Raw genomic sequence first — 72,089 nt, 5'->3', positions numbered from 1 at the left:
TTTTTTAAAATATTTTTTTTTTGTAATTCGAACCTGTTAGGTCAGAATTCCACAAACATCCATTCACTAGATCATTACAGGGTACATAGTAGGGACGGACAGTAGGTGACGCGTTCAAAGAGACCGCTCTGAAAGGACAATAGTAGCCATTATACTGACCAGTAGCCAGGGCTGTTAGCGCCATGGGGGTAATTTGTTGGGTCACAAGTTTTGAGCCCATTGTCCCGTGGGAATAGCTAGGGGGTTAAGACAGGGGTATAAATACAGGCATGTTAGTTAGTCTCTCTCTCTCTCTCTCTCTCTCTCTCTCTCTCTCTCTCTCTCTCTCTCTCTCTATCTCTCTCGCTCAAGCGCTCCCGACGTTAGCGGTTAGGGGAAGCCTCGCTCAGCAGAACAGGCATTCAGCGAATTAATAAACAGCACAAACTAAGAAGGTCTCCTGTCCCGTTGATTATTTTACTGTAGCTGACTCGGGTAGAATAATTAAATACCCCTAGACAACGACGGCCTTATTGGCTAGTGCCCGAGCCAGTGTCAGCAACGTATTCGGCCGGCGACTAAGCAACCGGACGGCAACATCGTAGTCCGGTCGGCAACAGAACCATCGTATAAAATTTTGTAGAATGCTAACTTAAAACCTAACCCTAGCATTAACTTATTATGTTAGGTTTAATGTTATGATCGGGTTAGTGGGCGGCCGTGATGGTGGGGGTGGGGAGTGTTAGGCGAGATTAATTGATAAGACTAATTGTCTTGTAAGGTTGTTTCTTGCTCTCAAGGTAAACATATTCAGAATGTGATAATGACAGATCATATATTACAAATCAAGCATTAACTAAAGAATAACCATAAGCCAAAAGCATCCCTTAACTGTATTTTAGCCTGTATACATTTCAATTTTTTTTAATGAGTCACCCATGTGTAGTGTCAAGGACAGTTTACACTCACACATTGTTTTGACTAACATTTAACTTTAGCTTATATATGTGAAGTTGATAGACCGTTTCTACAATTGCTATGGTGAATGTTTCTGTTGATAAAACGAAAAACTTGTTTTTGTTTGTTCATATGGTTCAGAAGTTATTTTAGTAATGTGTTAATTCGTGTTTGTTTGTGGGCAAATTATGTTAGGAAATTTATTTGCTTAAAATGATTGTTGATTAGTGTCTGTTGCACACGATATTTGTAGTTTACTTACACATATTTTGATGTATTGCGGCAGTAGATAAATTTAGAAAGAGACATTCAATATTATATTACATAGTATTGTTATGATTGACATCTAAACATTGTTCACAACACAGTTTAAATTTTTTAAAAAGAAAAGCTAAGCAAGATGGGTGTAATTTTTTACATTGTTTAATTTCTTTTGCAAACAATAACACAAATAAACGTTATTGCACAACAGATAAATTAGTAAACACAATTTAATGATATTTATCTTTTGTTAACCTTTGTTTTATCTTCAAATCTCTAGTTTCTATAATATAGAGAGTTTCTGTTTTTGTTATAACATGTAAATTAGGTTCTAAGATTTCTCTACTTTTTATTTTCCCATATTGAACACTCAAAATTCTTTATATAACCCTCTTCACCTGCTATTAGTTAATCACACAAATTGATCGAATCACTCATTGTATCAACATTGTTATCAACATTTGAAACCGAAACATCAGCGATGATAAAATCTTAAAAATGTATGTTTACGAAATTCTTTTTAAAAACACTTCAACAAAAATTGTTTAGTATTGTGTATGTACTTGAACTTTGGCGTAAGTAAGTAGAGTGTGTGTAGTGGGGGGGGGGGGGGGGCATGTGGCACATGGCGTAGCTTCATCCTTTTCAACATAATTATATATATACATATATTGAAGAATTATTTTTTTCAAAGCAACTTTGGCGTAACTAGGTGGTGTATGTGGGGGAGGGGGCAGAGGCGTAGCGACCCTTCCCGACGCCCGGGGACAAACTTTTCGATTTGCACCCCCCTCAAGATTTAGATTTGCACCCCACCCCTCAAACTTTCGATTTGCACCCCCCCTCAACCTTTAAATTTATTTTTCCAACCCATTTAGGCGCCCCCTAAGGTCGGCGCCCGGGGACATATGTCCCCCCACCCCGCGCTCCCTCGCTCCGCTACTGGGAGGGGGCGTATGTAGTCCATGGTGTAGCTACATCATTTTCAACATATATATATATATATATATATATATATATATATATATATATATATATATATATATATATATATATATATATATATATATATACGCAAGTAGCCTACTATATTAACAACATCTAAGATAAGACAGTATATACAAGCACTGCTGTCTGAAGTGCTTGTCACACATGCTGTATATGATGGGATTGACAGCACAGTTCAGTAAGTAACTCAGCATGAAGAGTTTATAGAAGGAATCAGCCACCATGCCCAGGCTGTTTATATAATCAGTTTTGACCGCTCGGACTAGAACAAGACACAGCGTCGTTAAGTTAGTCACGACGTACACCGCGCTTATAGCGAACAACATCAGCGTCGTTTTTCCGTTGACGTGTCGCCTGTTACGATTCGTGGGTAGGTCAGTTACTGCATTTCCGGTTTTAGACTGCGTAGCGGTGATTCCCGATACGGAGCTAGTTTCGTTTTTGTTTTCTTTCGTCAGCGATAAATCGATTGTTTCTTGGGTTCGGTTTTGTTCTTTTGTTTCCTCGGTTTCTTCTTCTTCGTCTTCGTCGGTCGAGGTACTCTTTTCTTCGGTTTTATCTTCGTTCTTCAATCCAGGTTCAACGACGTTGTTTTTTATCTTTGCTTGTGCCGCGTGCCTCCTTCTTGAAGATGTGCGCATGCCGTAAATTTGGCTGTGCTTCCACGCTTGAATCCCGATAAAAACATACATCGCCGACAGGGGAATCCCGCAGGCTAAAAATACCACAATGGCGAACCCATTGACAACTTCCGGCCAAATGGTGCCTACAAAATCGTCGTCTATGCTGCAATGGAAGCTGGTGATGTTTTTATTCGGAGTTGTCTTCGTCTGGCGACCATGGGTTATCCCGTATGGGATACTCCACACTAGGGATATCAGGATAATGGCAGCGCTTATGATTTTGGCCTGTTTAGCTGTCACTTGTTTTTTGAAAGGGTTGCAGATCTTTCTATATCTGTAGAAAAACATAAAATTTGATTATTTTTAAAATTTTGTGAGAGGTAGGCCTATATAAGACATGTGTAACGGGGAAAAAAAACACTTATTCATCATAAACACTCTAAAAATATAACTTTCGAATTTTCAAAATATACTCTGATGAAAAACCGTTTCATTTAAATTGGTTAATATAATAGTATTTCAGTATACACAATTTTGAAATTTTTTTTTAATTACAAAAGCTAGGGGACTCTATTAAGAATAATCAATGATTTATTTTCAAAATAAAGGATATCTTTTCAATCTTGGCACTTCCACTTAATGTTTTTTAAGAAGTCTGCCGTTTTCATGGCAACGATATGTTCAACAGAGTCCCTGATGCATGCACCAATCTTCACCTAAGTACCTTAACTTACACACAAATAATAAAAAATTGCTAAAAAGTAAAACGATTTTTTTCCCGAGGCTAAGCCATATTATTGTACTCCTGACCCGATGCTTACATAACTGAACGAGATGTATCGAAACCATCTAGCCTAAATATTATTCTAGGTGCTTTCTATCAGGCGGATGATTTTAAACACAGTTTACAAAAAGACCTAACGCACTCTTATAATTTAAACATCTGTGCAAACAAGGAAAATCCATTTCTCTTCTGAAGACAGCATTGCTGATAATATGTGCGTAAAATTAAACACCTTTTTGGTGATATCATAGACGATAGAAATGTGAAAATCTCTGAACATATTGTATTAAGACAACATTGCTGATAGTAACTCAAAGATCTACGCACTTGTGTGTGCATTGTATTGCCGCTTTGAATGGGAAAATCTTTATATACAAGTACAATTGCACACTCTAGACAACATTGCTGATAGTAATTTAAAGATCTAAATACTTGTATGGGGATAGTATTGCCTATAGAAATGTGAAAATCTCTTTATACATTAGTACAACTCCATACTCGTATTGAAACAACATTGCAGATAGTAATTTAAATTTAAACACTTATATATGGGATAATGGTGCCATTAGTAACGTGAGAACCTTTGTAAACAAGTACAGTTACACACGTGTATTAAAGCAGAGCTGCAGATATTAATTTAAAGATCTAAATACTAGTATAGGGATAGCATTGAGATGTGAAATTGTATGTATATCAGGACAATCGCTCACTTGTATTAATACAACATTGCTGATGGTTATTTAAGGATCTTGACCTACCTGACCACGGCGACCGCCAGTAACAAGATGGCCGATGCTGACGCCATGAAGTTGTTGAGGTAGAGGTACGACTTGCACAAGGGGGCGTGATGGTAGTTCCACGTGTGGAAGAAGTCGTACAGCGTCGCTGTGGACACGAGAAACCACGTGGTTAAATAACATAATTGTGTAAACTAGGAAACTGCATTAATGGTGTCCGTGTTAGTCTTATATTTTACTGAACACAGAGAGATAATCACAGGTGAAGGAGCGATAACTCTTAGACATTACTTAAGTTATGAACCTTGTAGATTAGTTAAGAAATGCCGTTTGATTGTGGTGTAACTTGCCTGTACTAATTATAAATTAGAATTGATTAAGAACCGTCTTTAGTAACATCGTTAGCCGCTTAATGCAGTATCATCATTTTAATCTTTTCCCGTTCTTGTCCATGACAAATGGGGTAGATGAAGTAGAGTTTATCTGTTGTAGATTACCTCGGCATATGTAGGGATTGTGTTGTCAGCACTATGCCCAGCCGTCTTTACTTTCCGTAACGTGAGTTAGATACCCATCGGAGCTGGGTGGACTCAGGAACATCCTACTGACTAGAACCCGGATTAGAACTTGAAACTATCGGTTTAGCACTCTAGCGCTCTACCGCTAGACCACACCGCCCCATTAATGCAATATCAAATAAGATATTAATTTTTTCTCTTTTCTTAATAGGATAATTATTTATCCAATGGTCAAGCTGTTGAGAAACTCATACTAGTGGTCAAACCCTTTGGGCGTAGAAGTGGGTTAAAACAATAAATACAATATGTTTTTAATGATTTGCAGATTCATCATATTACAGAAAAAATCATTAGAAATTATGGTACAGCTAACTCTGACGTACCTAGTTTTTTAGTATTTCTCCTAAACTAATTATATAAACACTATTTACTCCTTTATACTTCAATTTACTTTAGTGTGGTCGACATTGGTTTCTCAAAATCGAGTTCGGTACTCATTAGAGCTGAGTAGGCTCAATGATTAATAATATACAGCTACGCCGTCTCACCCTATGCTTAACAATATACTAAACTTTAAACAATATAGAAATTAAGGAAGCACTAAGGTTTTTCTGTCTTGAAATGTTAATTTTTAATGTGCGAAATAAATAATTAGTTTGTTGTAGAAGAAAATTTTGTCGAACAATTAAAGATCGCTTGTTGAACTTTGCCTTCCATTGTGACTCAGTATCTTCATAATGAGTGTGTTGAATTAATGTGTTTTTATGTTTCTTTGTTGAAAAATTTCTGTTTTAATTTTAAATGTAAAACAAATAAAAGTCCCTGTCCCAGAACTAAGGAAATGAAGGCTATTCTTTAAAGTTTATAATAAGGAAAAAATACAAACAGTAGGCCTATTACTAATATTATGTGTTTTAGTGAACTACTCCAAAAAGAATATGATATCATGTATTCTCTTTATTCGCGTGCCAACTCAAAAAGTGGTCAAAAACTCGCTCTTTAGTAAAGTAAGTCAAGTTCCCTTTCCAACCTGACGGTCCAAGTGGCAAGTGAAGTAGAGTTGAGCTGTTTCTGTAACCTCGGTATAAGAAGGGATAGTTTGGTCAGAACTATGCCAAGCCGCCTTTACTTTCCCTAACATGAGTTGGGTACCCATCAGACCTGGGTGGACTCAGGGACGTTGTACTACGTAGTTGAACCTGGATTCGAACGGGTTAGCAGTCGCATGCTCCACCATTCGACTACTCCGACCCCCAACACGCTCTTTGTTAATTTAGCAGATGGTGTCAACACATTACTTATGGAAAATAATTCTAGGCAAGCTTTGTAATGAATAGACATTTCTTGAAATATGCTATGTTTACTTTTTCTAAACCTCATTCAGACTCGGGTACAGAGATATCTTTATTTTAACAAAGATATTCGTGATTACTATCTAACTACACTAAATAGTCTTTACTTTAGAATAATTGGAAAATTTAATTTTATCCAAGTTAGGGTTCAACACAACACCGAATGTACTTTAAATTAATATAATTATTATTATTAAAAAATAATAATGATAATAGCAACAAAAATAATAAAAATAATAATAACTACTATTATAGTTAGCCTAGTCTTTTGATAATTAACTATAAAGTTACTTGGGCTTTCATTATTACTTAAACTGAAACATGAATCAACTGTACAATGCATATACACCTAACACTTACCTGGGATGATAACAATATTCGTTATAAGATCCAACAAAGCGATAGACAATATCAAAATAATCGTCGCTGTTTTTCTCTGCTTCTTCAGATAGACGACCAAAATCAGAGAGTTCCCTAGTAGACCTAGGAACAGCAACAAAAACAGGTAGATGAACACAGGTATGAGGGTTAGATTTGTCTTATTCTGCAGCTCGTCCAGGTAACGATACCTTAAGCTCTCGTTCATTCCGGAACTCTGGTTCATCTTTGAGAGTCTTTTCTGTACTTTATACTTGGAATACTAGTTCCTTTCTAGTATGGTATTTTTTTTTAAATTAATAAAAGTTAACTATAATTCAATAGCTATAAAGCTAATTATGTCCAAAAGAGAAATTAGGTCAGGTAACAGTATCCAATAAAGGACCAGTTCCTGTTAAATAGCGTATGTTTATTTTTTTTCTTCTATTTTTATCTACTGGAATTTGAATACGATTGAACAGTTAAATAAAATAAACCGTGCTCAACACACAATATCCACCCTATGAAGTAAACAACGTTCTTACAAAACGCTAACAGTAGAGAACAGTACTGCCTTAGCCTCTGTTACTTTTTAAAACTGTTGATGCGAAACGAGATATGCTTTCCAACCACAACACATTGCGGATTTAAGAGTTAATATCCTGTTGGGGTCTTCCCCACCGTCTTTTTGTTGGTTTTAAAGTGGGGTAAATGACGTCATCAGTTTATGGGTGTGTGTATGTACTTGTGTGAAACCGAATCGCGACGTACTCCATTACTAAACTTGATCTTGTTAAAAGTGTTTTTTTTTATAGGCTTGGTCGTTGGTAGTGTCACTAATTTTGACTTGATTTCCCACCCTGCGCTTACTGAAGGCAGGATTTAAAGGATGAGCATATAACTGTAACAATGAAGAACATGTCCAGCGCCTAGAAAGGTATATGCGTTACATGTTGTTTTAAACACACCGCGAAAATAATTATACGAATAAATATATATGTTTGAATAATTAATCTTACTTCAAACACTATGTCAAATGAGTCGAAATCTGACCCTAGCTATAACAGGAGACACACACACATATACAATATTCTTATTTTATATATGTATATGCATACATCAGTATTAGCTTTTGTCAAATAGGTGTATGGTATTCCAAAGCATTATCTACAAACTCATGTATGACTAAAACAAGCCAACTAATCTGTACACAGTTGGGATGGGCAGCAGAGACTGACCGCTCTGACAGAACAATAGTAGCCTTTATACTGACCAGTAGCCAGGGTTTTAGCGCCAGGGGGGTAATTTCTTGGGTCACAAGTTTTGAGCGTATTGTCCCGTGGGAATAGCTAGGGGGTTAGAACAGTGGTATAAATACAGGCAGGTTAGTTATTCTCTCTCTCTCTCTCTCTCTCTCTCTCTCTCTCTCTCTCTCTCTCGTACAAGCGCTCCAGACATTAGCGGTTAGGGGAAGCCTCGCTCAGCGAGCAAGAATTTATTGAATTAATAAACAGCACAAACTAAGAAGGTCTCCTGTCCCGTTGTATATGCTACTGTAGCTGACTCGGGTAGAATTATAAGATACCCCTAGACAGACGACGACCTTATTAGCTAGTGCCCGAGCCAGTGTCAGCAACGTATGCGGCCTGCGACTAGGCATCCGGACTGCAAAATTATAGTCGGGTCTGCAACATTTACCAACTTCTCACTTGACACATTCAGATTATATGATAACTAAAATAAAATATTCAGACTAAAGAAACAACAATTTAAAATGTCACTCTTAATTGAAAAATGTACTCTTAAATAAAAATTCTGTAATGCCTTTATTGCAAGACGTTTATGTTTTGTTACATTTAATAAACCCCGCCGTGACGTCAGACATAGTGACGTCAATGAGGGCCGGCCCATTACATCCTGCTGTTGTTTGACCAGACCCAGCTGTCGACTGAAGGTCAAGGTTAAATTGTGTACATCACATAGTGCGAACCACTTGACCAGTCGAATCCGCCAACTACAAACACCTCAGTGGGAAACATTTAACCTATGCAGTGGCACCAACGTCTGCCTTGCGCTGCAGCCGGGTGCAGTGCTGACCACTCTATCTCCTCATATGCCGAGGTCACTAAAACAGGTGAAATCTGCGCCTTCCAAGTAGGCCATCAGGTTCGAAAGAGTACGTAACTACTACCTACAAATATTCATATTGAGTGTATTTATTTGGTGTACGTCAAGTGGCGTAGGCAAGGGAGTGGGGGGGGGGGGGGGGTTAGGGGGGTTATAATCCCTCCCATGGACTCAGACCCATATATATATATATATATATATATATATATATATACGATTTTATACATATGGAAAAATATTTTAACTCCTCCCATGACCAATTCCAGGCTACGCCATTGATGTACGTTTCTTCCTTAGAATGAAAATTAAACACGCAAGCAAAAACATATAACATGCTGAATTAAGCTGCGATACACAGCGCGAGGCTTTAAAATATTTCATTTAGTGCATAAATAGGCCTACACGCTCCTAATTATGTTTACATGTGTTAACAAAACAATAGATTTAAAAAAAAATACTCACACGCTCAGGGTTGCTAGACGTATTAAGCACACTTTAAAATAATGTTTCAGTCATATCTAATAAGCTTGTGGCCACAACAATAATTTTTTTTAGTGTCGTTTTTTTTAAGATATCAATTTGAAAGCTTTAATTTAGTGTTTAGATAGAAATGTGACTAAAATGAGAAATTGTCGATTGCAGTATTGAACAAGCTTTCAATTTAAAAAAAAATATGATTGATTTAATCGTGTTTCCAATCAAACTAAATTAAGTTTTCTCGAGCCTATAAAAACAAAAACAAAAGAAAGAATATTTATATGATTCCAACACTAGCATCGCAGTATACATACGTTTGGAAGATTTTAGATCTAAAGAGGTTAAATAACAAAAGTGTAAAGGCTTGAAATGTTATTTTTGGGATTAAGTTTAAATATCTTTAGTAACAGTAAATGCCAAGTTAAGCAGCAATGAGTAGTATTTTTAAATATTTTTATTGTTTATTACTTTGTGATAATTACGTAAAAAAATAATATCAGGGTAGACAAACCATTAAAAATATAAACACAATTGATTAAAAAAGGTATTTAAAAGTAAAACGGTAGAAATAAAGATAATTAATAATTACTGCAAGATAAAAATATATGTACTGCATTGTATTAAAATGTTTAAAAAAAATGTGCATATTTAGATTTATTGCTTACATTACTCTAAAACAAAAACACATCGGACATGCAAAAATTATAATTATTTAAGTATGGAAAGTTCTACTGTATTGTCATTGTACTCCGTATAGTGTTATGACTTAGTAAATTTAATACCAACACACTACCCCACCCATCTATATACATAACTATCAACACACTACCCCAACCATCTATATACATAACTACCAACACACTACCCCACCCATCTATATACATAACTACCAACACACTACCCCACCCATATATATACATAACTACCAACTCACTACCCCACACACCTGTACTTATAAATACCTACACACTACCCCACCCATCTATATACATAACTACCAACACACTACCCCACCCATCTATATACATAACTACCAACACACTACCCCACCCATCTATATACATAACTACCAACACACTACCCCACCCATCTATATACATAACCACCAACACACTACCCCACCCATCTATATACATAACCACCAACACACTACCCCACCCATCTATATACATAACCACCAACACACTACCCCACCCATATATATATACATAACCACCAACACACTACCCCACCCATATATATACATAACCACCAACACACTACCCCACCCATCTATATACATAACTACCAGCACACTACCCCACCCATCTATATACATAACTACCAACACACTACCCCACCCATCTATATACATAACCACCAACACACTACCTGTATCGTCCACCTGGGGACTCCTCTGTCTCCGGCCACCGTGACCTTAACGTCCTGGAACTGGTATCCAGAACACCAAAGGCGTAGATAAGGTGGGTGCATATTGAAGGGTCAATGTCCTTGAAGTCAAACTTGGCCACTTCTGATTCCCTCTGGTGTGTCCAGTTGGTTACATAACACACACGTAAACTGGCCAAACACTAAAAGATTAGAAGGGGAATACGTTTTACTATTCAATTAATATTCCTTTTGTAATGTTAATTTATTCCAAGAAAAAATTATGTCAATAGACATATGAGTGTTATATAACGTATTATGTTAGTATGTGAAAACATAGGACCCACCAGTTGAACAAATGATAGCAAGTGACCAGGTCAAAAAGTGTAACATTGTCATTCTGTCACTGGCGAGAGGTCATCGACCAGGGGTCATCGAGAGGTCATCGAACAGAGCAAGTTTTCCTGTCAAGTTGAAAACATTTGAAATTATTCTGTTAGTATTTACGTTGTTTCCTATAGTTTGTCTTTCAAGAATTTTTTTTTACCATTCTGTAAATTAAAAAAAAAGTTTTCTGTTGCCGCTCAAACAAAAAAAAAAAAAAATAAATAAATTATCTTGCAAATTTGTCAATAATGCGCATGGGAAGAATATTTTCTGATAACTTGAATATACTTCTGCCTTTATTTATTGCGATGAATACATTTTAAAATCGTATATACCTATAAAGACCTGGATCTAGGATCTTCATCTTTTAGAAGCAATAGCAGATTCAAGTCTGGGCGACTTTTTGCCAAAAAAAGACAAGAGTAAAGAGAAATCTAAACCAAAATCTGGCAGTGGTGATGTGTAAGCAAGCACTAATACACCCATGAAATCTACAAGTACAAAGATTAAAGAAAAAAAAAACGAAAGACAAGGACAAGATGCACTCAACTAGAGGAACATTAAATATTTTGACAAATCAACAGGAGGATGAGGAATGGAAAGATTTTGAGGAAGAAAAAAGAAAAAAAGACTACGCAGGTCTTCGTATTCAAAATCTGCAGATAACGAAAGAACAGAATGATATTGAAGCAGCAGATTATATCGACATCCTGATGATGATGATAGAGATAACAAGGCGAGATGGAGCATCTGGGCCATGGATTAAATCAAACACGCTTTCAACAACAACAACAGTATCAGTCCAAGTACAAATCCACCATCATGAGCCAGATAGGGAATAAACAACGCCTAAAGCTCCTGCTAAATATGTTCCTCCTGCACAAAGACACGCATTCTTCAGTAAATACACCTAATTTCCCTTCATCTCGTAAGAAAAAAGAGGCACCACATGTCAAAAGTAAAGAAGATTTTCCTACCTTGTGTGGTGCATCTACTACTGGAAAAAGCCTTCAGTACAGTAATACAGCCTCTTCAGTCCTCATAGAGGACCCTCATCAGCAGTGTTTCTTCCAGACTTTTTTTCTCAGGGGGGGGGCTCTTGAAATTTTCCGCGGGGGGGGGGGGGGGGGGCTGTAGACTTTGGGGGGGGGGGGGAGCGGACACGGTTAAATATATATTTTCTATATACATTCCATTTCGTTCGGGGGGGGGGGGGGGGGTGGGCGGTAGACTCTCCCCCACCCCGAAGAGATGCCTGGAAGAATCTGATCATCAGAGAAAAAGTATAAACCTGACATTGGGAAAAAAAATTTCAGCATTGCATGATTGATTATTGTACAATATAATAAAAGTGTACTACTGTCTTAAACCAGCGTTAAGTAATTATAACTTAGCTTATTACATTGTGGACTATTATTTCTATTCAAATTTTTTCTTTCTTTTGATAAAAAAATTATGAAAAGAAAGGAAAGCTCATTATGCTCTCTTAAATTAAATTTGAATTTAAAAAAGACAGTATAAACTAATCATAATTTACAGAAAATAATTTAGACGACTGTACTGATTAATTTTTGTAATTAAATAAAAATTAATGGTTGAAAAAAATATATTAACTTGTTTCCCAGATTTTAAAAGGGAACAATCTGAATGGTAAAAAGATATACACACCTTACCCGCCCCCCCCCCCCACACACACACAAGCTTCCCCCCCCCCCCCCCCAACCCAACAGGACTGGTGGATATATCAAGAGCAACGTGCCCTCATCGCCCGGGGTCAATTTAGTGTCAGGGAAAATTTTGAAATGATAGATCAGTATCAGTATTACAGAGACACTTCTCCAACGGTCGTTTCTATTTCTGTCCATGGGTGGCTACAATGTAAGAATGCTGAGGACGGAGCACAGTAAACTAAGCAGTCAAAAGAAACCGAGTTTGCACACCTTATTTTAGTTTTGTTCTTATGCCATTTTATTTTATCAATTTAATTACTATATATACAATTAATGTTCATGTCTTTGAAGCTGTGTAAAACCATTAAATAAATTATTATTTAAATGTTAAAAACAAATAAATTAAAAAACAAAACTGTGGGAGCACTGCTGTAGATATATATGTTTGAAATGGAAGAATGTTTGATTGGTGACAGGATAAATGATCTCAAGTACAAATGATCTCACGGACAAAATGTACCAGGACAATTATATATCATTGACAAACGAACTCAGACAAAATATCTCAGACGAAATAACAACGAACAAAAGAAAGGACGACAACCCACTGATAATTGAAAGACCAATCAAGACACCAAAAAAAAACCACTGAAAAAAACAAACAGCAATCAATCCAAGCATCAACGCTGAACTAATCCAAAACGTAGAGAACAAAGAAAGTACAGAACAAGAAAACATAAGATGCGGACTCTGCTGGATATATTTGGACACCGAAGAAGATCAGATAAAACATGAAAATGAGCATCAGAAATGTACAAAATGCTTGCACTGCAAAAACAAAATTAGAAGCTGTCGAGTAATCATTTATGTATTTATTTATATAGTCTGGTGGGTTTTGGATAGGCGTCAAAATGTTTGAGTTTTCAAAACGTTGGGTAGTGAATCTTTTTACTTAAACATACAAATACGTTTTGACTGTCACTATCAGCGCGATCTCTATCATTAGAGGTATATAAAATAATAGATAGGCAACCGCAACTTCATAACTGTATCTAACGAAATATATTTTCATTACTGCTTAACAAATGTTGATTTACCATTGCTGTAATCCAATCCCCGTCATGTATTTTAAGTAACAAAATCATAGATGCGTTTTTATTGAGTTTATTCAGTCCAGCAACAATTTCCAACATAGATGATACAAAAATTAAACAACATTTTAAGATTAACGTGAGTAGGACGTCGATGAGAAAGAAGTCTCGAAACTTTTGATGTGCGTTGAGTTGGAGAGTAGAGGACGTCTCTCGTCTGCCTGGTGGCCTCTCTCGTCTGCTTGGCGGTCAGTAAGACTCACGCTGTTGTCCTGTTGTCCTAGGGTCCTGTGTAGACTTGATTCTACGTGTCCTGTTAGATCTGTCTCTCGGTTTTCTAGTCGTTGTTTACGTAGTCGCCGTAGTCCGAAGAATATCGCCGTGATAATCATCTACAATAAACAAACAAATCTATGTTTAGATTTTAATAGAAGAAACCTTTTTTGTGATTTAGTTATTTTTCTTATTTTGCTTTTGAATTTTAATAACATTCTTTGTTAATTCAGAATGAAAAATAACCATTGTGATAATAATCTACAAGATAGAAGAAATTTGTGTTGTAATTTGGTATGTATTTATAACAATTGGCCCTATTTGTGAATTCACAATGAAACAACATCTTTTTTTTAATTTAAATAATAACACGTAGCATGTTGATTAGACTGTTAAAAAATTATTAAGAAGTCATCTCCCTAAAAAAAGGATTGCAAAAGAAACTGTTTTTCAAAATAAATTAATAATAATAAATTAAATCCAAATAATTTTGTCGGTTAATTTTGATTTGAATTGTGCGAATTATTAAGAAGTTATCTCCCTTACAATGGGATTGAAAAAAGAAAAGGTTGGTAAACTACAATAATAATAAATGGAATTAAACATTTTTGTCGTATAATATTTTTTTTTGAAGCGATATAAAACAGAATAAATGTTACTCAAAATTACTTACAATCTATAAGCAAACAGAAGTGTGATGTATACAAGCACATAGAATTTTGACTCAAAACAACACATGCAACTACGATTTCAATCATACCGTAAATCTTAATTTTAGTGTTGGAAGGGATTTCCTCCAACACAATTAAGGATACGTGTCTTCTGGTTATGCGCCATTAATGACGTTGACTTAGATTTCAGCCTGCTTTCTTTTATGGTTTGCTTCCATAACCTTTGTCCAACCAATAACAAACTACAAGGAAGCAGTTGTTTGATTTTGGAGTTGTCTCTCCTAGAAGAATTGCTGTCCCAAGCCTCATCTGCCCCGAGGGTTCGAACACGGGAGTTTTCGGTTTAGCTACCAACTCGACCACGCCGCCCCTATTACTGAGACTAAAAACAACACATATATTCGAGATGCGACTTACCACAAACAGGTAAAACTCTGAGATGAGCGCCCTCTGCCCGAGGGATCGAACTCGGGACTTTTCGGTTTAGCAACCAAGAGCTTTACCAACCCCTACTGAGACTTGTAACAACACATATATTCGAGATGCGACTTACCACGAACAGATAAAACCCTGAGATGAGCGTCATCTACCCGACCCCTACAGTGACTTGCTACAACCCATATACTCAAGTTTCCACTTACCACGAACAGATAAAACCCTGAGATGAGCGTCGAACCGTAGTAGAACCCAATCTGTTCAACTAAGGCGCCTCCTATTGTTGGTCCAATGAAAGCTCTGTGGGAAAGAAATATACACCTACAGTAGCTTATTGAAACATCGTCCCCGTGTGATGGATTTCTGATACCAGTGTGGTTATAGAATCTTCTTAAATGTATGTTAGGTAGTTTACTAAATACGCATATGTCTTGCTTATGTCAATGATAACCATATATTTAACTCTAAACCCAACCCTAGTCCGAATATAAGCCTAAACATAAATTCTAACTATAAACCTTGACATGAGATTACAATACTATCAACAACCTAACACACCCATTTTGGGAGAGTCTATTACCGGACATAGGTAAACCTAATTACCCCCGAGGGCTTATAGGAGGTATTTTAATTGCTTTCTTCAAGACTCTTTGAATGCACTTGTTTAAATATTGATTTCTCTGATATATCGTAACCTTCACTCTCAAGAATTCAAGTCTTTGAACTTAAAAAATCAGCTACCTGATCTACAGTAGTATAAACCTGATTAGAATCTACACAATTATACACCATTTAATCACACCTCAGGATGTGATTGGGTTAGGGTTTAAGCCAAACTTACACTAACTCAATACTAAGTGAAATACAACCTAGCTAAAACCCACCCTAACCGAAACCCACCCAAACAAAAACCCACCCAAACTAAAACCCACACAAAGTAAAACCTACTCTAACTAAAACCCACCCTAACCAAAACCCACCATATAAAAAACCAAACAAACTAAAACCCACATAAAGTAAATCCAACCCTAACCAAACCAACCCTAACCAAAACCCATCCTAACCAAAACCCACCCTAACCAAACCCAACCCAACCTAACCAAAAACCACCCTAACCAAAAACCCATCTTCACCAACATCCACTCCAACCAAAATCCACCTTTATCTAACTCTACCTTATACAAAACCTACCCCAAACAAAACATTGAGTTGAAAAGTCCTGATACAAGACCATACGTGTTTAGACTGTCAGGTAGTCCAAGTTCCCTAGTGAGAAACAGAACATTATGAAAATACATCCTGAATTTGTACATAATACAATAAGTAAAATAAATCAACACCTTTAATTAAGTAATTACATTTTTTTAAACAAATTACTGGCTACGACAGTAGGGTGCCCCTACAATTGTAAACTATACTATTGCACAGATGATTTTATTATCAATTACATTAATTTACCTTTTAATTTACGGTTTTAATTATCAAAATTAATATAATGAAAAGATGCAATTTTTTTTCTGGCAGTCATCATAACCAAGACAACAGCTTTAAAGCGAGACATAACGACATTTTACATCAGTATTTATCTCAAGTTTAAGATACAATTGTTAGTATTTCCCTTTTAATTTTCAGTGTTTATGTCGAATGAATGAGTCCAATTTTCCAGCAGTATTTCTCCTAGACTTTTTTCTCCAGGGGGTGCACTTTATATTTTTGGGAGGGGCGCACAACAATTTCCGGGGGGGGGGGGACGGGGGGACGACGGACGGACACTGTCACACTTATATATTTTCTATATAAATTCCATTTCGTTTAGGGGGGGAGGGGTAGAATTCCCCCCCCCCCCCCCCCCCCCACCCGAAGAGATGCCTGGAAGAAACTCTGTTTTCCAGTCTCTTTGTTGTATGAAGATAATGTGTGGATATTCCCAAGCCCAGCACTATTTTATTCCCCAAACTTATCAAAGTTTTGTGGACTCAATAATGTCCTAATTACTAGAGTCCAGTCCTTTCAGTAGCTATTAAAAAGATTAATAAGGATTATTAGATTCCACATTACCTGGCGCCGATGACAAAAAGCTTCATGGTAGGGACGATAGAGCAGCCAACCGTGAAACCAAATAAAACTAGCCCAACCGTGACCGTCCACAGTTCGCTGTAGGCGAAAACAAGAGCCAAAAGTGTTAGTTTTATGTTTTGGTTTAATTAATTTAAAAATAAAAACTAAAATAAAAGTAATCCAACCTTAACCGTGAAAGTTGTGAACCAAAATCTAAAACATTTTAAGTAATTTATTTATATATTTTTGGAAAATATCATTTTAAAAATAAAATAAATAATAATTCATTATTTCTTGGTGTTGATCTACAATGTTCTTATTAATTAAAGAAATAATAAATTTTAGTCCAGAGGTGATTAAGCCACGCCGAGTATATAACAGGGGAAACTACTCTCTTATTCCAATTCTGTACACATAATTGGAAACACATCCGAGTTAGTGTTAATGAGATTTCTTACGATCGTTTAATTTATAATTTTAACTAAAAAGCGCGCTTTTCAATTGAATTTAATTAATTATTATTTCTCAATACTAATTAGTAATTTATTGAATCCAGTGGAAGTCATGCTTTTACAAACCTATTTCTCTCATCCCCGAAATACATTTTGCAACAATTGTGCAGGTCAGAAGATAGGTATTTTAGTGTAAAGAAAACATATACTACACATACAAAAAATAACTTTTGTCCTAGATTCTTTTCTGAGTTAGAATTCATTTCACTCTAAACATACTTGAATGACGATTTTTTTTTCTTTACGTTGTAACTGATCGCTCTATTGGATTCAATATGCTAAACAACCTAAATTTGAATCACCGAAGTAGGTAAAGAAATCAATACACATACCTGGGTAAGAAAGGTAACAGCGGGGTGGGACCAATGAACAGGTAACCGATGGCCCCAACAACATTCCCGATGATCAGTAGCGGTGACTGAATGTCCTGGTTTAAATATAAATTGGGTGTCCAGATAAATGGCCTAGCGGTAGAGCGTTGCACTCAGAGGCATAGCGATGGGGGGGGGGGCAAGGGGGCACATATGTCCTCGGGCGCCGACCTTAGGGTGCGCCAAAATGGGTTGAAAAACCAAATTAAAATGTAATTTTAACTGCATTTTTGCAGTTTGAGGGTGGGGGTGCAAATCGAAAGTTTGAAGGGGGGGGGGGGTGCAAATTGAAAAAAATTTGCTCCCGAGGGGGGCGCCAAAATTGAAAGTTTGTCCCCGGGCGCCGGGAATAGTCGCTACGCCTCTGGTTGGACTGCTAACCCGTAAGTCTCGAGTTCGAATCCGGGTTAAAGTCAGTAGACCGTCTCTAAGTCCACCCAGCTCTGGTGGATCTCTAATTCATGTTAGGGTAAGTAAAGGCGGCTGGGCATAGTGATGACCACTTTATACCTTCATATGCCGAGGTCACAGAAACAAGTGAACTCTACTTCACTTGCCCCGTATGCCGTCAAGTTTGAAAGGGAACTTTACTATGTCTTGATGACTGTAAGGGGCTTAGTTTAAAGTTATGATAAATGTTACTGTGAAAACAGTTTTTGGAAGTGACCAAATATTTCAACCAAATACCCGAAATGTTTTCCAATCAATGAATAATTTGATTTATTCGTACAGTATACCTAGTTAAATGAAAGTTTGTGTAGTTACCTTAGTGTCACTGAAATATCCCCAAACAGGGGCCATAAGCGCGTGCAGTCCAGGGGCGATAACAAAGAAAAGACCAACAACTAAAGTTGAGATTCCAAACTAGGTGGAAATTATGCAAATAAGTATAAATTTTTAAAAATACATTTAATATAAGATTTTAGAAAAATATAATAAATTATTTTTGTTTAAAAGAAAACAATCACTTTATTTTTTTTTTAATATGTTTTCGAAAAGTATTTTAATCGTCTAACTATGCGTGTGTATACTACAGTTTTATATAGGTCTCCTGCGCACATTGACAATTACTTAATCCGGTTTAACTATTGCTTTGACACCGTTGTTTACTTTTACTATCGTGTTTTAAAAGAAGTAAAAGTTTTTTAAAAAGTATAATAATCGGTAGAGACACATATTGTTTAAGTACTACAACTTTCAGTTTAGACATTTTGTATCAACGTCAATGACAGAAAAAAAAATTGTTTGATTCCTCAGGAATAAAAATCTCTCGTTAGTAGTTTTAAATAGTTAATTTTAACTCGTTCCAAATGTATGTTTTAGTTAAAATTTGATAGCTTAGGGTTTACGCTTTCTTGAGGGGAACAAAAATAATTATTTAAATAAGCTTTAGTGGCCATTTTGTCACACACTTTTTAACATAAATTATTAATTTCCTGAAACCATTGTGGGGGCCGAGTTATCTTACCACTACAGTTACCAACACTTTTTTGTCGGTAAACTTATTTTTTTAGTATGCAAATATTTGGCAATTATATTATAAAATGGTACAAAAATAGCTTAGGGCATTATTAAGTTTATTGAACTGCGTGGCCTATGCGGTAGAGCTCTAAGCTGCTACCTTGAAAGTCTCGAGTTCAAATCCGGGTACAAGTAAGTAGAGCGTCACTGAGTCCGCCCAGCTCTGATGTAGGGAAAGTAAAGGTGGCTGGGCACAGTGCTTACCACACCTTCCCTTCATATACGAGGTCAAGAAACATAAACTCTACTTCTTCCCAATGTATCACTAGGTCTAAAGAGGATTATTTACTTTATTTTTATCAAGTCTAGATCTGACCTGCTGACCTAACCCAGCCGCTGGGACACACAACGCTTCTTTAATTAATTTTGACACCACATAAATAAACATTGCTTTATATATCCAAGACGGTACCTGGTCTAGTTAATCTGATAAGGTTGGGTCCATGAACGATATCCCAATAGCTCATTTAAAATGTGAAAGTATGTTCACTAAACCGCTAGGACATTCAATGCTTCTAAAATATTTGTGACACCTCATAACTTTAACATTACTTTAGATACAGAAGATGTTACATGGTCTAGATGGTCTGATAGAGTTGGGTCCATGAACGATATCCCAATAGCACCAGCCAGAAGGGATAGGATGGTCACTCAATGCTTCTAAAGCATATGTGACACCTCATAACTAACACATTGCCCTATCAATAGAACAGGTACCTGGTCCAGATGATCTGATAAGGTTGGGTCCATGAACGATATCCCAATAGCCCCAGCCAGAAGGGATAGTATGGTCACCCAGCCACTAGGGCATTCAATGCTTCTAAAACATGTGTGACACCACATAACTTTAACATTGCTTAAGCTACAGAATTTGGTACCTGGTCTAGATGATCTGATAAGGTTGGGTCCATGAACGATATCCCAATAGCCCCAGCCAGAAGGGATAAGATGGTCACCCAGACTAGCAAGCTTTTCAGTAGGCAGAAAATGGATCCCTTCCTTTTCAATGTGTTGTCTGCGGAAAGATAGAATGTTATATCGTAAGCACGCAGAGTTTTTATACATCTAAAAAGTATAGTTGTAGGTTAAATGCAAGTTTGAAGTTTAAAATATAGAAATAACCTAATATTTTACATTGAATTACTTTTAAACATCAGAGTAGATCGAGGGGGGGGGGCGTCTTGATTACGTCATAAAAATATGTGAGTTAGAGAATTAATTAATTAGGACTGGTTGTTGTGCTCATTAATATCCTGACGTGATAAACAGGATATGCTTAACTTACCCAGTGTACTAATACAATACCTAGTATACGTCCATGTGTATGTATAACATATTTCTCTAAAGTTTTAACTGTATGCATTTTTGTTCGGTCTTTGTTAGAAAATATTTCAATACTTATGTAACTTTGTTGCCTACATATTTTTCTAATGTTTTAACTGTATGCATTTCTTTGTTCGGTATTTCTTGGATAATATTTCAATACTTATTTAACTGTGTGTTGCTTCTTCTTTCTTACTCCTCTTCGTTCTTAACTGTAATCTTTGAAGAGAATTTCCTCCAATACAAATAAGTATTATATTACTTGTCAACATTTTGTGCGACACGTGACATGTTGTCTCGTATTTCAGAATGTTTTTCTATCTTGATTTGATTCTATGGGTCCATCCAAGAACAAACTAGGGGAAAGCATTTAATTTTGGGGTTGTCTTTTATAGATGGGCTGCTATCGCCAGCTATCGAGCCTCGTCTTCACGAGACTATTACCTCTAATTAACAGATTATTAAAATACGAGCCGACCCGCGCACGCCGATATTTAATTGTTTTTAGTTACCTCCCCTAAGTTTAAAATCGTTTTAAACTAAATTATCTGCCCCTAATAGCCGTCACTAAATCCGGCTGCACGAATGTAAATATTTAGCGTTAACCACAGCTCACCAGACCATGTAGGGGTGGGGGTGGTAGGGAGCGCGCTTACAGCTTGGTGTTTTCTATGGTCTCCAAGAAGAGATAATCTAGAAAAATGGATGACGTGGCCAAGCGGTAGAGCGCTAGACTGCTAACCGGAAAGACTCGATTTCGAATCTGGGTTCAAGTCAGCATAACGTCCCTGTGTCTACCCAGCTCTGATGGGTTTCTAACTCACGTTAGGTAAACAAATTCGGGTGGGCATAGTACTGACCACATTATCCCTTTGTTTGTCGAAGTCATTGAAACAGATAAAATTCACTTTATTTGTCTTGGGCACAAACCGTTAAAGATAATTATGAATCTAAAAAAATGTTTTTCGTCGTTGGGGAAACAACACAAAATGTGACTCACCTTCTGGGGGTGGCAGGCAAGTGAAGACCATCAACCCGCTGACACAAAATGTGACTCACCTTCTGGGGGTGGCAGACAGGTGAAGACCATCAAGTGACTCACCTTCTGGGGGTGGCAGGCATTTGAAGACCATCAATACGCTGATACAAAATGTGACTCACCTTCTGGGGGTGGCAGACAAGTTAAGACCGTCATGTGACTCACCTTCTGGGGGTGGCAGGCAGGTGAAGACCATCATGTGACTCACCTTCTGGGGGTGGCAGGCAGGTGAAGACCATCATGTGACTCACCTTCTGGGGGTGGGAGGTAAGTGAAGACCATCAACCCGCTGATACAAAATAGTGACTCACCTTCTGGGGGTGGCAGGCAGGTAAAGACCATCAACCCGCTTATACAAAATGTGACTCACCTTCTGGGGGTGGCAGGCAGGTAAAGACCATCAACCCGCTGATACAAAATGTGACTCACCTTCTGGGGGTGGCAGGCAGGTGAAGACCATCAACCCGCTGATACAAAATGTGACTCACCTTCTGGGGGTGGCAGGCAGGTGAAGACCATCAACCCGCTTATACAAAATAGTGACTCACCTTCTGGGGGTGGCAGGCAGGTAAAGACCATCAACCCGCTGATACAAAATGTGACTCACCTTCTGGGGGTGGCAGGCAGGTGAAGACCATCAACCCGCTGATACAAAATGTGACTCACCTTCTGGGGGTGGCAGGCAGGTAAAGACCATCAACCCGCTGATACAAAATGTGACTCACCTTCTGGGGGTGGGAGACAGGTGAAGACCATCAACCCGCTGATACAAAATGTGACTCACCTTCTGGGGGTGGCAGGCATGTGAAGACCATCAACCCGCTGATACAGATGACAGCTCCTATAGCCCAGAAGGGAAGGCCAAACCCACCAACCTGAAATAGACAACATGGTCAGAGTTTCTTTCAGGCAACTCCACTGTGTAGGGGGTGGGGGTGAACTATCACCCTCCCCGACATAAATACAATAAATATATAAATTTATACAGTAAATATATATACATAAACTAATTCCCCCCCCCCCCACCCCCCAATGGAATTCGAAGTCCGCCCCATCCCAGAAAGTTTCAATGCCGCCCTACCCCACCAACCCAAGACAAATGTCAGAATGAAACACTGTACACGGCAAGACGTTTCCAATTTATAATTAACATGTATAAATGACTAGTACAAAACTAGCTTTAATAGTGTGAACAAATCAACACCAGAAAAAAACAGTCAAAAGAGCCAACAAACTATAAACAAACGGTAAATTGGGGTGGACTGATCGAAGTTTCGCAAACCAACAATATCGTCGGTTAGGCATTAAACTGACACCTAATAATATAGATAACAGTGGGTTGGCCGAAACATGCCATAATAATAAATCATGATATCGATCAACATAAAGGACTTATCAACGCCATTACTGTCGTCAAGTAGTAATACCTAACAACAAAATCATAACGAGAAGTACTCACCTCATACAAGGCGCCCCCTATTGTTGGACCCGTCATTAGCCCTATACCTATACATGTCTCTAGAGTGGCCTGAAAGAGTTATAAATAGAATCATTTTAAAACAAAACTTTCAGAGAATAAATACAAGTTCGGCTTCGTTTATACTCAACCTCTTTGTCTACTTCCGTTAATACCCGTTCAACAATACCCAAATACTCGAGATCAATAAAAAAAAAAACAAATATACGATCTAGGCATCAATGCTCATATTTATGGCTCTAATACTCAAATAAATGGCTTGTTTATCAATGCCTAAATGTATGGTATCCACCCCAAAACCAAAAATTTATGACAACTGTATGAAAATTAGAATAAAATGCCTTTTTTAATTTAGAAAAAACTCCACCCCCAACTTATAACACAAATTTGTCACGGGAATTATCAACCCTGATCTAATAAACACCCTTACAGCGATCTAGTCAATATTTTAGTCGATGTCGAAGAACGAAGCACATTAATAATAATCCAAAAGATCCAAACATATAAAAACCAAAAACACATTTTATAAAACAAACAGGCCCGACTTTAGAACAAAAAACACAAAAGATTTAATAAACCCACAAATCAATAAAACCATTAAAAACCCATTCATCCATAAAACCATAAAACCTTAAACCAAGAAAATAATTTAAAATATTAAATCATAAGAAACATCAAACCATTAAACCACACAACTATAAAACCATACAACCCATAAACCCATAAACCCATAAAACCATAAAAAAACCATAAAACCATAAAACAATGAAACCATGAAACTATAAAAAAAATAAAACCATAAAATCATAAAACCATAAAACCATAAAACCACAAATCATCACACCATAACACCAGATAACCATAACACGTATGAAACAAAAAAAGCAGGGTTACACAATTTCATTGAAAACACAATGCTTCAACTTACGAACACGGAGCTGATGTGGTTGGGAAACTCGTTGGAGACGATGGCGAAGCTTGCGGTGGAGAAGGCCGACACGCCCAGGGCTTCGACAGACCGCACGATGAAAGACATGGCGACAAACGTGTCTCCTGGTGGACACTGGTCAAGGAACCTGTTTGATCAAAGTGTGTTTTTTTCATCAATCAAATGGATAGCAGAATTTTATTGTAGTGCTTTAGAGTTTGAAATGATTCCTGATTTATATTTCAAAGATACACAAAAATAATTGTATAAATATTATCCTGTTTCTTGTTTTCGGATGCATACAGATTTATGTTTAAAAAATATGTTTTGCTATCTTTTAAAACTCTAAAGATGTGAATTGGAATTTTAAAAGACTGCACGCAGATCGGATGAGGATATATCTTAGGTCGGTAATGAAGGCTTGAAATATACATGGCCACACTATCATGTCATATGCTTATGTCAGAGAAATAGATAAACTCCACTACATCTGCATAAAAGTTCGTTAGTTTTGAATATGGAGTTTGCTGATTAGATACAGGTAATAAAGGGCGTTTACTGACTAGATACAGGTAATAAAGTGCGTTTACTGACTAGATACAGGTAATAAAGGGCGTTTACTGACTAGATACAGGTAATAAAGGGCGTTTACTGACTAGATACAGGTAATAAAGTGCGTTTACTGACTAGATACAGGTAATAAAGAAAATAAGAAATTAAACAGCGTTTGGGGTAATCGGGATGACCATACACATGTTGCAGATACAAAAGTTCCTAGACATATCAACTTACCCAAACGGTATGGCTCATATACCTAATACAAATGTTCCTAGAATTATTAATTTACCCAGACAGTATGGCACATGTTGCTGATACAACCGTTCCTAGAAGTATTAATCTACTAAAAAGTATGTCACATGTTGCTGATACAAATGTTCCTAGAAATATTATCTTACCCAAACAGTATGGCACATGTTCCTGATACAAGTATTCCGGACACGTAGAGAAACTTGGCACCGATGCGGGTGAGCTATGAAGAATAAACTATGGTTTATGTTTACAATGAAATAATTATAATATCATTATCTTTACAGTAAATAAAGTAAATATTTTTAATGCAGACTATTGTTTCACGCTATAATTTAATGCTACTTTAGTACTTTTCCATTTCCAAAGCTGAATTTTCATTTTTTAAAGAATCTTCTATTAATTCAGTAGCAAAACAAAAGTCAAAATAAATCCTTTGCCTAAGAATTGGAAAGGGATATTGTGTTCTACTTTAAATGTATGTGTATCTTGTAAAACTATATTGACCTTTGTTAAATATGTTCTAAATACAATAGTAATGCACATTATAACATAACACAAAATAATAAAGTATTTGTTTTATAATAGGGGTTTATTAAACAATTATGTGAGTCACTTTCAAGAGCTAGAGATTGCAAATAAAATTAAACAGTTCTCGATTTAGCATGTTTGTTTATTTTTAGTTAAATAGTATACATTTTAATTTATAACGTGGAAAAAAATCAATTTAAATCTTTACTTAACGAACGCTCGTGGATCGAACGTTCGTAAGTCGAGAGCTGTCTATGTCAATGCTCAACAGGTTCTTACAAAGTTACCAAATATGGGACAGGCTATGAAGTTGACCAGTTGGTAGCTGCTGAAGACTAGACCTATGGCTGTCGGTGAGGCTTGTTTCAACTGGGCCTGGAAGAAATTTTTTTTTAAGATATCAGTAAAGACAATGATGTTAGTAGAGTCGCCATATGAGGGGGCGTTTGAGGGGGGGGGGGGGAGGGGCGAGCTTCCAACCAATGGATACCTAAATTGGCGTCTTACGTTGAGTTAAATTTATTTACAACTGTGTGCTCGAGTCACTCTATTATTTTAAAGTTTTTGGGCTTTGAATTACACAAAACTACGATTGTGGAATCTTAAAAGTCGTAATTTAATATTTCCGTCTCTCCCTAACTCTCTCTATCAATCTTTGTATCAATATATATAATTATATATATTGAACTCCCCCCCCCCCCCCCCCCTTACACACAAATACACACATAAAGACACAAACACACCACAGCTTACAATACTGAATGACATATTAAGAAAACATTCAAAATCTTTATTACCAGATCAGATACTACTGAACTACGTGGACTGAGGTAACTATTTGGGACCATGGTATTTTACAAACTTGCAATATAAAATCTTTATATTATATATGCAATATATTATTCTACCAAGCAGTCCTATATAAATTAAACGGATTCTATTAAACAAAGTGTTAAGATTAAATGTATTACAAATGTTAGGCATTAAGTTGTAGGGGCTCGTAAAACATTAAAAGAAACCAAGTCAAATGTAAATGGCAAACACGATGTCTATTTTGAATATAGGTACCTGAAAATTTTAAAATCTGCATCAAACCACTAAATTGTTTAGATATAATTATCATGATCGTTTATTTCAGACATCTCTTCATGGGGGGGGGGGGGGGGGGACTGCTATTTCTTCTTTCACTTGCCCGCAGAACATGCCCACCGCCCCACTCCCTCCCCACCCCCTCCCCACTAATCCGGAGAAATAGAAAAAATATTTTCATAGAAAAAAATATATTCTAACCATTGTTCCACCCATCTCTGAAATAAAAATACCCATGCAAGGCTAAAGTATAGTTACCGCGGATAACACCTTAACCTCTAGGTGATTCGACATGTTCTTAAACCAACAGCCGATCCAAAACAATAACCCCAATGTGCCAGGAAGGAGAAGAAGGGAAAGACCAAAACGACTTTGGATCGATGACATCATAGATTGGATTGGGCTGCCCGTTCCAGAACTACTCAGATAAGACCGAGGCAGAAGGCCGAACGTTATGAGAACATCAGCTGTGGTGCCCAAACAACGCCATTAAGGATTAAGAAGAGGAAGATTGACAAGTTAGATAACTCTTAATTTACATTGAAACTTTTTCTTACCTCTCTTGGGAAGAAGGGCGCCGGTAGAGAAAATCCGCAACCGGCGCCAAAATTCGCCATCGCTATAATCAACAAGGCGTACTTGCTACGTCTAGGCATCTCAGAAAACTTCAACTTTCGGTGTTTGTCTTTCTTCTTTTCTTCATCCTCTGTGCTTAAAGACTTTATACTCTCACCGTTTCTTGAAACATAGTTTGAAATTTTTTTGGAACTTTTTTTCGTATTTACGTAAACTCCATTATGAGTCTTTGTGAATCCGCTTGTATTCCTGGAGTCTACTGTATTGAGTTTTGTTTCGTTATGTGATAGATCCGGATTTGAGTTTTTTACATTCTCCCTTTTGTATGAACCGTATGTTTGTGTTGTTTTGTTAGGGTCTGAGTTGCTTGTGTTGACGTCAGCAATGTACGAGCCAGATTTGGTTAGATAAAAACTCATAGACGTGGTCAGATGGTGGGAGTCGTTGGTTTCGTTCGTCATCTTCTGTAGATGACGTCTAGCACAATGTCAGACGTGCTAACTACTTGACCAATCAATTTTTTTCTTCTCTACTGAAATACTGCAAAACAAATGCAAGGATGTATTATCTGTTCGTTTTTTTATAGACCTTGACTCTATGATCATATAAACAAGTCTTATAGTGTAAATCTATCAAATGATCCAATGTTTACATAGGTATATTAGTTGTTCGAGTTTCTTCATCAGCTTGTTAATCTTTAAAAGTCGGTGCTAATTGCTATATTCACTAAATAAGCTAAAACTGCTTAGTAGTCTTTAGATGGTAATCATTTAAGTAGATATAAATGTAAATAATTTGACTAAAATGTCAACATGTTTTTACTATACGGCTTATCCAACAGTTTTTAATGTAATGACTTTAAGTATGACTAATAATAATTAATTAGTTTCTAAAGGCTAAAAGTACATGGTTAAATTACTATTTCAAAAATAACTTAAAATAATTATGTTATTTTTTAAAGTAGTATTATTAGGCTCTAAATATGTTAATTAAAACATCTGATTTTATAACTTATACTAAAACATTATATAAAATAAAATTGTATTTTAATATATGTTTTACGTAAAACTTTGTAATTAATTACTCTTACTGAATCAGCGTACAGTACGATCCAGAATAATAAAATTACAGATTTCACACGAATGGTCGATACTTTAGCGTTGTACTTTCAACACCTTTATGTAGATATGTACTTTCTACACCTGTATGTAGCTATGTACTTTCAACACCTGTATGTAGCTATGTACTTTCTACACCTGTATGTAGCCAATTAGTTTCTAGCCATACAAATCTGTACGGGTCAAGTTCTACGAGTCTAGTACGTGTTGGTAAACCGTTATGCTGATTAAGATTTACATTGTGCGATAATAACAATTAATTGCGCATGATTTATCTGACACAGACGTGGTGTCGTCTCTGGTCAGATATTGTGCAAGATACAGAGGAACAGAACAGAGAGATGTATAATCATCGCTCAGTCCTTTAATTAAACATGTCACACACACTGTAGATAGGATGCAAACATAAAGGCCAGCCCTATTCATAGTCAGCTGGGAATAGGTACATCTGCGCTATTCACAGTCGTCTCTCACTCAAATGTGAATAGATATGTTTCGCCTTTCTACAGGCATTTGCGAATAGGCATTTCTGGCCTATTCATAGTCAGCTGGGAATGGCCGCTTACTACAGCTTACTCCTAGTCGACTGTGAAAAAGTATAATTGAGCTTTCAATATTCGACTGCGAATAGGCATATCTGGCATGTTCAAAGTAGGCTACGAATAGCCATTTTCAGCTTATTCCCGGGCGACTAAGAATAAGACATCCTGGGTCTTTCTATAGTCGACTGCGAATAGGCATTGTTCGCTTATTCACCGACGGTTGTTAATTTTTACACATGACTCGGAATAGACACCTTAATCACTATCAGATAACATTTTTTTTTTAAAAGTAAAAAAAAAATGAGGTAAACAAAACGTGTCCGTTTAAATAATTTTTAAAACGAATGGATTAGACAATTCGAAACAAAAATATAAACATTCTGTTAAAATCTTACTTGAATATTGATGGCAAGCTATTCGAATTCAAATCGTGTTTTGTAATTTTATCCGGTTAGAATACAGGTAAACAAAGTCCATTGACAGTCAACATTGAACTGTCCTCACGATAAAGTTATGACAGGCAGTGTAGACTGGGCTATGGCTATCTCGCTAGTGACCAGTATAGGTCAAGCAGTGTACACACTACCTCGGCCATCAAGGGTTATTTCATGTTACGTCCATCCGTATCTTAATCTCTGTGCTTGGGACGGGAGAGGTCGAATAACATTAGGTTGGTGGAGGGGGGAGGTGGGGTGGAGCTAGTGTTTAATTTGTCGATAAAAACACCGTCTACGTGAGAAATGTATGTGAATATTGGACCGTGTAATCAGTCAATGGATAGTCCCAGTTAGTATGTGAATGTTAGTGTGTTTGTGTGGTTGTGTCTGTGTGCTTAAGTGTATTGTTATGTGAGTGTGCATGTGTATGCGTGTGTGTGCGTATGTGTATGTGTGTATGTGTAGGTATGTGGCTGTGGGTATGTTTGTGTGTTTAAGCGTGTATGGTTATGTGTCCTTATGCGCGTGTGCGCGTGTGCGCGTATGTGTATGAATGTATGTGTGGGTATGTGGGTGTGTTTGTGAGCTTAAAAAGCGTATTGTTAAGTGTGTGTGTGTGTGTGTGTGTGTGTGTGTGTGTGTGAGTTTATACGTGCAGTGATGTAAAGCCGATGTAAATTTTGAATACCAGCCGCTGAAGTAATAACCTGAAACACGGAACTCAAAGACTGAGCAGCACAATTCCAATGAAACCAATCAATTATTATCGGGAAAATTACCCCGAAACTCCATTAGCAATCAATATGGCGAAAAGTGCATCATCTTCAATAGCGAGTCTTGTTTTCAGGGGCGTAGCGAGGGGGGGGGGGGGGGGGCTGGGGGTGCGGACCGCACCGGGTGACACCATTTAGGGGGGGGGGGGGTGACACCAAGGCAAAAAATAGCAAAATATATAGAGAAAAACTTGAGGGGGGGGGGCAAATCTAAAGTTTGAGGGGGTGAGGGGTGCAAATCGAAAACTTGAAGGTTTGTCCCCGGGAAGGGTCGCTCCGCATCTGGGGGGGTGACACCATTAAGTGCCGCACCGGGTGACACCCAACATCGCTACGCCACTGGTTGTTTTGATTATATTATGCTTTTCAATTGCTAATATGTTAAGCTATTTTTATACAATAGTCTACTATATTGTTACTTATTTGTAACACAGTATAAAAAATAGAATGTAATATTACGTAATCGTGTTAATTTCGCAATACCTAATTATATTTTTCAGAAAGTTTGCATGAGGCCCCAAATAAACGACAATCCAAAAAAAAATTCCGATCCGTGTTTAACTGAGTGGTTTCCCTTGTAAAGATTTCAGCGCGCATATGCCCAAGGTCACAAAATGTAACACAGTGATGCAGTAAACATTAGGAAAATTGTTGGTTTTTTTGTTTTTTTTTTTGCAACTAGACGTTTTTATTTTTACTCAACATTTCAACACATAATGTAGGCCTACAGGCTAAAATACAACGATCACTGAATTCCAAATCCAAAACCATGATGATGCGAAGTTTCTTTCGTTATTATCTTTGTGACTTTTAATAACAAGAAGGAAATATCAATTTGTATGTGTTACATTATTTAAATAGACACAGTTCTTTGAATTAACCTTATTACTTTATTCTTATAGAAATGAGCTTAGATAACACCTTTCTCAACCTTTAGTTAAATGAATAACATGAACACATCAACTACACATCGCGGATGACACAGTAAACACCCAAGGGACGCAACCAAAATATAAATAATACAAGGGACGTAACAAGCTTAATTTGAATTTTTTTTTTTTTTTTTTTTTTTTTTTTTTTTTTGCCTCAGACATGTATTTTACAGCGTCAGATGTGTGTTCGCTTTAGTATTACAGTTTTCATCATCGGCTTGTGAAGACTGATACAGATTTACAATAGTAATATTTCTTTCTTACTTGTAGCCTACTTTCATTCATTTAAGATGGTTTACTTATGAACAGATAAAATACAAAACGTCTAAATATTAAAAAAAAAAAATATTAAAAAAAAAAACCAACTTGAAAATGCAAATGTGTAATTAAATAATGATTCAAGGGATTTTCCCCCTCGGCGTGGTGGGTGAGAGGAGGGGACGGGGTGCAATTTATGTTTTTAAGTAGAGCTGAAATAAATGTGTGATTACAGAGAATTATAATGATACAAATATTAAGCAATCGTTGTATTGGTAGGTCACAATTGTTTTGTACCGTTCTCCCCCCCCCCCCCCCCCCCCCCACCCGAGGAGATGCCTGGAAGAAACTCTGAACACATAGCCTCAAAAATGTTGCAGACAGAGATATATATGGATATATATATATATATATATATATATATATATATATATATATATATATATATATAGAGAGAGAGAGAGAGAGAGAGAGAGAGAGAGAGAGGGAGAGAGAGAGAGAGAGAGATGCGCAATGGCTTTTATATATTAGGATAGTAAGTCTTTCAGTGAAACAAATTAAGTCATCCAGTTAAAACAAAAAGTCAATCAATCTGTAGGTGAGCTAAACGTACGAGATGACAACCGTTAAGAGGATTATACTAAATAATTAAAACGTTGTTGATATAACAAAGCTAATGTAAACCTTACATTAAGAATTCATTTGAGTTCCTAGATCGTTAAATACTGATATCCGTCATTTAACAAAGGCGGTGGTTGGATAGTGGGAATAAATAGGTGGGTGGATGGTTCAACAGTGTGGGTGGATGGGAGGATGTTGGGGTATACAGTACGTTGATGGTGGTGGATGGTGGGTGGATAGTGGGGGTATACAGTACGTTGAAGGTGGTGGATGTTGAATGGATGGTTGTGGAGGGTTGGTGGATGGTGGGGGGGGGGGGGTAAAGACTAGATTGATGGTTTTGGATGGTGTGTGGATAGTTGTAATGGTTTGGTTGGTGGATGTGGTGGATAGTGGATGAGTGGATGGAGGGTGAGTTGATGGTGGGTGGGTTTACCGTCGTTTGAATATGGTGATTAGTGGGTGAATGGTTGTGGTTGAGGTTAGTTGGATAATGTGTGGAAGTGGGGGATAGGGGAATGGCATTCTATAACCAGGCGGCATTCCACGTAATATATTACATCACACTGTAAAATAACGTATTTAAATTTAATCATAACAGCTCTTTATACATAATTAGAATCAGAGACTGTTTCTGTTCAAGCACTCTATGAGCTAAGTTCTACAACCACACAATCATTGAACTAACCAGCAGCGACTATTTGGACAAATATGGGAGCTAATAAATACAAATAAGCCTGATTACAAAATGGAATAGGTTATATTCCCTGATACACAATTGAACGTTTTATGTATTGTTATATTTAAATAATACAATTAATAATAAAATAAATATTATGAGAGATAAAAATAATAACTGAGAGGCGAAACGAGCCGGGGTCGGGTCGGTTAAGCTCATGGTTGCTGAACCGAAAATTCCCCAGTTCAAACCCCCGGGACAGATGAGGCTCGATAGCTGGAGACAGCAGCTCATCTAGGAGAGACAACTCCAAAATCAAACAACTGTTGCCTTGTAGTTTGTTCTTGGTTGGAAGCAAATCCAAAAAAGAAAAGCAGGCTGAAATTGGAATCAACTATCTATATGACGCATAACAAGTTGACACTGTAATACTTTATTTTGTTGGAGGTAATATCTTCTAATACTAGAATTAGGATCGAAGAAGAATGAAGAACGAATGACGGAACAAACGAAGGATCGAACTAAAAACCGATCGACCTCCCACTCGCCCTGTAATAACCCTACAAACACCCACGTCAAATACTCACACAACACATTTTCTTGCTAATTTAAAATGCTAATTTCTCAGAAAGGACATTTACATACAAATTAGCTTAATCAATATTTAGTAGGAGTCGCTCAATTGTTAAAATGTTTATTTATAGCGTTGAAGCTTTATATCTTTTAATGCCATATCTTGATTGTATTAACACCGCCACCCACGCATCCGACGCCTTTGTATTGTCAAACACTATAACTACAGCACAATCTAAGACGTAAACAGATTTTCTGTTGTTTTTTTTTTAATCGATTAATAATTTTTAATATAACTACACGCTAATTAAGTCAATATATTATTTACTCGGCAAACTCGCACAGTAATGACTGATGTCACCCGCCTTCTAAAACTGATGTTCAAAGATTATTGTGATGAGTGGGCAACAGCGGTTTGGAGATGATGCTAATTACTCAATTGGTAATTTTACGTGATTGGTGTAAAGAGATAAATGAACAGGGGGCGTCTTACATCAGAGGCGTAGCGACCCTTCCCGGCGCCCGGGGACAAACTTTCGATTTGCACTCCCCCTCGAACTTTTCATTTGCGCCCCCCCTTCAAACTTTCATTTTGGCGCCCCCCCCCCTAAGGTCGGCGCCCGGGGACATATGTCCCCCCCCCCCGCCCCCCTCGCTACCCTTGTGTCTTACATACGTCAAGGGGGTATAAGGTGTTAGATTTCACAATACACTCGCGTAGGGTATTATGTTAATTATTTCGGTAAAAATATCACGTGACAGGTGCTACAAGGTTATTGGAGGCGTCTTACAAACGTGAAAGTCTTAGGACTGTAAGGCGAGACTGCAAATTACCCAGAGGATATCTCTCGTGATCAGCCAATGTTGAAGAGCTATTCAATTGACAACTTTGTACAATATGCACAGGGTCACACAATACAGTCATACAATATAAATCCCCGTCTTACAACATCTGCCAGTATCGTGAATCGCCTGTGATCAGCCGATTACGTACCATTGTCTGCCAATAGTTAACCATCACCTGCCAATGGCGTGTCATTTTCTGTCTATAGCGTGCCACCATCTGCCAACAGCTTGCCACCATCTGCCAATAGCGTTCCACCATCTGCCAATAGCGTGCCAACATCTGCCAATAGCGTTCCACCATCTGCCAATAGCGTGCCAACATCTGCCAATAGCGTGCCACCATCTGCCAACAGCTTGCCACCATCTGCCAATAGCGTTCCACCATCTGCCAATAGCGTGCCAACATCTGCCAATAGCGTGCCACCTTCAGCCAATAGCGTGCCACCTTCAGCCAATAGCGTGCCCCCATCTGCCAATAGCGTGCCACCATCTGCCAATAGCGTGACACCATTTGCCAATAGTGTGCCACCATCTGCCAATAGCGTTCCACCATCTGCCAATAGCGTGCCAACATCTGCCAATAGCGTGCCACCTTCAGCCAATAGCGTGCCAACTTCAGCCAATAGCGTGCCCCCATCTGCCAATAGCGTGCCACCATCTGCCAATAGCGTGACACCATTTGCCAATAGCGTGCCACCATCTGCCAACAGCTTGCCACCATCTGCCAATAGCGTTCCACCATCTGCCAATAGCGTGCCAACATCTGCCAATAGCGTGCCACCTTCAGCCAATAGCGTGCCACCTTCAGCCAATAGCGTGCCCCCATCTGCCAATAGCGTGCCACCATCTGCCAATAGCGTGCCACCTTCAGCCAATAGCGTGCCAACTTCAGCCAATAGCGTGCCCCCATCTGCCAATAGCGTGCCACCATCTGCCAATAGCGTGACACCATTTGCCAATAGCGTGCCACCATCTGCCAACAGCTTGCCACCATCTGCCAATAGCGTTCCACCATCTGCCAATAGCGTGCCAACATCTGCCAATAGCGTGCCAACATCTGCCAATAGCGTGCCACCATCTGCCAATAGCGTGCCAACTTCAGCCAATAGCGTGCCCCCATCTGCCAATAGCGTGCCACCATCTGCCAATAGCGTGACACCATTTGCCAATAGCGTGCCACCATCTGCCAACAGCTTGCCACCATCTGCCAATAGCGTTCCACCATCTGCCAATAGCGTGCCAACATCTGCCAATAGCGTGCCACCTTCAGCCAATAGCGTGCCACCATCTGCCAATAGCGTTCCACCATCTGCCAATAGCGTGCCAACATCTGCCAATAGCGTGCCACCTTCAGCCAATAGCGTGCCAACTTCAGCCAATAGCGTGCCCCCATCTGCCAATAGCGTGCCACCATCTGCCAATAGCGTGACACCATTTGCCAATAGCGTGCCACCATCTGCCAACAGCTTGCCACCATCTGCCAATAGCGTTCCACCATCTGCCAATAGCGTGCCAACATCTGCCAATAGCGTGCCACCATTTGCCAATAGTGTGCCACCATCTGCCAATAGCGTGCCACCATCTGCCAACAGCATGCCACCATCTGCCAATAGCGTTCCACCATCTGCCAATAGCGTGCCACCTTCAGCCAATAGCGTGCCACCTTCAGCCAATAGCGTGCCCCCATCTGCCAATAGCGTGCCACCATCTGCCAATAGCGTGCCACCATCTGCCAATAGCGTGCCACCATCTGCCAATAGCGTGCCACCATCTGCCAACAGCATGCCACCATCTGCCAATAGCGTGCCACCATTTGCCAATAGCGTGCCGCCATCTGCCAATAGCGTACTACCCTCTGCCAATAGCGAGCTACCATCTGCCAATAGCGTGCCACCATCTACCAATAGCGTGCCACCATCTGCCAATAGCGTGCCACCATCTGCCAATAGCGTGCCACCATCTGCCAATAGCGTGCCACTATCTGCCAATAGTGTGACACCATCTGCCAATAGTGTGCCACCATCTGCCAATAGCGTGCCACCATCTGCCAATAGTGTGCCACCATCTGCCAATAGCTAACCATTACCTGCCAATAGTGTGCCACCATCTGCCAATACTGTGCCACCATCTGCCAATAGCGTGCCACCATCTGCCAATAGTGTGACACCAACTGCCAATAGTGTGACATCATCTGCCAATAGCTAACCATTACCTGCCAATATCTTGCCACCATCTGCCAATAGCGTGCCACAATCTGGCAACAGATTACCATCAACTTTCATGACAGGCTAGTAACACGTAGGAGAATCACTTAGATACGGACATCACAAGACAACCCTTAGTCTCCCACCTACACCAGCATTATATATACTCGCCTTGCCCCAGCAGTCACAATCACACGGTATCCTCAGCTTATAGAACAAAACCTTCCTCTGTGACTTCTCAGGACGGCTTGTTTTACAAAGGAAAAAAATGTCATTCACTCTCTGCTTGTACATCGTCTTCACTGTTTTGGTTAAAGGTAAGCCCTGATTTTTTAAAAATAAATTTAACCCATATTATCCCAAGGTCTCAAATTTTTATAATTTTTTGATATGGTTTAGCTTTTGGGCACTGAATGAAGGAATGACTATGGATTTTTTTTTAAATCAATACTTTTTTAAATATTGATTTTTTAAAAAAACGTCCCATAAATGGGACGCTAGCAACGAACGGCCCCATGTACATTTATTGAAAAATAAAATAATTTATCACGAAATATGGCTATTTACGCAAAAATTAAGCTGTATACTGATTTTGTATTGTTAGACCAATGATTACATTGTTTAGGACAGCTAAAAATACTGATAATGATCAATTGGGTTAGCCATACCATGGTCTAAAATGCAGAAATTATGTTCAAAAGTCTAGTTTTCTTTCAATCTAGCATCCATCAAAGTGAATAACACTTGGAAATAAGTAAAGCTGTGACTAGTACATCTAATTAGACACACATGATCACAAATATTGTTATTATTCATCAAAAACGGTAATATAATTAAATATAAATAATTGATTTTTTGGTGGGCGTACTTGAAATTTTCAGGGGTGGGGACTTAAATTTCAGGGGAAGGGTGGACATTGGTAAAAGTATGTTTTGTATAAAAATTCCATTTTGCTCCCCCACCTCCTCCGAAATGATGCCTAAAAGAAACTCTGCCCTCAGTGAATTTGCAGAAGATGATCCGGTCCAGTCCCAGATGTCATCCAGCCATCTTCTCTTTTGTTACTCTCGCTATCCCCCCTCACAGGCGTACATTAGGACATCAGACATCTTATTTCTAGGGCACGGATCCGTCTCTGGGGGCTTGTATTGAGTGTTCATGGCTCTCACCCATGTATGCACCTCACTATGCGAACGGCTCCCAATCTAACACCAGGTATCTCCTTAAAAAGTTAACAAAGTAAAACTGGTATTGGGAACCTTTGGAGGGGAATATTATTGGGGCAAGACAACTGTACACAGCTAATTCACATTTCTGCTATATGTAGCTTAAGCTCTCTGATATGAAGAGAGTTAACCAACCCCCATGACTGAATCATTTCACCTAAATCGTGGCTATTGTTATTATTCTGGTTTGTTATAATTTTAATATCACGCGCTAGTAAATTTACAGCAATACTAAATTAGTTTGTATTCAATGGTATTAAATACTTCAGTAAGTGTAATTCTGAAAACTTAAAAATAAAATGTAAGTTTTTCAATATTTGCAATTTTTTAATACAATAATATATAAGAAAATATAGATCAAGGTCATAATTAAATATCTATAAATACTACTTAACACGCCAAAGTCAACAGTTAACAAAGTCAACAAATGTTTCACCATAAATAACCATTTAACATAAATATTTGCATCTGTGTTTCTCGCTAGTGTCTAATAAATGTGACTTTTGTGTAACAATCTACATGGGGCCATTCGTTGCTAGCGTCCCACTTATGGGACGCTTGTTGTACACTTGATATAACGAAGTAGTAAAAAAAAATTGTTATTCTTAAATTTTTATCAGATAGAAATATGGTACTGCTACAAGTTTCAAATGTATTTTGCACTTAAAATGTTAATATTTTAGAAGATATGCATTTTCCTGTGCGCATGTTTTCTTTTTTTCGCCATTTTGACAAGTCCTGCAAATCCGGCACTATAACATTTTTCTAAATTATTTTTTTTCACAAAACACACACAAATTCAATAGTCTAGCCATTTTCAAATACAATGAAACATAATTTGTGTTTTAACTAGTTTTCAATAAATTTTAGCAATTTTTTTTACAAGCGTCCCATAAGTGGGACGCTAGCAGAATATGGGTTAATGCGTCGTAATTTTTTTTTAAACTGATTAAACGTGACTTAAGTTTGTGAAATGTACACATTGTAAAAATACAAACTAAAAACAAAATGGGAACCCCAGATGCAAATTTCTATGAATAAGTTTAGGCGTGAAAAAATGGGTTAAATTTGGTTAGTTAACAAATATATTGTCAATTCATTTAGAGGTTTTCACTTTTAATGCAATAAATAAAATATCTTTCAATTTATCGTCTTACTTTCATTGTATTTGAATGTTTCTTATAAAATTAAAATTAAAAAACATAATAGAAAAATTTGTTTTTTTTTAGAACTATCGGCACAGGTTGCTACGAAGCCATTCAAGCGTGTCAACTCACTCTCAATCTATGCCAACCCCACGGGTCCGACCTTCACCTCAAAGTCTCTACTCGCCTGCGCCACGAAAATCTCCAAAGATCTCCCAGACCCGAGATATTTTTTCTACAACTCCACCACCAAATCTTGTAGTGCAGGAGCCACCTCTAGCGGTGTCTTATCCTCGAGTTCCTTCTCGCACGTCTACAGATTTTCTATTGACGAGGCGTTGACAAAATATTTTGAAGAATCGGGCCCATTCTACGTTTATATAGGTCGTGATTTAAATTTCACTGAAGCGGAAAAGAGATGTGTTGGAATTGGATCTCATTTGGCCAGGGCAGACAGTTTGGATAAGTTCATGAACTCAAGCGTGACCAGTTGGAACTGGATTGGTGGGTATGATTTTGATGGAGACGAAGTGTTCCAGTGGATTAATGACAGTTCAACGATTACCAGCCAAACTTTTAACGCACTTAAGTACCCGGACACATCATACGACTATTACAGGACGCCGTTTAAGGGCAACTGTCTAGTGTACTGTGGAGAACACAAACACATTCATATCGCCCCTTGCCAAGAACGATATAGATTCTTGTGTGACATATGGTAAAAGTTCGAAAGTAACAAACTGGAAATCGGTTTAAACTGCGGTCATATAAATATTTATTCAATAGTTTTAAAGCACAATGATTGCAATGCACGCTGCATGTTTTGTTAATTGCGTATCTATTTAGTCTTTTAAAGTGTTCTGACTTGGTCAGTTATTTTTCTGCAATCACTTCCACGGCTCCCTTAGTTTTCCTTGTTTCCTTTTTCCTTTGGGGCGTTCAGTTAAGGGTACTTTTGGTCTGTTTATCTGGCTCATTTACTCCATAGATCTGGGTAGATGAATCGGTCTTATGGATAAACTATCGGTCAGCCTCTGCTCGCACGGCGAGGGCTAAAAAGTGACCACGAGTGAAATTCTCCCCTTATTTGAGATATATATCGGGAAAAAAACTTTTTGCCGAACGACCCCCCCCCCCCTCTTTGATATTTTGTGAGATCGCAGAAAATCGCCTGGGGATGTGTGAAAAAAACTCGCCATCTCTGGGAAAAATCGGAAAAAAAGTCATAACTGACCAGACGTATTTTACTACATAATCATTGTATTTAATGTAAACAAAAAAACGGTAATTTCAACAAAGATTTTAGGGTACTTAACCTCTTAGTGGGGGGGGGGGGAGTGCGACAAAAGTGGACGCGTGTAAACGGGGAGGGGGGGGGGGGATAAAAATCCGAAATTTTTGTGGACGTCATAAATGGTTGACACCTTACCACACCAGTGATCCGCCTTTCTAAACGCACCAGTCTTACCATAAAACTGACATGCCTCTCACAACAGACCAGTCTTACTGTACAAAAGATTAAATCTAGACGTTTGGGTTTGCAATCGAACCCACTATCATTCGATACATGATTCATAATACGCATTGCAAAATGTGACATGTACAGTGTTATTACAAATACAGATTGGTTATATTGTGTTTCTAAACATAATATTAATTAACCTACTGAACAGTATGCGCATATCACTTAAGTAGATCCCTTAGTCTGTTCGTTTAATAACGTCCACAATGCTGTTTTTTAATTATTATTTTGTATGTATCTTTGCAATGCCGGTTATTGATTTTTTTATTTAATATTGTACGTCAGTTACTTACACACACAATTAATTAGTTAAATAGTCCAGATAATGATGATTAAAACAATTTTGCATTTTTCTATCCTACTTTGTGGACTTCTGACTCTAAATTCGCGTGTTAAGATCTATACATACTTAGGACCCATATTTTAGCCAGTCATTTATTTTCTGTTTCTTGGTATCATTATATACATCAGATGTGGAAAAAACAAAACATGGATTAAGTAGCCTATCTGTAAAAAATCCCACACTCTGCTGACAAAAACATCTGTGGACAAGCCCTTATTGGTACAAGCTGAATTAGTTTTAGATATGCATGTATTTTTAATCGAAATGTATTTTTATCATCTAAGCATTTATATTTTTGAAAACCAATTTTTAGTATCAAATAGGACTAAAATCTTAATAAAGTCGAAACTCTTTATGGAAAAAATAAAAACCGATAGAAAGTATGTTCGCTATATTAAATCATCTGTATAAAACTATACTGTAAATGCTAGAACGACCATTTTCTATATAAAATAACACTATAAATATTAGAAAGTTGATTTTCTGTGTAAAAAAGCTATAAATATTAAAAAGTTGATTATCGATGTAATACAAAAAGACTATAAACATTATTTCCACCCTCTCTATGGACCTGTGATTTTTCTGTGTATCATTTCTTCTCCGTCGACTTCTTGTATTTACATTTTATAATAGATAATATAATTGCAAACATTCCAAATAAAAACGTATTGGCAGTCCCTCCCCCCCCTCCCCCAAAAAAGCATATTTGTTATGGATATAGTAGTAATAGGGTAGGATCTTGTAATTACATTTCACCAAGGCTACCATCAGCGCAAACTTTACGATTAAAATAAAAAGTGTCTCATATAATAAAATAAACTGTAAGACAGCACATTTTGTTTTGATGTAACTTTATTTTCAACTTTTCATGCAATAAAACACTCTCGAAATAATTAATGCATAACTATAATTAATTCAAAACATCTTCTATAATGTCCTCGATAAATGATTTATGTTAGGTTTAAAATATTTTAACTTAAATTTCTTAAATTCACATTTTTATTTTACTTTATACTCATTACTTTATGCTGTTGTCGGTCATATTAGTAATTTGTAATTGTGTGTCTTTTTACTCATTTGTTTAACTTTTTTAAAAATTATTCTTACACTTTACGAATTTTCATCTCAGCAAAGGTTAGAGAGTTAGAAATGCCTGTAATGCCTTCCCAAATAATTCCTTTATCAGTAACATGACTCCCCCATTCACCATTGAGGTTAACAGCCCCACAAGAATAAAACCACCAGCCACCTCTCCTGTCTACAGCACAGTTTCCATACCGGTTCCCATCGTTATCAGCGTCAATGGTTGTAAAAAACCTGTTATTGTTGATAAGAAACTTGTCTGGAGCATTTCCATGGTGATTCCCGACGGTCATCTTATATTTTTCTGTTTCATTTCCTACCTTAAAATTACTGTACACAGCGTAGTAGTTATGTCCGTTATACTTCATGTCGAATCTTAGTTGTGTATAACCCTGCGTGTTAAAATAAATAAATACGTTTGAAATTTACGGTAATGATATATGTGTGGATGATTTTTACATGACTACTCAGTACTTTAAAACAAAAATATATGATGTAAGTTACAAGAATAGCATATATACAAGAATGCATGCCAATAATGCTGAAGATACCTTGAAGAACTTTTACATAAAAGAATAATTATTAATTTTATTACTCTGACATTGAACTTACCGTTGGGATTCAATATCATTAATAATATTATATTTTGAAATACAATAAAACCAATCCGTGTTTATAATAAAACTAAGTAGGCCTACATGTCACATATAACTATGCGGTTTAATTGATTTTATGTGACAGTGTGGTTGAACGATGGACATTTCAACCGGTAACTCGAAGGTCTTGAGTTTGGATCCCGGGCTCGAAACTGTAAAACATCCCCTGAAACCTCCCAACTACGATAGGTATCTGACCAACGTTAGGGAATGTTAAGGCGGTCTAATCATAGTGCTTTCCAAAGCAATCACTTTATAGTCTGATGTTACTGAAACAAGTGAGCTCTACTTTACTCGCTCCTTATGTCCGTATAATTTGAAAGGGTGGTTTATGTTCTTATTATGTAAACGATCATACAAATACTACTACAGCGTTCCGAACCCACCATCCTAGTTAGTCTCGAGATCCAATCATTTCCGATCCAAAAGTCACCATCTTGCGATCCAAATCCTTCTTTATATTCGCTCCAGGTTTTGGTGAAGTTAACACCACCTGATATACGTCTCTAAAATAGCATCAATTTACAGTTAGATAATAGCTTTTCAAACTGACAAACATAAATATCAAACAAAATGAAATATATATAAACTAGTCAATCTAATATTTACAGATACAATTTGTAGTATGTTCAATAATTTTTGTGCTCCCACATAGCAATTAGACAAGAGTTTCCTCGGTAGGTCAATCAGAACATTTGGGCTTGTATTTTCAAATTTTAATATTATTCTAAAATTGTTATTACTTTTGTAGCACTGGTTCGTGTAATATGAAATTGTGTGGTTTTTTTATGAAAGTACCGGTCATGTCTTGTTAACAGGTATTATTCGCGTCTTTTTTGAATAGTTGGAGTATTTGCTTGCGAGGGGGCTGATTGGTCTACCGGTATAGAGCTGGACTGCTAACCCGTATGTCTCGAGTTCGAATCCGGCTTCAAGTCAGTAGACCCTCCCTGAGTCAACCCAACTATGATGGGCACCTAACTCATTTTAGACAAAAGTAAAAGCGGCTAGGCATAGTGCTGACCACACTATCTCTCATATGCCGAGGTAACAGATACAAGTGAACTCTACTTCACTTGCCCTAAAGACCGTCAGGTTTGAAAAGGGAACTACTACATTGCTAGCGACTAGTAACAAGCGATAAAAAGTGTTGATAACCAGCATAGGAATGCTGTATATTTCGAGTGGTTAATTCTCTACAATTAGTAAAAAAGTAATAATAAAATGTTAGATAACCTGCATAGGATTTGGCATGTAATCCCCATGTTTAATTAGCATAGAGATGTAGACAAACCTTCTAGTAATTAGTTTTACTTATTAAAAGGAGATATATTCTGCATAATCCTCTAGATATTAAAATCTAGGGAATAATAACTGTTTTGAAGAAGATTTTGTTAGAAGTTTAGAAAAATTCTCGTATTTATTTTAATTAATCAAATAACTCAGTGGTGTTTATGCAAAATTAGGACTTAAGGTATAACTCAGGATTAAGATAGAAATGCAACAAGGCATTTTGTTGTTCTAGAAAGGTAACCGGTGTTTCTAATAAAATATTTAATAAAGCGAAATGAGTAAATATAATTAAAAGAAGTGTGTATTTTTAACAAATCTACATATAGACACACACATACACTGGATGCGAATGAACAGTAAATAAAAATATTTTCACACACCAATCTCATTATAAGACACTATTGTACGATGTTTATGCGAAATAATTTGATTATTGCAGCCCTTTGCTCCCCAGGGCCACAAAGGAATGATGATAAATATGATTATCATAAAAAGAGCGGGTTTAACATAATTTCCAAATTTCGACACAGATTTTAAAAAATATATAAACATTTAAAAGGACGATAATTGTTCTTGGTTTTTAAACCGAAGTCCTGAGTTCGAACCCTTAGCACAGCAGCCCATCTAAAATCAAACAAATATTGCTTAGTAGTCTCTTCTTGGATGGAGTAAGGCTGTTGAATCAAAACCAGAAAAAAACACTCTGAAATCAAACAACTGTTGCCTTGTAGTCTGTTCTTAGATAAACTAAGGCTATTGAATCAAATCTAGAAAGAAAAAAATGCTGCAATTTAAGTCAACTGGTCATATGACACATAACATACTGACAGCTTAGCATTAATTGTGTTTGAGGAAATCCTCTCCAACATTACAATAAACAACGAAGAAGATATAGTCTTTTTATCATCGACAGCCACAACGAGACTTGCTTTCATTATGTACCCCAAGCTAGAGACAATCTTTAAAAGCAAAATCAAAATTTAATTCAAGTGAAAATATTTTCTTGCTCTAAGGAGCAGAAACCTAGATGACAAACCAAAACAACTAAGGAAAAATGTAAGTAATCATAACCAGATGTTTTTGAATATTTCCTCATAGTTTTGTTCACACATAATAAGTAAAAAACATTTGCTTTACTAAGGGAAGTAATTTATTAAAACCTGAATGATGACCCATCCTCCACCGTCAGTTTGTGTATCACACAATGCGTATAGAATATCATTAATCTTTTGAACTCCGCTTGCATAGCTTATTGGATTATTCCTTCTACAACCTTGCAGCTCTAAAGGCATTTTCTAAAACAGAATTTAAGAAAGTGCTATGAGAAAAACCATTTGATTATAATTGGACATTGATATTATAACATTAATATTATTTTCATTTCTTAAAAAAAAAACTAATTTAATACACAGTGAAAAATACTGTAGTTATATATAATTATGCAGTTTATTTTTACAAACAATAAAGTTTATTTTACTGTGGTGGAAGTTATGTTTCAATAATGTGTGTTTCGTTGTTAGAAGAAAAAAGAATTCATTACTTCAGTAATTATTATATGGCTGCAATTTATTTTTAAACTTCTTTCAAACCTTTGAAAACCGAAAATGTTAGTTTAATCATTTATATATATATATATATATATATATATATATATATATATATATATATATATATATATATATATATATATATATGTGTGTGTGTGTGTGTGTGTGTGTAAAAACACACTCTTTAGATTTAGATTATAATGCATTAGTTTACCCGTAGTTTATTTTCAATCTGTTGAATCGTCGCTTGCAGTTGGTTTTGATTGTTTTCTACTGTTGTTTTTAGTTGGTTTAGTTTGGTTTGCAGGTCTGCCAGGCTACCTGCCTGGCGTACGGCAAGTTCAGCTGTATCAAACATGTGATGCATTTATTTGTATTTCAAAAGATTATTGTAGTTCACTGTTATGCGAGAATATCGCAAGTGCTAAGCTAACGTGAAGGGAAAAATCTAAAAAGGTCGGCGCGGTTAATCCATAGAGCGTGCGCTTAACCATGGCAAAATGACTAAATGAGTTTATAAAGGAAACTAAAAAAATATCCAACTAAATCTCTGCAAACTTTAATCAAATCTAAAATGGTAGCATTATTTTTAAAAATAAAACCCCCTCAATTTGCTAAAAGTTTTCGTCGTATTACCATAAATTATAATTCTCAGCTAGGATACATAATCAACTATAACAGTTAAATAGAAAGCCGCATACCTTTATACAATACAAATACAAATATACAATAGATGATGAAACGTTGTAAATTAAAGTATTTTCTCTATAACCTATTTAAATTATGTTATACATTTTCAAGTCCGAAGTAAGAAGAAGGAAACACATTTTTACGATAATCTAAAGTACTAATTACCAAGGTAATTATATATACCTTGTTTATGCCTTGTAAATGAGAATGTGAGGTATAATTTAATGAATGATGTCAAAACGTTGATCTTATCTTATTAGTTTAAAAATTGTTACAATTAGCAAATGGGTAACTACAATGAGTTAGGTCTCATAAACTTACCAGAACACGGAAAGAATTTGACAGCCAACACTAGAACAAAAGCTCCAGCAAACATTTTCAGAGTCCCCATGGATGTAGTCACACAGCGCTGAGACAAATGACGTGATTATCACCTAGCCATATCGATTTATAATTCTATTGGATGTTTATGTTCCGTCTAGTTCGACCTGCGGGCCTCATCTGGTCAATAATTTGTTATACAATATTATCAGTTCTGGTAAATTTATGTAAATATTTTACTATTTAGCACTTGTGTTTTCTTAATAATTTATTATACAATATTATCAGTTCTGGTAAATTTATGTAAATATTTTACTATTTAGCACTTGTGTTTTCTCTGCTTAACATTCTGTATAATAAAATTAAGTTTCGGCTGAAAACCGTAGTTGTAAGCAATGACGATTGACAACGTTTTTTCATTATCTGCTATTTTACAGGTAGATGTATACATTTAGTACTCTTATGGCCTTTATATAAAACTAAAATATGTAATGTAATTACACCTGAAATATTGATTTATTATTAAACCAAACAGCGGAAATAATATCAAGTAACATGTAATATAGAGGGTTCATTATTTTCTACAATTAATAATGTGTCTTTTCTTTAATAAAACGCCTAGAAATGCAGTATTTATATAATAGATATAGTCGGAGAGGCAGAACTACTATGCCGCCAGACCCACAATGAAAGGGTTGAGAAGACCGTTTAGAGGGTCCAAAATCCGACGAAAAATAAAACAAGTTGTTGTTTGATAGATAGGCAAAACTGCAAGCCTCTTCTATAACTTATCGCTCGCCTTTAAATAGTCTAATTGGGGTCCCCAAAAACCGATTTTAAATAGTTTTCTCTGCTCGTAATTATAATCAAAATAAGGAACACTAAAGATTGACTTAGCTATAAAAAGGAGAGTTTACCTCATCAAAATTATTATTTATAAAAGTTCAAAATAACGTAAGAATAAAACAAACACAAAAACCTTTAAATATATCAGACCTCAGTAACTACATAATTTCAACCGGCTAGTCAACTATGAAGATACTTATTTCATAATTTGAGGCGGATATTAATACGATTTTAAGTTTTTAAAACATGATTAAATCAGGTTTGAAATTAGTTATAACATATGTTGAGTGACTTGCTGTTTCACTACGGGTATATATATATAAACACGATAACTTGTATTATATACAATTTGTAGATTTGTATCAACTTTTCAGCTATTTCCGATAACCGTAAGTGGAAATTTTTCTAATTTCAAATATATATATATATATGTATATATATATATATATTTAAATATATATATATATATATATATATATATATATATATATATATATATTTATATATATATATACATATATATATATATATATATAACTAATTTTTTTGCGGGGGAGCCTTTTTTTCTCTGGTTAGACGCGTTTGCCAAAAAATACTTGGTGGCCCGCGTCCCTATTTATTTTTTACCCTGACTATTCTTGTGATTTGATTAAAAGAGATGAGTTCTCAAGCTGACAACACAATAGGTCTAAAATCGATTATTTTACAATTCATTAAAATCACAAATAATTATATGCAAAATTTCATGTTGTACATCTGACACACAAAAAACATTAAATTGTTGTACATTTGAAAAGAAAAATCCTCACAAATCAAGAAAATTATCAGTATCAATTTAATATTTAACTAAATAGCCTATTAATAAATGTACATATGGTCACAGATTTCATTTATATTTTATTATTAAACGCCTAAGTTATATTTCAATTAATGTGCATAATGTAAACGTTATGTATTTACATTTACTTAAAAAAAAGAAATTCTAATTTTGTATTTTAAAAGTAGACTGGGCTATCTAGATAAATCATCTAATCCATTGGTTCTTAAATTATTGAGATACCGAACCCCACCAACTTCACATGCGGATTTGCAAATGCCTTCTTAAAATGGAAAAACAATATGATTTTTACTTTCTCGTATACAAAGTATAGATAAAGTATTGTAACGTTGGGGGGGGGGGGAAATCGAGATTTTTTGCAAATCTCTTGACATTTTCCCTTAGTCGGAATTTTTTTTTTTTTGCAATCTGTGTGTGTGTGTGTGTGTTTCAACACGATAACTTGAGTACAGTTACAGCTAGGTGGATGAAATTATATACAAGTTTTATATACAATTTGTAGATTTGTATACACTTTTCAGCTATTTCCGATAACCTGAAGTGGAACTTTTTCCAATTTCAAAAATTCAAAAGCGTATAACTTGAGTACTATTTCCAAAAGATAAATGTGATTTCATATATAAGTAAAAGATCTGTTTCTCTGCCTTCAGTCTAATTTGAGTAATTTCAGTTGACCAAAAGTAGTAATTTACGCTATTTCCGATTTCTCAAAAATGCATGTGAATTTATAAAGTACTAATAATATTCCGCACTATTATACACATTTTGTTTGGCGCTCACTTGGTGCGCAATTCTTTTTCTACGAGATTTTATTCTATTTTGAAAAGTTTAAGTAATTAAAAATGAATTAAAAAATCATCTCTGTATCTCGAGTTGTCATCTGTAGTGTTAAATAAGAATATTTGAGAAAGTTTAAGGGAGATCACTCCCGGTTTATTTTATAATAGTTCAAAATATAGGTGTCTAAAAATTGTTAGTCTATGTTGCATTCTTTCGAACACTTTTATTTTTTTCTGTCTAGGTAAGAAGTTTAAAGAGATTAAAATATTAATGAAGAAATATTACGAGATGCCCCCACGACAGTAATAACCCGACATCTAGGCTATGAAAAAGAAAAAAAAATGTATTTGTCACAGTACGATCAACTAATATAGTAATGTTATTAACTAAACAAAAAAATAAAAATAAACTATTCAAAGTAATACCAAACTTTAATTCGTGCAATAATTGGTTTCTTTTAACAGACTTAGTCACTAAAACTGTTATATGGAATGAATTTACACTATATAGAAATAAGAAATGTTACATGTAGTTACAACATATATTTCTGTTTAACCAACCTCCACTTAAATAATCGCTTGAATTGTTTTAATTAATATGAGTAGGTTACACATGTCACAGCTAAATCGATACCTATGTAAGCAAAGGTTCTAATATTTAGTGGGGACGGTACCACATTTGTAGCTACCCCTTAAGAAAAAAAAATTAACTAAAAAACAAAATTTATCCTAAAGAAGTTTAAACTATATTGTAACACAAACAAATAAAATATCACGATTTCAATGTAAAAATATTGAAAGCAAAAGCACGTTATCTAAAACAAAACTGAAAAAAAGGTAATAAATACCATCACAATCAACACCACTAATGAGTCCAGTAGTTACTAAACGGTATAACAAAATATATTTACAGTGGCGTATGCAGGGGGAGCAGGGGTAGTGTGTATATTTTGTGTTGTACTTTGTGTTGTTTTGTGTAATAAATTAGCAGAAGCCAACCAATAGCCACATAGATTTAATAAAGCTGGCAAAGATTCGTACACTTCGTTTATGAAACGGTTTCCTGAATTGAGTTTGTCAATCCATTAAATTAAAATCAACCTATGATAACTGACCCGAGAATCAATTGTAAGTCCACAAGACAAACAAAGCAAACACATAACATATCCTGTTCTAAAGAGCAAACAACAACGTGTGGACTTTTTATGTGAGATAGGATGTCAATGAAGATATGATTCAATGTTTAACTTGTAGTGCTTCTGTGCATCCTGCAATGCTCATCAGCTCAAAATGATTCGCACAATTTTTATGTATGTGAACGATATCAATGGATGCATAATACAAGTAGTGCAAAAAAAATTATCGCCACCTTTAATACTTAATGGACTCACTAGTGGTACGTTTATGACGGACATGATGGTAAATAGTACCGTTTCGTTAATTTTAGTCTTAATTTCTGTGGCTTTACTTTCAATAATTACACCTTAAAAGGACGATTTATTTGTTTGGTTTACCATAAAGTTTACGCCAAAATAAAAATAATCTAATTTTCACTTGAATGTATTTTTTGTCTTAGGGATACTACTTTTCACCTCTACCGTATATGTTCAACGTAGCCTATTCCCCATTAGATTTTTGAGAACCAAACTGTTTTGTTTCAATTTGTATTATGATAGCACAATGCTTTAAAATTTTGAAATCCAGTCAAGATCTAGAGATCATTGAAAATATTATTTTTCTAATAAAATTCACACAAGCTTAAGCAATAAATATTACTAGCTTAAAATTGAGAGTTTATCTTCGTGTAAAGAAATATTTGGTATGGTAGTTTATAAAATGTTTGGCTTACAAAATAAACAACAAAATTATACTTTTATTGGACTTTATTTCCAATTTAAAACGTTTGCATAGGCTACTTAATTAGGGGTCTCTTTTATTTAGTTGAATACTTTTTGTTTTATGTAGGTTTTAAAATGTAATTTTTTAAACTTATTTTAGATACAGTAAGTTCACCCCAAAATATTGTAACTAATCAAATTATAACTCAATTCTCAATCCTTCATTGTATGTTTTCTTCAGTAAATGCTTTTAGGATTAATTTTTATTTTATTGGGCCAAATATTGCGATGACTATTCAGTTTAATAATGAACACGCATGCTTCAGTGGTTAACTGATTAAACCTTTAGCTTAGAAGTTAGTTTGCTACAGTGATTAGTACTACATGTTTTGATTTAATTAAAAATTAATTGAAAATTATGTAATAACATGGTCTGAAATTGTATTTACTGAAGCTACCATACAGCAGAGGGTGAAAACTGCGTAGACTTATCTTGCAATCTCAAGCTGTTAAGCAACACAATAATGTGATTATAGTAGTCACCAAAATATTTCAACCTCTCTCCACACAAAAGTCTTACCATACCAGAGACCAACTTCTCTTAACAGATCAGTCTTATCATACAAGAGACCAATTCGAGACTTTAGGGTTAGAATCTAACACAATTACATATTGTCATGAGACCGCATTGTTAAATGTGATATCACACTTTTATAATAAAACAGATTGGTTATATGAGTGTCCTGCGACCCCCATCTATCTATATATTACTAAAACTCACGTTTTTTTTACATATTTGTATATTTTTTGTTTGTGTTATTTTATTTAAAAGTTTGACTGTTTGGTTACAGGAGAGAATCTGCACTATGTGTAAAGCTGTGAAATACGTATTTAGGTAAAGAATAATGTTCTTTTTTACCAAACTGTTAATCACAAGCTAATTTAAAATCGTTAATTAATTTATTAATATACTCATTGATAGATTAACCACATTAATTATAAGTTCAGAACAATGACGTTACTTATAGTGACGTCACAAGATTTCTTTACTTTTTATAATAATAATGGCGGCTTCCATCAAAGGTTTTGTCGCTAATTCAAAAGTTTAACGCATTATAAAGCTTATTTTCTGTCGGCTATAGATTTAACAATACGTCTGTTTGCAATTTTTTATTAGGTTCCAACATTATTATCAATGGTCAACAGTTCTTCTAATTTAAGTATAAAATCAATTTCTCTAGATCTACAGATAAGCTATCGGAGAAATGTAAGTCAATGATCTAAAATCTAGAATCTAGGTCAAAAGTGAATTAATTTGTTCAAAATAAAATCAATTATAAAAACACAATAAAGTATTGATTTTTTTTTTATTAAACTAAGTTAATCCTTAAATATATGATATAAATCTTTGGTGACATTCGGTGGAACACTGGGTAGATGAAGTAGAGTTGGATAGGTGTAGAGTTCACCTGTGACGTCAACATATAAAGGGACAGTGTCGTCAGAACAATGCACAGCCGAATTCGGTGTTTTAAAGGTAAAAAAAATTATATTCTCGCAAAGATATGTAGACACAAAAGAACTAAAACTCGAAAGGCAATCTGTTACACGTTCTGGTATGAATGGTGCATACTACACTATCGCCCAAACTGTCAAAATACTACTAGATCTACTTCATCGTGATGACTTTGTTGATCTTGTCAAAATTTTCCCACGCAGTTTGCCTTTAAGAAAAATTTAAATAGAGGTGCCACACCAGTTGTATTTGTAATACAGACAGTATCGTAATTTTAAAACAAATTAGATATACCATCCAAATTGTATATATAAAGTAATTATTTTTGAAGATTTATGTATATTTTCCAATTCAATAATTCTTAAGCAAATACATTATACAGTTGCCTTAAACGTAACACCCCTCTTTGCCAAGTGATACTACCCATAGAGATTTTTTAAACATTGCAATGCATCGTAATGGTTATTTTTAGAATGACAAACTGATACAGCTGTTAATACGTGTTGTAAACGTAGACGCTACTAGACTAGTACAAATAAGCTTATTTGCTGCATGAAAAGGAATCTTGTGATTTACATCTATGTGCCAAGCAAAAAAAAAATTTTAACAGATATCAATGTTTACAACGTTGAGATTAAACAGTTTCCAAAAAGGCGCCACTTTGCTGAAAATGGCCTGAAGGGGAACGGTCGCTCTCCCTGCCCCCCCCCCCCCCCCTGCGTAAGCTACTGATGGGCACCATCGGTACAAACCACACAGCCGCATTCCCATTTTAAGCATCCAGTTTTAAAAAAGAATCATTTTCTTCATGATAACTTTACAAAATAGCAACTCTTTATCGATATCTTTTGAATAAATATATTTCACAAAGACAAGCAACTGCAAACACGAACTCACGTCTGTTGATTCATCACCTTGACAAGCAAACGATGAAAGCTTGATTTTATGCAAAATTTATTCTTTACCATCTAACGACATTTTTGCTATACGCCACTGAATATAGTATTACTAGACACAGATATATGTTGTATCTTTACTGCACAGGAATTCCCATGAATTTATTTCACCATCTTTAACATGCAAGTTTTGATGCGAAAAATATTTTGCTTGTCAATTTCTAATATGACTTCATAATATAATGCTTGCACTAATGATGCGTTGACTTAGTGAAAACTTCCTGTTCGATTTAGTCTCTGGCGTCTGCAACTAGCTTCATGCCGATAAAGTAAATCCAGATTTTTGTATGCGTGTTCTGAATTACTCATCTCAAAGTGAGGTTTTGAAAGTTTAATTCACTCACGACTGAGAGCAGCTTTGCACAGTGCGCATTGTTTCTTTCATATTCGGTGATGCTAGTAATTCCGATTTTAGATATTTGTGACCCACAGTTTGGGTACCCATGGGTTATATTGTGTTTCAAAACATAATATTAAGTAACATACTGAATAGCAAACGTATATCGTTTATGCAGATCTCTTAATCTGTTCAATTAATTTAGTGTAACTTCCATAAAGCTAATTTTAAATTTGTTTATTTTTAAAATAATGTTTACAATGTTAGTTATTGATTATTTTATTCATGTTTGTACGTCTGTTAATTAAATGTAACAACACAATCAGTTATTAAAATAATTTTTGCATTTATCTATCCTAATTGTTGGACTGCTATCTCTTAACTCGCGCATTAGGATCCATATATAATCCGAACCCATATTTTAGCCAGTTGTTTATTGCTTCTTCTTGGTATCATTATATACATCATATGTGGAAAAAACAAAACATGGACCAAGTATTGGTAAAGAAACACACTGCTGACAAACGCATCTGTGGACAAGCCCTTATTGGTACACGCCCAATTAATCTAAGACATGCATGTATTTTAAATTGAATTTTTTTTTTATTATCTAAACATTTTATATTTTCAAAAACCATTTTTTTTTTATAAAATAGGACTATATACGTAATAAAATCGATACTCCAACAATAAGCCCAACACTATTAGAATGTAGATTTGCTATATGCAATAAGACTGTATAAAACAAAATTTTCAGAAAGCCTGTTTCCTATATAAAATAACACTATAAATAATGGAGAGTTGATTGTCTGTGTAAAATAAGACTATGAATATAAACAAGTTAATTTTCGATGTAATACAAAAGACTATATAGGCCTACATTATTTCCACCAACTTTATGGATTTGATGTTTTGTGTATCTTTCTTTCCCCCTCCCCACAAAAATGCTTACTTGTGATGCCTATATTAGTTATAGGGTAGGGTCTTGTAATTACATTTATCTTCTTTTTCTTTGTTCTTAATTTTAGTGTTAGAAGAGATCGAGCCTTATCTGCCATAGTTTGATCTCGAAACTTTTTCGAATTTATCAACCATGAGCTTTTGCCGACTCGAAAACGCCTCCATTACAATTAAGGAAACATGTCAACTGTTTATGCGCCATTGACTCTGATTTCAGCCTGCTTTTCTTTTTGGATTTGCTTCCATAGCCTTTGTCCAACCAAGAACAAACTACAAGGCAGCAGTTGTTTGATTTTGGAGTTGTCTCTCCTAGAAGAGTGCCTGTCCCCAGCTAACGAGCTTCATCTGCCCGATGGTTCGAACTCGTGACTTTTCGGTTTAGCAACCATGAGCTTTTACAAACTCGACCACGCCAACATTTATCAATTACTGTCACCAATGCTACCTTCAGCCTCAAACTACGATTAAAATAAAATAATGTCTCATATAAGAAATTAACTATAAGACCACACATTATTTTGTTTTGATGTTACTTTATTTTCCCTTTTTCTTGCAATAAAACAAACTGGAAATAACGAATGCGTAACTATAATTCATTTATAACATAGTCTATAATGTCCTCGATTCATGATTCTTTTTTGGTTTTAAATATTTTACGTTAATTTTCTTAAAATCACATTTTTCTTTTACTTTATGTTCCTGACTTGATATTATTGTTGATCATTTTAGTAATTTAGTATTTTTGTATATTTTTACTGATTTGTTTGAGTATAACTTTTTCAATTATTTTTTACACTTTACGAACTTTCATCTCAGTAAAGGTTAGATAGCGATTCGTGCGTGTAATGCCTTCCCAAATAACTCCTCTAGTACGAATACGAATCCCCCATGGACCATTGAGATTAACTTGCGTACATGCATAAAACCACCAGCCCCCTCCGTGCCTGTAAGAACAGCTTTGACCCGGCCATCTATCGTTGTCAACGTCAATGGTTGTAAATAACTTCTTTATGTTGGAACCGAAACTGTCTGTAGCATTCCCAGTGTAGTTCCCGACGCTCATTTCATACTTTTCTGCTTCATCCTGTACCTTAAAATTGTTGTACACAGCGTAGTAACTACTTCCGTTAAACTTCATGTCGAATCTTAGTTGGGTATAGCCCTGCGTTTTAAAATTTATGAACACGTTTGAATTTACGGTAATGATATATTTGCGGATGACTTTTAAATGTCTAGTCAGTACTTTAGAACAAAAAGTTGCATACTGGTTACAAGAATAACAAATAACATAAAGGCGTTTAAATAATGATGAAGATACCTTAAAGAACCTTTACCTAAACTACACGTGCAGAATAGACCTTAATTCTACACGTGTTTGGCTGTAATATTATTATATAGAGACATAGCTTTATATATTCAAAGTACCATCATAAAATTTCTTATTCTAATATTGTACTTACCGTTTGGATTAAATGTGATTAATAATATTATGTTTTGAAATACAATATAGATAATCCGTTTTTGTAATAAAACTGTGTAGGCCGACATCTCACATTTAATAACTCGGTTATATTGATATTATATGACAGCCTGATTGAATGGTTGGTATTTCAACTACTACCCAAAAGGCTTGCGGCCGGACCCCCGTTTCGAGACGGTAAAAAAATTCCTGAACCCTCCAAGCTCTGATAGCTACCTGACTAATGATAGGGAAAGTAAAGTCGGACAAATCATAGTGCTTTCCAAACTATCTGTTCAGACTCCGATGTTGCTCAAACGGATGAACTCTATATCACCCCCTTTTTATGACTGTATAGTTTTCTTAATATACAAAATATCATACCAATACTATTATAATATTTCGAACCCACCATCCTAGTTAGTTTCGAGATCCAATCATTTCCGATCCAAAAGTCACCATCAGTCGATCCAAATCCTTCCTTATATTCGCTCCAGGTTTTGTTGAAGTCGACATTACCCGATATACGTCTCTAAAATAACACAAATTTAGAGAATAGCTTTTCAAAATGACAAACATAAACATAAAACAAAATGAAATATTTACAATCTGACATTTACAGATACCATTTTAATATTTCAAATTTATTGTGCTTCCACATAGCAATAAGACAAGAGTCTAAAAAAACTTCCGGTCGTGTCTTGTTCCCAGGTACTATTCACGTCTTACATAAATAGTTATATTCATTGCTTACACTAGTAACAAGTGTTAATAAATGTTCGATAACCAGCATAGGATTAGTAGTGTAATTTGGATGGTTAATTACCAACGGCTAGTAAAAAAGTGGTATTAGACATTAGATAATCCGCATAGGATTACTCATGGAATTCGCATGGTTAATTAGCAGCGAGATTTAGACAAACCCACCAGTGTTTAGTTTTACACATTAAAAGGAGAAATATTCTGCATACCGCTCTAGATTTTACAATCTAGGGAATAATAACTGTTTTGAAGAAGAATGTGTAAAAAGTTTAGAAAACATCTCGTATTTATTTTAATTAACTCAATCAACTCATTGATGTTCATGCAAAATTAGGACTTAAGGTGTAATTCGTGATCAAGATAAATGTGTAACAAGGCATTTTGTATTTCATAACACACATACAGACAGAAAACACACATAAAAGGATACGAATGAACAGTAAATAAATATATTCTCAAACAGTACATAAACGTATTCGAACTCTTAGCGGAACAAGCTTGATAGTTCATGACAGCAACCTATCTAGGAGAAAAAATAACTCTAAAATACAACAACTGTTGCCCTGTAGTCTGTTCCTAAGGAAAAGTATATGTAATCATAACCAACTGCGTCTAAATAATTCAACAAATTTGTTGTTCAGAAAACTTAAGTACAACACATTTGCTTTATTAGAGGAAGTAATTTGTTAAAACCTGTAGGATGACCCATCCTCCACCGTCAGTTTGTGTATCACACAATCCATGTAGAATATAATTGATTTTGTGAACTCCGCTGGGATTGCTTATGTTAGAATCCTTTATACAGTCTTCCAATTCTAAAGGTATTTTCTAAAACAAAATTTGAGCATGTGCTATAAAATCAATTAAAATATATTTTGATATTAATAATTTAACATTAGTATTAGTTTTAACATTTAAAAAAAAAACTAATTTGATACACAGTGAAACAATGTGTAATTGTACCTAATTCAGATAAGGTTTTTTTTTTCATAAATGATTAATAGAATTAAAAACTATATCAGACATTTTTTAATTGTATAAATGACGTCACGCATTTTTTTACAATTTTTACCTCCCCCTCACTCTTGTCACACATTGTCACAAACTCCAGACCCCTCCCTCTAAAATGACGTCACACCTGAGCCTACACCGCCCTCGAAATTGCAGTTCCCATTACAATTTATAAAAACGCAAAATAACCGTTCAAACTCGTTTTCTAAAATTGCTTTTTTTTTAAATGCAATAGTGTGACGTAACACCATCTGAAGTCCCCCTCCCCATCATCACACACCGTCACACAATTACGGACCCCCCCCCTTCCCCCCTAGGAGTGTGACGTCATTTATGGGCTACACCGTATTTTATTATGGTGGAAGTAATTTTTTAACAATGTTGTTTCATTGTATAAAAATAAACCGAGAGTGATCTCCCATAAACTTTCTCGAATATTATTATATAATACTTCAGGGGATGGCAACTCGGGATATAGACATGAGTTTTAATCAATTTTCAATTACTTAAGCTTTTTAAAAATTGAGTAGAATCTCGTAGAAAAAAAAAAAGAATTGCGCACCAAGTGAATGGAAACATTACGTGTATAATAGTGCGGATTATAATTTATACTTTATAAATTCATATTCCTTTTTATGAGAAATCGGAAATTGTATATATTACTACTTCCGATCAACGAAAATTACTCAAAATTCGAAAGAAGTCAGAAATATAGATCTTATAGTTTTAATTGCGTCTATCTATCTAAAACCGTACTCAAGTTATTGTCTTTTGAAAAACTAAAATAGGAATAAGTCTCATTTTCGGTTATCGGAAATTACTGAACTAGAAATTTGACATAATACTTATATATGAAACTTCAGTTACCTAGTTGTAACGGTTCTCAAGTTATCGCGTTTATAGACATACATACACTGTCAACACACTCTTTATATATAGATTCTAATGAATTATGCTACCTGTAGTTTATTTTCAATCTGTTGTAACGTCGCTTGCAGTGCATTCAGTTGGTTTTGATTGTTTTCTACCGTTGTTTTTAGTTCATTGAGTTTGGTTTGAAGCTGGGCCAGGCTACTTGTCTGGCGTACGGCAAGTTCAGCTGTATCAAACATATGATGCATTTTTTGTAATTCAATAGATTATTGTATTTCACTATTCCGTGAGATTATTGCAAGTGCTAGGCTTACGAGAAGGGAGTAATCTATAAAGGTCGGCGTCTTTGATGGACTGAATGCACGCTTAATCATCGGAAAATGACTAATTAAAATTACACGTAAAACTAAAAAAAAAAAAAATCCAACAAAATCTCAGCATTATTTAATCCAATCTGAAAAGGTAGCATGATTTATAGAAATAAACCACCTAAATGAACTATGAGTTTTCGTCATATTACCAGAAATTATACTATTAAGCTAGGATACATAATAAACTTAGTTGAATGGAAAGTCGCATAAGTTTATTTTAGAATAATACAATACACATAAATGAAGGATGGAAAATTGTGAACAAATGCAATGTTTTCAAAACTTATTCAAAAGTATGATATTTATTTTCAAGTCTAAATTAAAAAGAACGTCACACCATTTACGATAAATATCTTTACTAAGAACAAAGGGCATTATATATTCCTTGATTATGCCATAATGAACTCATTAGGAAGTGAGGTCAAAGTTAAAAACAGATGTCAAAGCTTTAGTCTACAACTATTTGTTTTTAAATTGTTAAAATTCAATGCACATCTATAACTACAAAGAGTTGGGTCTCACAAACTTACCAGAACACAGAAAGAAGTTGACAGCCAACACTAGAACAAAAGCTCCAGCAAACATTTTCAGAGTCCCCATGGATGTAGTCACACAGCGCTGAGATAAATGACGTGGTTTTAACTTGGCCATACCAATTTACAATTCTATTGGATTTGTATGTTCTGTCTAAATCCACCTGCGGGCCGCATATGGCACATGACTTTCAATGTTCTTAAGCGTATAATTTATCGTAAAGTATTTTTTGTTCTTGTAGTTTTATAAAAATATTTTTTTTTATTTAGCACCTTTGTTATCTTGGCTTAATATTATGTATAATTAAATTAAGTTTTGGCTAAAAACCGAGTTTGTAAACAATGACGTTTGACACTGTTTTTCTTTATTATCTATTTTTTTTTGGTAGATGTAGACATTTAGTACTGCTATGGCTTTAAATAAAACTAAAATATGTAATTACATCTGAAATATTGATTTATTATTAAACCTAGCAGCGGAAATAATATCAAATAACATGTCATAAATATATATATATATATATATATATATATATATATATATATATATATATATATGATATATATATATATATATATATATATATATATATATATATATATATATATATATGTATATATATATATATATATATATATATATATATATATATATATATATATATATATATATATATATATATATATATAATATATATATTTATATCTATATATTTATATATATATATATATATATATATATATATATATATATATTATATATATATATATATATATATATATATATATATATATATATATATATATATATATATATATATATATATATATGTGGTTCCGAAAATTATTTTTTGAAGGGATCCTTATTTCTCGAGTAGATACGTGTTTGCCAAACAATACTTGGTGGCCCGCGTACTGTTTTTATTTTTACCCTAAACCCTCTTGTGGTTTAATTAAAAGACTCGAGTTCTCAAACTGTCGATACAATAAGACTAAAATCGATTTTTTTACAATTAAAATCACAAATATGTATAAGCACTACTTCAGGATGTGCTCCCATTTATAGTACAATGTTTCTTGAAGAAAAAACAAATCTTCACAAATCAATAAAATTGTAGGCAATAATTTAATGTTAAACTAGGTAGTCTAAAAGGAAATTTTAATATTCATATAGGCCTACACATTTCATGTAAATTTTATTATTAACACCTTGAGCCGAACAAGCCCTAAGACCGGCTTCAAAAACTAGGCATAGGCCTATATGTCAGAAAAGCCCGTTTTCCGGCCCGATGATTTAGCGTCATAGTCCTAGGGGCTGGTATGGCGTCCTATTATATACTAGCAATTTTTACCCGTTTCACGTGAATAATAGACCTATATATGTTTACAGTTATACTTATTTGGAAAAATAATGTATACAATAGTTATTGGCCAAAACGCTAAGTGCTTTACTACACGCTGAACAATATTAGTGAGAAAACAAAGAAAAGCTAAAAAGTTGAACAATCCAACACATTTAAAATAACATAGGCTACCAATACCTATTTGGAATATTCAAATTTACTTTGACCGATAGAATTGTAGATATTTCATAGCGTACGTCTTGATAAGTAGATCTATAGATCTAGATATAAATCAAAGTTGAATGAAATAGTTCCTGTCTTTATATTCTAAAATCGGAAGATTCGTATATTAAAAAAAAACCAAATTGAAAAAGAATATATTTAAAATTGACATAGTGTGTCTCGATCCCATACCCCTCGCTTGGTATCAATTACACTATTATCTCAGCTATTTGAGCACAATAATTTTTATACAGAATAAAAGAGTTAGTTAAAAATCTTAACTTACGCGAGTAGGCCCTATTGTTTCAAATTAAATTTTATCCCAAATTAGCCAATTTTATAGCTAAACAAAGATTTCAATACAAGAATTAAACCCTGGAGTGGTTTAATATAGGAAGTTATTATTGGAATAGATCCTAAATCTAGATAGTCTAGATTTATCTAGAGTCTTAAGTCTAGTTTTTTTCCGCAGATCTAGATCTAGATCTAGAATCTCTATATTTTGATCTAGAATCCGAATACATAAAGTAAATTTCATAAGTTTAGGCCGAGAAAATTGTATTGTATACATGTCATATCGTACGTAGCTCTAAATCAAATTTGAATGAAAATAGTTCCTTTCCTAAAATCTAAAATCGGAAAATGACGCCATTAGTTTTGTGTTCCTTCCTTAGTGTAAACATTGTGACGTCATAGTTTATTCGCGTTCTTTTCACAACAATAAACAATTTTTCCGGTTGCATAAATAAATTTGTTTTCCTACATTCGAATATGCCTTTAATTGTTATTTTTCTTTTTTAAATAAAATTTTTGTTTATACATTTACAACATCTACCATATTTTTTTCAACGAAAGTCCGTATAAAGTTCTCAATATATCGCTGAAGATACTGATATATCAAGGCTTGTGAAAATATTATGCGGACAGAGAGAGAGAGAGAGAGAGAGAGAGAAAGAGAGATAGAGAGAAAGAGAGAGAGAGAGAGAGAGAGAGAGAGAGATAATTGCATCTTATTTTAAATAATAAATTATAAGCGAAGATCGCGGTTCTATATTTAAAAAAAAAAAGATTAACTGTCCCTAAATAATTGTATCAATCGCTGAGAAGTTTATAATTAATAATTACGTTTAATGCTTTATCAATTAAACGAATTGAATTCTTTCCGTTTTGATAAACTCTCTCTCTCTCTCTTTATAACTATTAACGTTTTATCTTTGAGTTTTTCGAGAGAAATATCCAGGAGAGCGGTAGTTATCATTGACTCTGTCATTGATAATTTCATTGAGTCTTACATAGAAAATAGTGTTTGATTGGCTGTAATTGCGCACATGGACTTTTATATATTAGGATACATAGTGGCGGACTGAATTCAACGGTGCACACGTCTTTTTAGTGCGGGGATATGATTCTAAAATATATTTTTTAAGAATTTGAAAGTGAAAGTGTTTACCATTCGTAAAATACATTGTCAACAAAAAATTATCGGTTATTTTATATTTATAACTTTTCCGAATCTTGCTGATTTGTTGTTTGATACTGAGCCTTGATACCAAATTTGGCTTAATTATCCTAAACGGTTCAAAATTTATAGGCAAAGTTAGAAGCAGAAAAGTGAAAATTGGATTGGGACTGGGAGCTCAGGAAGCCCAGGGTTCAAAGCCCAAATTATTATTTATTTATATTAATGTGCACTATTTAAAGGTTAGGTATCTATATATATAATTCTCTTCTGGGATCAGTTAGAAAACAAGCTGCAAGCGCCTCCTTGCAGTCCCCTCTCTTTCTCTCTATCACTATCACTACCACCCCCCCACCCCCCCCCCCCCCCCCCCACATGATCTGGTGAGCGGTGTTCACTCTGTTTACATTTTACAATCATAGAGACGGGTTTGGTGACGGCTATTAGGGGCAGATAATTTAGTTTGAAACGATTTTAAACTTATAGGAGGTAACTAAGAGGAGGCAGCTTTCACGTGTGGGGGGGGGGGGTTAGTGTTTTTAAGCAAATATTTTCAATGGCAGCATTGGTACTGTCGAATTCACAAATTATAAATTATTTAAAAGTAGAAAAAAAAAACAACTAAATAGCGGCGTATGATACGCAGCGGGTCGGCTCGTAGCAATTAATTTTTAGAAAAAAAAATCATAAAATAGTTTTTTTAAAAGTAGATCGCGACTATGTAACTAAATCATATAATCCAGTGGTTTTTAAATTATTGAGAAACCAACCCCGAACAATTTCATATGCGGATTTGCAACTCCCTTCTTTATATGGATAAATAACATGATATTTTACAATAGTTCAAAATATAGATGTTTAAAATAGCTCAAATCTTAACTCGTGCAATCATTGGTTTCTTTTAACCGACTTAGTCAATAAAACTGTTGTTAGAATGAATTTACACTATATAGACATGTATTTCGGTTTAACCAATATCCACTTAAATAACCGTTTAAATTGTTTTGGGAAATACGAGTAGACTACACGTGTCACAACAAAATCGATGAAATGTAAGCAAAGGTTCTAACATTTAGGCGGGGGGGGGGGGGGGTGTCAACAAATGTGCAAGCTAATCCCTAAGAAAAATAATTAATCGAAAAACAAACTTGATCTGAGACAATTTTAACAGTATTATAACCAAACAAAACATCACGATTTCATGGTGAAAATACTGAAAGCAAAAGCACGGTAATTAAAACAATAAAGCGGGAATGATCTCCCCTTAACTTTCCTTATACTTACACAATACTACGGGGGTGGCAACTCGGGATATAGACATGATTTTTAATAAATTTGAAAAACCAAAAGTTGAATAAATACAAATTTGATACAATATTTATATATGAAATTTCATCAACCTAGCTGTACCGGTAATCAAGTTATCGTGTTCACAAAACACACACACACACACACACACATGCAGACACACACACACGCATCAGGCAAAATTGCAAAACTAAGTTTTTCTGAGTCGGGGAGGCGTAACACGGACGAGATTTGTAAAATTTTGATTTCGAATATTTGCATGATTACAAAACTTCCTCTAAACTTCGTATACGATAAAGTAAAAATGAAAAAAAAAACAGAAATAATTATCATTAAAAAAGTTTAAAAAACCCACGTTTTCTGATTGAACTAAAAAGTAGAAAATAAATGCTATACATCACAATAATGCAAGCGATCACTCTACTATAAGCGATGAAAAACGTGGGGCGCCGAAGTAAACGTTTTTTATCGGTCATTGTTAATATAAGATGTAAACGTTATATTACTATTGATTAGATAATACTATTGACTTTTATTAGGGAGCTTGTAGAGAGTCAAGAGTATTAGAAACTGTAAGAAAATCACGGCGCCCCACGTTTTTCATCGCGGACATTTACGAAAATTTAAAGTGGGATAGTTTTATGTTTTAATTGGTATGATTTGATAATACAGTGTTAATCATACGGTACAAGAATAAAGCTAGCAGCGTCCGTCGAAAATTTAAAACGGTTGAGTATAGAATACAAACAGAACCTTTTACAGACTTTCATGTGGTTCGATTTGAATTACCGGAAAATAAAATATAATTTGTCTACATAAATTCCCTCTGTTAGTAAAGAAACAAACAATCGTCTCTATTGTGAAGTGCTAAACAGATCTGAAACCCATTATCACGAGTAACGCATACAAACAAATAGGCCTAGATATTAAAAAACGTATTTACATCAATGCACATATCATTTTGATGACAGTAATACATTTGCTAATATTAAAATATTCTGACATTTTATTAAATCATGTTATTAATGAATAACTGACAATCAATTCAGAACCCTTGAGCAAATAAAAAGATTAAATTAAAACGAATGTATCTATTAAGAAAATTTTTCCAACTAGAGCCATGTTACTAAACCGACCAAAACAATCTGAGAATCAATTTAAGAACGTGGCTGCCAACCAGTTACAAAAGTTGTCATGTCCATTGAGATGTTTTCCCATTTCTCACGTGGAAGAAGGTCACAACAACCTTTATAACATGATCCAGATTTCTCCTCACATACATCGTTAAAGTAGGTCAAGGGAGGTCAGGCACGTGCATTTAAAAATTACGGTAAAACTGCTGCTATGAAGTCATTATGTGGGTAATAAAGCAAGCTCTTATAAATCGATACTTAAGCAATATTTTATATCGTGTGCATTTTTTTATCGAACATAAATAATGTTAAAACTCTTAAAGTTTACATTTAAAGAATGTATGAATGGCGTATAAGGGGATTATTTAGTGATCTCGTGTTAACATTTGAGTCTGCTGCGGCTAATGTCATAGAGTAGACGTGTCTCATAAGATGGGTTTGTGAGTCACGTGATGAGGATCTGAAATGTGGACTTGAGTCATATGATCACACCTCTAATGTGAGGGTTAGGTCTCTGTCTATAATCTTGTTGTGGTGAGTCATGTGACCAGCACCTGAGATGTAGGAGTGAATCATGTGACAAGCACCTGAGATGTAGGAGTGAATCATGTGACCAGCACCTGAGATGTAGGAGTGAATCATGTGACCAGTACCTGAGATGTAGGAGTGAATCATGTGACCAGCACCTAAGATGTAGGAGTTAATCATGTGACCTGCATCTGAGATGTAGGAGTGAATCATGTGACCAGCACCTAAGATGTAGGAGTGAAACATGTGACCAGCACCTGAGATGTAGGAGTGAATCATGTGACCAGCACCTGAGATGTAGGAGTGAATCATGTGACCAGCACCTGAGATGTAGGAGTGAACCATGTGACCAATATGTAGGAGTGAATCATGTGACCAGCACCTGAGATGTAGGAGTGAATCATGTGACCAGCACCTGAGATGTAGGAGTGAATCATGTGACCAATATGTAGGAGTGAATCATGTGACCAGCACCTGAGATGTAGGAGTGAATCATGTGACCAGCACCTGAGATGTAGGAGTGAATCATGTGACCAGTACCTGAGATGTAGGAGTGAATCATGTGACCAGCACCTAAGATGTAGGAGTTAATCATGTGACCTGCATCTGAGATGTAGGAGTGAATCATGTGACCAGCACCTGAGATGTAGGAGTGAATCATGTGACCAGCACCTGAGATGTAGGAGTGAATCATGTGACCAGCACCTGAGATGTAGGAGTGAATCATGTGACCAGCACCTGAGATGTAGGAGTGAACCATATGACCAATATGTAGGAGTGAATCATGTGACCAGCACCTGAGATGTAGGAGTGAATCATGTGACCAGCACCTGAGATGTAGGAGTGAATCATGTGACCAGCACCTGAGATGTAGGAGTGAATCATGTGACCAATATGTAGGAGTGAATCATGTGACCAATATGTAGGAGTGAATCATGTGACCAGCACCTGAGATGTAGGCGTGAATCATGTGACCAGCATGTTGGAGTGAATCATGTGACCAGCACCTGAGATGTAGTAGTGAATCATGTGACCAGCACCTGAGATGTAGGAGTGAATCATGTGTAACACACTTAGGACACAGCTATAACAGACGTTTTGGGTAGAGACTGGTTGCTGTGCATTGTGTGTGTGTTAGTTCTGTCTTGATCGTCTTAGAGTAATGATGTATATGATCTGTGTGACTCAACTGGGAGAGTGATTTCGTGAGAAGTCTATATGGACGATAATGGCATAATGACAGCCTTTTGTCTTGGTATCCTCACATGGTAGTGGGTCAAGTAGGTGAACCCTCTCACATTTGAACATTTTAGGTAGTCTTTTGTCTTGTTAATGTGAAGCCGTAGTGTAGTCAAGTCTTAGTATCGTTCGTTCAAGTCGTCCTATATATTTTTATAGTGTAACTAGCGTACCCGTCCCCCGCGTTGCCGCGGGAAGAAAAGAAAGTCCGACGAAATATATAAGAAGGGTTTCATCCATACGTTATCAATCCTATATTCTTAGACGCGTGACCTTGTTTTCTAAAAGTGAGCTATTTAAATGTAAACAGTGCCTGCGCTTGGCTCATAAATATCGGGACACGGGTTAACCTACACTACCGCATGAAAACCTTGAGTGTACATCAATCACTCACCGAAATAATGAGGTAGAACAAACTTCGGTGACCGTAGAGGGGTGCTCTCAGGACCCCCCACACCCCCCCTCCGCGCCCCGATTAAACTTCCGCATAGGCGCCGTCGTGCCAAACATAACCGCTCCGGAACTCTGGGTGCCAAATTCTGCATTGACGAAAATCGCACCCTCGCAGGAGCCACCCATATCATATTTTCATTATTTTGTTCACAGAAACCTTTTCGGGAGTATTCTCATCAACTCAAAGTTTCATAATACACGGATGAAAGGTGTCGAAACGCATCTGACTTTTATTTTTTATATACAGTACATAGAGAAAAATCGAACCCTCCCGTGGCGCCACCCATAGAAATTTGAAAATGTTTTTGCGCGGAAACCTCAACATCACCCAAAAGTTTGATGGCGATCATTTGAACGGTGTCAATACAATTCACTGTTATTATTTTTCTATACCGTATATAGAGAAAAATCGCATCCTCCCGTGGCGCCGCCCTTGCGAAATTAAAAATGATTTTTTAATACAGAACACTTCCCAAACTTTTATGTCTTTCTGATGAACGGTGTGAAACGAAAATCGACTTTTATTTTTATATACATTGAGAAAAAACAAATTACGCACTGACGGGGCGCCACCCCTGCGAATTTGAATTTTTTTTTTCGCAGAAACCTCCCCAGAAATATTCACAACAACTTCCCAAAGTTACACAGCGATGTGATGAGAGGTGTAGTAATTTATAAAAGACAGACAGACAGACAGACAGACAGACAGACAGACAGGCAGACAGACAGACAGACAGACAGACAGACAGACAGACAGACAGACAGACAGACAGACAGACAGACAGACAGACAGACAGACAGACAGACAGACAGACAGACAGACAGACAGACAGACAGACAGACAGACAGACAGACAGACAGACAGACAGACAGACAGACAGACAGACAGACAGACAGACAGACAGACAGACAGACAGACAGACAGACAGACAGACAGACAGACAGACAGACAGACAGACAGACAGACAGACAGACAGACAGACAGACAGACAGACAGACAGACAGACAGACAGACAGACAGACAGACAGACAGACAGACAGACAGACAGACAGACAGACAGACAGACAGACAGACAGACAGACAGACAGACAGACAGACAGACAGACAGACAGACAGACAGACAGACAGACAGACAGACAGACAGACAGACAGACAGACAGACAGACAGACAGACAGACAGACAGACAGACAGACAGACAGACAGACAGACAGACAGACAGACAGACAGACATTGCTTTATATATATATATATATATATATATATATATATATATATATATATATATATTTATATATATAGAGAGAGAGAGAGAGAGAGAGAGAGAGAGAGAGAGAGAGAGAGAGAGAGATAAATAAATATGGCATTTAACTGATAGCATATTGTAGAATCATTTGTCTACGTTAGTGTCGTCGTGTTCTAAGTTGAAGCTCTAGGAAGAACTACTGAATGGCTAGAGAGGAATATAATAGTAGTAAAAACCCTCACACTGAATAACTGTTGGTTACATAGACGCCAGGTATAACAACCGGCCCTATAATAACTAGTCCAATAGAGATACAAGAATCCGTGATAATTATTTCTCTTCAATACAATGGATCTAAGAAAGTAATTTATCTCTCACGCTTAACTTAAAAGAAACTTAATTTATAATTACCAAGACTATTGTCATTTCTCAATAACACTTGCTGGTGCCCATACTTAAACCTCGGCGCCCATCGCTGCTACCAACTCCCCCCCCCCCTCCCACACCACCCGCCAACAACCGAGCTACGCCACTGACACCAAAAGAGTTTCTTCCAGGCATCTTGCCCCCCCCCCCGAATTTTTTTCACCGCCACCCCGAACGAAATGAAATTTATATAATTTATATAGAAAATATATACTTTTAACAGTGTCCGCCCCCCCCCCCCCCTCCCCGAAGAAAGTTTACCGCCCCCCCGAAAATTTCAAGTGCCCTCCGGAGAAAAAAGTCTGGAAGAAACACTGGACACCAAGTTCTCTTGGTTATCATTGTGTCGACCTGACATGCATAACAATCAGCGAATATTAAAATAAGTAATAAAACATTTCATCCAATGTTGAAAAAAAAACTTATAGATGATTATAAATTTATAAAATTAGGCAATAATTAAAATTATCCACATACTTGGAGAATATAGCGATTATATACCTTGGCAAACATAGCAACACAACATCCCTATTTTAGTTAAGGAAATAAAAATACAAATATTTTGTTTTGGTTTTATAATGATTTTATTAATGATATATTAAAGATGTATGCAAACGGTTATCTATTGCCCCAAAAATTGATCACGGGAGGTAACAATTAAAAAGTATCCTTTTGATCAGTGATTTAATTATATACCTTGAATCGATAATAATAATAAGAATATTCTAATCTTAGTAATAAAACATTCAAAATAAAATTAAAGTTGTGTCTATCTATTGGTAGATAACAAATATACTGCTAGTCTATGCATATGCAATAATAAAATGACACCGTTTTTTTTTTCTTCGTTAATGGCTAGCACACAAACCGTCAATCAATGAGGGATTTTAATTCGAGATCACTGCATATATGGTCTTGTTATCTCATTGTAATGAAACATATTATGTTCGAGTTTTTAAAGTCAGTTTTCAAATAAAATGTTATATTTATCAACTTTAAACTTAACTCAAGAAAATTTTGCATTAGTTAAATTTTTACATCTATTTATTCTAATATATGTAATGTTCTTTATGCTTCTGAAGATTATATAAATAATTTGATTATTGCATATCCATTATTTTACCATAGCATTGTTTTCGGGTTGTTTACGTTCGACGAAGTTTCATCTCAACAGAGCTTAGAGAGTTTTTATAGCTTGCAACGTTATGCCATTGCATTCCTGTTTTAAATTTACCGTTGACGTTAACCCATTGACACCTTTCATACCACCAACCACCTTCACACATTTCAGCACAGTTGCCATGTGACCTATCGTTATCAGAGTCAATGGTTGTAAACTTCAAGCCGTTGTGACGTCTAAACCAGTCTCCAGCATTCCCACCACCGAATGACGTGATGCTCATCTTATACTTTGCTGCTTCATTTTCTACCTTAAAACCTCTGTACACAGCGTAGTAGTCTTTACCTTTATACTTCATATCAAATCTGAGTTCATTATAACCCTGTATTTAACAAAAAATTAGAAATATTTAGATATTGCATTGTGTTTTAAATATTTTAAGTATAGATCTGCTAATACTATATGATAATTATACATATGGCTAAAACGTGACGAAAATCTATAAATAATACAAGGAATTTTCTAGAACAAATTTTCCATTTATGACAATAATAATTGGCTTTGCAGTGGTTGATATTTATAATATACACATTGCTTGGAAAACTTTGTTATAAAGTGAAAATTTGAATAAACTTATTTCGATATAGCCTTAATTTATCCCATTATTACTAAAAAAATACTTCTGTTGGAAAGGAGTATATAATATTATCTATTTCCAGCTTACATTTCAGCTTATATAATAGAAATAGCATTTATATTCAATTTACGCATGTAGGCCTAATGAACGAGTGAAGGGGATGAATACTGGTGAATGTAGTTTGTACCATTTACACAATTCCGTTCGTCCCTGTTCAGTTCTCGTGCTGTGAGTTGTAATAGTCCGGTTTGTACCAGTTTATGATAGGTTATAAAAGGTGTGTGAAAACGTGTGTTTGCCTCAGTTTCGTCCAGATCTTCAAGATTTCTATAGGTTAGGTCTATACTAGTATTTAGCCACTGTATCGTAGTTTTACTAGCTTGTGTATTTTGTGTTTAGAGTAGATTGGTGTAGGTAGTGTAGATTTTATTAGTTTGTTTAATTTATCGAGCCTTTTTATTCATTTGTTACGTTTGCGGGTGTTTGTCTTATATGTTGCGCTACGCATCGGATTACCCGTAAGGCGTGTCCGTGTGTTGACAACAACATATGGCTTATCAATGATTAGAACTCCCTGCTTTTCATTAATCTCCTGACATTGCCTCTCCTTTCTAACACGCTCGCAGTTAATAAACAAAAGACAATCATCCTTCTGTCAACCCATCGGGTAATTACCCCATCTTCCCTTACAATATATATTACTTATGTACTTTTACTTCTTTTGATGAGCTCAAATCTCTAATTCTAAACCTCACTTATTCACACCATAACTTCTTTGTATCTCTTTACGTATGTTGGTTAATGGAGATAGTGACAGACTGCGGGAGTGGAATTGACCTGTTGATAAAACCCGTAGACGACGAAATGACCTGTGAAAAATATCCTACTGACTGCATTTTACTATGTTTGTTACATAACCACGATCTTTATTACATAATCTGCGTTTCCTCTTCTGAAGTTATTTTACATAATCTGCATTCCGTTTATCTAATAAACACTTCTAAAATCAACGGAACTAGACACGTAGCTTTTTTCCCGATAGAAATAAAAACACGCTTTGTTAATTGTATCCATCTATTAACAGACTCCATTTGCAGTAAGTGCACCTTCATCATATCAAGTGAGGATGCATAATATTTGTTTCGTTAGTTAGCTATTGTTTGCATAAATTGAACAACTTAACGAAAAGGATTAGCTTGCATACGCAATTAAAATAGCACTTTACTTACTCTAAGCCCACTAACAATTTTAGCCAACTTCAAAACAATCTTTTGCTCATATTTGTTATATTTCTTTATCGTACAATTCTTGAAGTCAGGCTTTTATATGTCTATCTCCTCCTCAGCTATGCATCTAGGTCTAGATGTGAAAAATGTTAGCTATGCAGAGCCTGTCTAAAAGAGCATCGTATTTTTTTCTCAAAATAAGTATACAGGTCAGTATACGACCTCTATGGCGGCTTAATACTAAATTCGTTTACAAACACCTTAAATACGCATCATCTCCTCTGGTGTCTCACCAATCCCTCCCCTTTCTGATGTTTTTGCCTCCATGACCCCACCCTCACAACCCCCATGACCCCACCCTCACAACCCACATGCCCCCCATCTCATTTCATATTATTTATTATGTATCAATGGGTGTGTGTTCTATTGCAGTTTTTTGCTGTGTGGCAGTAATATGCAGGGGTAGTTAATCTGTGGGTAATTAAAAGGGAATATGACTTGAGGATAATTATAGAGGTATGAGAAGGCGTGAGATGTAATATTTCATACTCAGCT

General features: G+C 35.6%; 6 protein-coding genes across 6 annotated transcripts in view; all 6 read right to left on the bottom strand.

The window, feature by feature from the left end:
- Positions 1–2,227: 2,227 nt before the first annotated feature.
- LOC131955199 (orexin receptor type 2) lies at positions 2,228–6,987 on the bottom strand. The gene is made up of 3 exons (XM_059319220.1): positions 6,580–6,987; positions 4,371–4,497; positions 2,228–3,162 (listed from the first exon to the last, which is right to left on the bottom strand). The coding sequence occupies exons 1-3, from the start codon at positions 6,821–6,823 to the stop codon at positions 2,289–2,291; spliced, it is 1,245 nt and encodes a 414-aa protein (XP_059175203.1). The 5' UTR covers positions 6,824–6,987; the 3' UTR covers positions 2,228–2,288.
- Positions 6,988–13,830: 6,843 nt separating this feature from the next.
- LOC131955198 (MFS-type transporter SLC18B1-like) lies at positions 13,831–25,492 on the bottom strand. The gene is made up of 12 exons (XM_059319219.1): positions 25,457–25,492; positions 25,261–25,334; positions 24,305–24,452; positions 23,359–23,427; positions 22,684–22,774; positions 20,416–20,552; positions 18,782–18,880; positions 17,978–18,072; positions 17,134–17,229; positions 16,267–16,341; positions 15,282–15,375; positions 13,831–14,088 (listed from the first exon to the last, which is right to left on the bottom strand). The coding sequence occupies exons 1-12, from the start codon at positions 25,490–25,492 to the stop codon at positions 13,831–13,833; spliced, it is 1,272 nt and encodes a 423-aa protein (XP_059175202.1).
- A 414-nt stretch (positions 25,493–25,906) lies between these two features.
- On the bottom strand, positions 25,907–27,820 carry LOC131955238 (uncharacterized). Its single transcript, XM_059319262.1, has 2 exons — positions 27,289–27,820; positions 25,907–26,017 (listed from the first exon to the last, which is right to left on the bottom strand). The coding sequence occupies exons 1-2, from the start codon at positions 27,766–27,768 to the stop codon at positions 25,907–25,909; spliced, it is 591 nt and encodes a 196-aa protein (XP_059175245.1). The 5' UTR covers positions 27,769–27,820.
- Positions 27,821–41,383: 13,563 nt separating this feature from the next.
- Positions 41,384–46,235, bottom strand: LOC131955242 (ryncolin-4-like). The gene is made up of 5 exons (XM_059319266.1): positions 46,117–46,235; positions 45,320–45,450; positions 44,719–44,853; positions 42,652–42,771; positions 41,384–42,001 (listed from the first exon to the last, which is right to left on the bottom strand). Exons 1-5 carry the CDS (start codon positions 46,184–46,186, stop codon positions 41,630–41,632), a joined length of 828 nt encoding a protein of 275 aa, XP_059175249.1. The 5' UTR covers positions 46,187–46,235; the 3' UTR covers positions 41,384–41,629.
- Positions 46,236–54,919: 8,684 nt separating this feature from the next.
- LOC131955237 (ficolin-2-like) lies at positions 54,920–59,294 on the bottom strand. The gene is made up of 5 exons (XM_059319260.1): positions 59,193–59,294; positions 58,378–58,517; positions 57,101–57,235; positions 56,058–56,177; positions 54,920–55,348 (listed from the first exon to the last, which is right to left on the bottom strand). The coding sequence occupies exons 1-5, from the start codon at positions 59,260–59,262 to the stop codon at positions 54,977–54,979; spliced, it is 837 nt and encodes a 278-aa protein (XP_059175243.1). The 5' UTR covers positions 59,263–59,294; the 3' UTR covers positions 54,920–54,976.
- Positions 59,295–69,696: 10,402 nt separating this feature from the next.
- The window catches only part of LOC131955197 (ficolin-2-like), a 15,521-nt gene continuing 13,128 nt past the window's right edge, over positions 69,697–72,089 (bottom strand). Inside the window, exon 2 of the mRNA XM_059319218.1 lies at positions 69,697–70,053. Coding sequence (XP_059175201.1) covers positions 69,697–70,053 — 357 coding nt within the window. The remainder of the gene's footprint in view (positions 70,054–72,089) is intronic.

The sequence above is a fragment of the Physella acuta genome, unplaced genomic scaffold (genome assembly GCF_028476545.2).
Source record: "Physella acuta isolate Inbredline_101_S28 unplaced genomic scaffold, ASM2847654v3 ptg001058l, whole genome shotgun sequence".
NCBI lineage: Eukaryota > Metazoa > Mollusca > Gastropoda > Physidae > Physella > Physella acuta.
The sequence above is the reverse complement of the archived record's forward strand: the minus strand, read 5'-3'. Positions and strand labels throughout refer to the sequence as shown.

Coding starts and splice junctions, on each gene's coding strand:
- LOC131955199 (XM_059319220.1), bottom strand. CDS start 6,823: ATGAACCAGAGTTCCGGAATGAACGAGAGCTTAAGGTATCGTTACCTG. Junction 4,498..6,579: donor GAATATTGTTATCATCCCAG/GTAAGTGTTAGG, acceptor TCGTGTCCACAG/CGACGCTGTACGACTTCTTC. Junction 3,163..4,370: donor CTGGCGGTCGCCGTGGTCAG/GTAGGTCAAGAT, acceptor GTTTTTCTACAG/ATATAGAAAGATCTGCAACC.
- LOC131955198 (XM_059319219.1), bottom strand. CDS start 25,492: ATGAAAATTCAGCTTTGGAAATGGAAAAGTACTAAA. Junction 24,453..25,260: donor ACATGTGCCATACTGTTTGG/GTAAGATAATAT, acceptor TTGATCAAACAG/GTTCCTTGACCAGTGTCCAC. Junction 22,775..23,358: donor TAGGGGGCGCCTTGTATGAG/GTGAGTACTTCT, acceptor TGTCTATTTCAG/GTTGGTGGGTTTGGCCTTCC.
- LOC131955238 (XM_059319262.1), bottom strand. CDS start 27,768: ATGACGAACGAAACCAACGACTCCCACCATCTGACCACGTCTATGAGT. Junction 26,018..27,288: donor CGCCCTTCTTCCCAAGAGAG/GTAAGAAAAAGT, acceptor AATTTCTTCCAG/GCCCAGTTGAAACAAGCCTC.
- LOC131955242 (XM_059319266.1), bottom strand. CDS start 46,186: ATGGGGACTCTGAAAATGTTTGCTGGAGCTTTTGTTCTAGTGTTGGCT. Junction 44,854..45,319: donor AGATTGAAAATAAACTACGG/GTAAACTAATGC, acceptor ATTCTGTTTTAG/AAAATGCCTTTAGAGCTGCA. Junction 42,772..44,718: donor GAGGATGGGTCATCATTCAG/GTTTTAATAAAT, acceptor ATGCTATTTTAG/AGACGTATATCAGGTGGTGT.
- LOC131955237 (XM_059319260.1), bottom strand. CDS start 59,262: ATGGGGACTCTGAAAATGTTTGCTGGAGCTTTTGTTCTAGTGTTGGCT. Junction 58,518..59,192: donor CAACTTCTTTCTGTGTTCTG/GTAAGTTTGTGA, acceptor TGTTTGATACAG/CTGAACTTGCCGTACGCCAG. Junction 56,178..57,100: donor GAGGATGGGTCATCCTACAG/GTTTTAACAAAT, acceptor GTGTTATTTTAG/AGACGTATATCGGGTAATGT.